The 72,089-nt window shown below is 38.2% G+C and overlaps 1 protein-coding gene across 1 annotated transcript; it reads left to right on the top strand.

Moving 5' to 3' along the window:
* The first annotated feature begins 36,607 nt into the window (after positions 1-36,607).
* LOC142169035 (uncharacterized) lies at positions 36,608-37,233 on the top strand. The gene is made up of 2 exons (XM_075230223.1): positions 36,608-36,673; positions 36,739-37,233. Exons 1-2 carry the CDS (start codon positions 36,608-36,610, stop codon positions 37,231-37,233), a joined length of 561 nt encoding a protein of 186 aa, XP_075086324.1.
* The last annotated feature ends 34,856 nt before the right edge of the window (positions 37,234-72,089 follow it).

Below are 72,089 nucleotides of genomic sequence, written 5' to 3'. Positions count from 1 at the left end.
GACCAAAAGTACGTGCTCAGACAATCGAAATCCTCATGCTTGAGCTACAGTCAAAATCCGTCCTCAAATCCTCCAAACTGGTCCATCATCAGCACACATAAATCACATCTCGCACCCTATCCAAGGAATCACAAGCCATCGAAAGGAATTCAAAGAGTTACGCTTCAAACTGAATCAATACCGCACGATAAGGAAAAAAAGATGTGTAGTTTATCCTAAATGCCTTATAGCCTCTCGAAGATAGGTATGGAGACGTCATCATACCGATACACAAGACTCTACTAGACACTTGCACATGACTCGTAGAACCTATGAACCTAGAGCTCTGATACCCACTTGTCACGACCCAAAATCCAACTAGTCGTGAAGGAACCTAACCCAATCCACTAGGTAAGTCAATTAACAACTATCCAATTCTAATGAAATTTAATAAGACAATTAAGTGAAAGAAAATATCTGAATCTTATACATTCCCCAAGGACTGGTAGTAGAAATCATGAGCTTCTAAGATTTAGAATTTACAAAGCTGGTATGAAATAAAGTACATCATCTGTTTGAAATATACATGAACAAATCTTTCATAAGTCTAGAGCTACCATGAACACGAGGCAGCTATAACCGAAACACAGGTACATCTTCAAATCCAACTTTCGTCGAACACATCAACATCAACACCCAACATATGCACGCAAGGTGCAGAAGTGTAGTATGAGTACAACCGACCCATGTACTCAATAAGTAACAAACCTAACCTTAGGTTGAAAGTAGTGATGAGCTGGAACAGAGGTCGGAGTCCAACACCAATAGCCAACAATAATTCATAACAACATAATAATAATGGTACAAGAAACATACTTAGATATAAGATGCTAATCTCGTTCACAGTTCCGGAAAAATAGGCATGCTTTTCAAGTATATCAGTAAAAACCTAATTCTTTTATCGAAATCACCAAAATATGAGTAAGTTTGTAAAACTGTGATTTTTCCCCAAAATGTTTCAACAATAAATAAGATGTTTCATTTTTCAGATGGCATGAGAAAAGTACATCTCTATGCATACATGTCACTATGTAGGTGAAATCATGAATGTCACCAAAACCGGATAGTAGAAAGAAATGCATCTCTATGCATGTATCTCAAGTACGCATGTCAAATGCAATGTATCTCGGTGATGAACTCATGTACTCACACTCTCAGAGTACTCAATCTCACTGTCTCACACTTTCCACTCATCATGCTCAATCACTCGACATGCTCAATCACTCAGTACTGTATACGGCCAATCCAGCCCAGGAAAGATCCATCCCAAATATATTTATATATCATTTGACAGTCAGTCACTCAGTACTATATAAGGTCAATCCAGCCTAGGGGAAGATTCATCCCCAAATATAAATGATTCGGGCAAGATCCATGCCCAGGGAAGATCCATCCCTCAATATAAATCAACTGCACTCACTGGGGGTGTGTACAGACTCCGGAGGGGCTCCTTTAGCCCCAGCGCTATAATAAGCCAGATCGAGGCATAAATCAATAAAGCATGCTGCGGCGTGCGGCCTGATCCCATAATTATTACTTTCAATCAGGCCCTCGGCCTCACTCAGTCATCAAAGTCTCCAGTCTCTCGGGCTCAAAATGTCATGAAACTAACCCAAAAATGATGATATGATGTATCAATAAATTGCAACAGAGACTAAGATATGATATGCAATGAATAAATATGACTGAGTACGAAACTTCATTTTAAACATATAATTCAATAACAGAAATGACCTCAGTGGGTCCCAGTAATACCAACATATGCCTAAGCATGAATTATATCCCAGGTGTTCTAACACATAGAGTATAGTGAAAATATCCTGAGAAGATAGCTACATAGTTCCATGGAATAGACTAAATCACAATTCACACGGTGCACGCCCGTCACCTAGCATGCGTGTCTCCTCAACATCAATCACATAACATGCAATTCGGGGTTTCATACCCTCAGCACCATGTTTAGAAGTTTTACTTACTTCGAACAAGCCAAATCCAATACCGAGCAAGCCAAACAATGCTCCATAATGTCATCCCACGTGTATCGGCCTCTAAACGGCTCGAAACTAGACAAAAGCAACTCAAATACATCAAATAATACCAAAGGGAACAAACCCAATCGATAAAGGTCGAATCTTTAATCAAAATTCTGAAATCGACAAAGACGTCAAACCCGAGCCCGTGCCTCGGAACCCAGTGAAACTTATAAAATCCGACAACCCATTCAATTATGAGTCCAATCATACTAGTTTTACCCAAATCTGACTCCGAATCGATGTTCAATACTCAAAAATGCACTCTATGAATCTTTGGACAAAACCCCCCAATTTTCTCTTTACAATTCATAATTTAATTACCAAAAATGAAAATAGATTCAAGAAATATAACCAAAACCGAGTAGAGAACACTTACGCCAATTCATATGGTGAAAATCACCTCAACAATTGCCCAAATCCCAGCTCCCCAACTCAAAATATGACCAAATGAACAAACCCTCATATTAAATATTTTTTGTCCAGCTGTTCTGCTTCGTTTCATGTGCCAAATGATCCCTAAACTCACTTTTGATACCTCTAATAGAGTCCTTGTGAAATTTCAGTCAAGTTAGTCCTTGTGAAATTTAAGTTTTAAATGAAGTCTGGAAATTTAAGAGATAAGAAATGACATTTTCGTAATTATTTTACACTCTAAAATCAGCAACGAAAAATTTTCGTTTTAGCACCCAAAACTTATTCGGAACCTTCCGGACACCAACCATATATGTGTTTCAATCATAAAACACTCTACGAATATGCTCGTGCACTCAAAATACCGAAAAGAGGTCATCTTGACCCGATATTGACCATGGACAAACTCCAAATCCTTAACCTAACTAGTTTCTCAACCAATGATCCAAAACACACCCGAGCCCCTCGGGACCCCATTCAATCATACCAACAAGTATTAAAACACGATACAAACTTATTCGAAGATTTAAATCACATCAAACAATATAAAAACCACGAATCGTACCTCAAATCAAACTTAATAAACTTTTGAACTTTCAACTTTTAAAACTCATGCCGAACCATATCAAATCAACTCGGAATGACCTCAAATTTTGCACACAAGTTTCAAATGATCTAACAAAGCTACTTCAACTTTCGAAATCAAAATTTGAACCCAATATCACCAAAGTCAACTTCCGGTCAAACTTATGAACATTCAAAAACTCTGAATTGCCAACTTTCGCCAATTAACACTAGAACCATCAAGAAACATCCAAATGGAAATTCGGGCATATGCCCAAGTCCAAAATCACCATCTAGACCTAACGAAACCATCAAAACTCCAATTTGGGGTCAAATACGTAAAAGTCAAACTTGGTCAACTCTTCCAACTTAAAGCTTCAATCATGAAGTTCATTCTTCCAAATCTATTCCAAACAACCTGAAAATAAAAACCGACGATTCACACAAGTCATAATACATCATGCGGAGATACTCGTACCCTCAAACTACTGAGCGAAGTGAAAATGCTCAAAACGATCGGTTGGGTCGTTACACAGAATGAAATTACTTATCAGATAATTGCATGCAAATTTCTTGATAAATGTTACTCCATAATTAGTAAAATATAGTGTAAAATAATATTTGCATTATCTGTATATATAACGTAAATCCAATAAATTAGTATGTTTCTTCTTTAATGATTTAAACTTTTAAATAAATGGTTATTCAATGGGACATAGTAAAGAAGATGCAAAGTTCCTTCGTTCAGAGAAGGAGCCAGGATTTCAACCTTATGGGTTCTGGATTTTGGAACTACGATTTCAAATGTTAATGACTGGGATCTAGATTTAATATTTATACATATTTTATGAATTCAAACACCAAATACACTGTTTGAACAAAACTTACTGGGTTCGACCCAACCCGTAGGTCGGCTTGTGCCTCTGCCCCTGCCTTCACTCAAGTCCCACGACCACTAATAATCAAACAAATATTTCAGATGATTGGAAAAGTATCATGCTCAAATAAATATATATTTTTAATATTTTAATTTATTCAGATGAAGTTGTCATTCAATTGTTTTCAACAGGAACAATATTTCCTTAAAGTTAAAACTAATACAATTAACAATGATAGATGCTATCTGAGTAATAAAAATATGAAAGAACAAGATAGTTAGGCTTGGGCTAATTCTTGACTAGTCTATATTCTAACTTGTTAAGGGATTCACAAGTAGGGCTGTTCAAAACCGAATCGAAACCATTAACTGAACCGAACCGATGACTTATTGGCTTATTGATATCGGATTATCGGGGTAATGGACGGTGAATGGATTGAGATTTTATAATTAACGGCTTAACGGTTTGGGGGCCGATTACTCAGTTTTCTTATCGGATAAACCGTTAACTCGTTAAGATATATTTACACTTTCTTATGGATCTTGAAGTAGCAAGAACTACTAAGACTCGATGTCCATTCCAATTTATAACTTTCCCACCAGAATTTTCAACTCTAACCAGCTCATCAGGTCTGTTAGGATGCGTCCAGGAAGTCAGTCAATAAAACCACCCATAAATAAGAATCTATTTCAATATTATACCAATTATTTATTTGGTTTAGCTGATAAACCGCCTGATAATCATTAATCCGATACCAATTTGCCTGTTGTCTTATTGGATGGCTAGTAGATTACTATATTTATAATCCGATAACCGATAAGCCGAATCCTTAAGTATAATTATCCGCCCGCTACGCCCGATAAGCACCGCTATTCACAAGCCTGCACTCTGGTTATAAATTGGGCTCTAGAGATCCTGATTTTCTATATTCAGTTTGTGTTACTTTGGATCGCCTTTCTCAATTATTAATGTAAAAATTGCATGGGGCACCCTATTTGGTATCCCCTTTTTAACTTGTACCCGTTTTATTTTTTTGTTTGCATCCGTACCCGATTTTTTTGTTAAAAGCGTTTTAAAAAGACGATTTTTCCCTTCTTTAATAAAAGATTACTTTCTCTCCAAGTATACGGCATATTGTCTCTTGTCTCTGTCACTCTCTCCTTCTTCGCGGTTTTTGATTATTCTATGAAATCAAACGGTTGTCGCCATTGCATTATGCTTGATTAACAACTGTTTCTTCTACAACAAAATTAAGTATAATCACAAGTACGATTTTAATGGTTGCTTTTGTACATTGTATTAACTGTGTATGGGGTTTTAATTTAAGATTAGTTTTATGATTTAATTTCTGATTTTTTTATTGATAGTAATCTTAGTTGAAACGTTTTTCGTTTTTTATTTGTGCTAAAATAGTTTTCTAGGTTTTACTTTGATTAGTGCATTAGTTTTGTAGGTTTTATTTTTATGATTAGAGTTTTTAGGTTTTTGGAAACTATGTTTGTGTTTTGATGAATATTTTATATATTGTTCAGTGATTGTTAGAGACGTTAAAATTTTTAAAAAATTTGAGACTCAAATAGATTATGCTATTAAAGTCTGAAGTTTATAATAGTTCAAGGATAACTTATGTCTGTAAAGTCTGAAGTTGAAGGCTTTAAAATATAACTTAAGCCAAATTGTTTTGAAGTTTATAATGATTCTTTTGATAATATTCTAAAGTTATTTTTTCGACTTGTAATATTGTCACGACCCAAAATCCAACTAGTCGTGATGGCACCGAACCCAACCCGCTAGGTAAGCCAGTTATCAACTATCCAATCCCAATAAAATTTAACAAGACAATTTAGTAAAAGGAAATACCTAAATCTTATACATTTCCCAAGGACTGGTAGTACAAATCATGAGCTTCTAAGATTAGAATTTACAAAGCTGGTATGAAATAAATACATCATATGATCGAAATGTACATAAACATATTTTTTTTATGAATCCAAGGCTACCATGAACAAGAGGTAGCTACAACCGGAACGCAGTACGTCTTCCATTCCAGCTCCCGTCGATCACAGCAATATCAGTAACCAACATCTGCACGCAAGGTACAGAAGTGTAGTATGAGTACAACCGACCCCACGTACTCAATAAGTAACAAAACTAACCTTAGGTTGAAAGTAGTGACGAGCTGGAACAAAGGTCGGGTCCAACACCAATAGCCTATAACAGTCCAAAACAACGTAAAGCAAGTAATAAAAGAAGTAAATCAGAGATAGAATGCTCAGCTTAATCATGATTTCTGGAAATAGTTCTGCCTTTCAAGTATATCAGTGAAAACCCAAGTCGTTTACCAAAGTTGCCAAAATATGAGTAAGTTTGAAAAGAGTAATTTTTCCCAAAAATTCTTTCAACAATAGATAAGATGTTCCATTTTTCTCTCCAGATAGCAAGTGTAAAATACATTTCTATGCCCATATGTCAACATGTGTGAGAAGTCATGAATGGCGTGATATCGTATTGCATGAGGAAAATTCATCTCTATGCATGTATGTCATGTGTGCATGTCAATACAATGTTGTCACGACCCGAAATTCCCACCTTCGGACCGTGATGGCGCCTAACATTTCACTTGCTAGGCAAGCCAATGTTAGAATAATATTATCTATTTTTAAAATAATTTTTAAATTTATTAATAATCAAAGAACAAATTCGGAAGTAAAGTCTGAAATGTAGTAAATAATCCATAAAAACCACGGTGTCTAAATATCATCCCAGAATTGGTATCACAAGTGCACGAGCTTCAAGAATAATACAAATAAAGGTCCAAATACAATAAAGCTGTCTGAAAATAAACACACAGCTAAAGTAAAATAGACGGGGACTTCAGAACTGCGGACGCCATGCAGTTATACCTCAAGTCTCCTCCGAGTAGCTGAAATTCGAGCAAGTCTATGGCACGCCGCTGGGACCAACTCCGAAATCTGTACAAGAAGTGCAGAGTGTAGTATCAGTACAACCGACCCCATGTACTAGTAAGTGCTGAGCCTAACCTCGACGAAGTAGTGACGAGGCTAAGGCGGGTCACTTACATTACCTGTACGCAATCTTAGTAAAAACAACAATAATAGAAATAAATCAGGTAACTCGTTTATAATAATTGAAGCCAACTCGGCAGTCATAACCAATTATCATTTCCATCAATTCTGTTATAGCGTGCAACCTGTTCTCACAATATATTCACATTCAATTCTGTTGCAGCGTGCAACCCGCTCTCACAATATATTCACATTCTGTTCTATTGTAGCGTGCAACCCGCTCCTCCAATATATTTATTTTAATCAGGTCTATTGCGGCGTGCAACCCGATCCTCCAATATGGACTTTTAATAAGTTTGTTGCGGCGTGCAACCTGATCCTCCAATATGGACTTTTTAATAAGTCTGTTGCGGCGTGCAACCCGATCCTCCAATATATTCATTTACCAATTCTTATAGAAAAAATTTCCCCAATAAATGCAACAATTAATATAAAATTATAAGACAACAAACATACAATAATTATGATTTAATTATGAAACAAACAAAGGCAAATAGCAAATTATTATGGAAATCAGAGAGAAAATATACAGTTTAATATTTAATATGCTAAATGTCAAATAACAATTAAGGCATATAATTCAAATAGCATGTAACAATTAATTCAGAAATTCAAGAATTAATATTTGACAAAGAATAAGAGAGAAATAATTATTATAATAATTAATTCATGATTTAAAATAATTTATGATTATTCAAGTAAGAAGGCAAACAATTAATTTGACGACGTATAGACACTCGTCACCTCGCCTATACGTCGTTTACATACAATTCACATAACAAATAATTTGAAGATTCTATACCCTCAAGTCAAGGTTAACCACGACACTTACCTCGCTTTACAAATTCCAATCAATTACTCAACCATAGCTTTTAATTTTAAATTTGTCTCTGAAAGCTTCAAATCTATTCACAAATAATTCAATATACTCAATACGAATCATAGGAATTAATCCCATATGAATTTACTAATTTTCCGGATAAAATTTGAAATTCATTAAAATATTCGGCAGTGGGACCCACGTCTCAAATCTCGAAAAAACTTACGAAATCCGAACACCCATTCCGAGACGAGTCCAACCATACAAAAATTATCCAATTCCGATGTCAAAGGGACCTTCAAATCTTAAATTTTCATTTTTCGAAGATTTTATAAAAATCTGATTTTTTTCCCATAAATTCACGGATTCATGATATAAATGAGTATGAAATCATGAAATATAATCAATATAGGATAAGGAACACTTACCCCCAATGTTTTTCCGTAAAAATCGCCTCTTGAAGTTTAGGGTTCGAAAAATTAAAAAACGAATGAAACATCCCGTCTAAGACCCTTTTACTCAGTTGAAGGTGTCGCAATTGCGACCTGAGCTTCCCAAATGCGAAGCTCGCAAATGCGAAGGAACAATTGCAATTGTGATGCCCTTCACAATCCTGTTGCCTTCGCAAATGCGAGGAAAGTGTCGCATTTGCGACCACTGAACCTCGCAAAGGCGAGTAGATGTTCGCATTTGCGAACCTGCCCTTCCAAGACTCCCTTCGCAATTGCGAAGGCAACCTCGCAAATGCGAGAACTGCTCACCCAGGCTTCTGATCGCAATTGCGATGAAAGCCTCACAATTGCGGACCCTGTTAGGTCCGCATTTGCGATGCCTGATCTCGTAATTGCGAGATCAGAGGCCTACAATAGGTTCAATTATACCAGCAAAATTTTCTAAGTTCAAAACATCCCGTGGCCTATCCGAAACTCACCCGAGCCCTCGGGGCTCCAAACCAAACATGCCCCCAAGTCTAAAAACATCATACTGACTTGCTCGCGCAATCAAATTGCCAAAATAACACCTAGAACTACGAATATAGCACCAAATCAAATGAAATTCTCAAGAACACTTTAAAATTCATATCTTCTCAATTGGACGTCCGAATCACGTCAAATCAACTCTGTTTCTCACCAAATTTCACAGACAAGTCTTAAATATCATAATGAAGCTGTACCAGGATTCGAAACCAGAATACGGACCCGGTACTAACAATGTCAAACATCAATCAATTCTTGAAAATAATTAATTTTCAGACTTTTAATTTTCATCAAAAACTTATAACTAGAGTTAGGGACCTCCGAATTCTATTACGGACATACGCCCAGGTCCCATAATTTGATACGGACCCACCGGAACCATCAAAACATAGATCCGGGCCCGTTTACCAAAAATATTGACCGAAGTCAACTAAAATCAACTTTTAAGGCATAAATTCTTATTTTTATCAATTTTCAACATAAAAATCTTTCCGGAAACCTGCCCGGATTGTGCACGCAAATCGAGGAGTGTAAAAATGAGATTTTAAAGGCTTAAGAGCGTATATTCGAGGTCTAAAATATAAGGTGACCTTTTGGGTCATCACAAATGTATCTCAGAGATGAACTCATGTACTCACACTCTCGGAGTACTCAATCTCACTATCTCACACTTTCCACTCATCATGCTCAATCACTCAGTACTTTATATGGCCAATCCGGCCCAGGGAAGATCCATCCCGGAATATATACATCAATTGACCGTCAGCCACTCAGTACCGAGTAGTGCCAATCCAGCTCGTGGGGAAGATCCATCCCCAGGTATAAATGTTTCGTACAATATCTATATCCAGGGAAGATCCATCCCTCAAAATAAATCAACCGCGCTCACTGGGTGTGTGTGCAGACTCCAGAAGGGCTCCTTCAGCCCAAGCGCTAAAATTCGCACGGACAACTCACGTTATATAGTATCAATATCTCAAAATAAGGCCCTCGGCCTCACTCTCTCATCAACTTCTTCAGTCTCTCGGGCTCACAATGACATGAACTAGCCCAAAATAATGATATGATGTATCAATAAATAACAACAGAGACTGAGCTATGATATGCAATGAATGAATATGACTGAGTATGACATTGCAATGTAAGCAAATAACTCAACAACAGTAATGACCTCACTGGGTCCCAACAGAATAAGCATGTAGCCTAGACATGGTTTCTAACATGAATCACACCTCCATAACTCTAGTACGTAGAGATTTCATGATTACAGATAAGTTCAGGTAACTACACAGTACCACAGAAATATTGGAGTCACAGTTCACACGGTGCACGCACACGCGCCCGTTACCTAGCATGTGCGTCACCTCAACACCAAACACATAACACGTATAGTCAGGGTTCATACCCTCAGCTCCAAGATTAGAAGAGTTACTTACCTCAAACAAGCCGAATCCAATTTCAAGCAAGCTAAACAATGCTCAAGAAAGTCCATTCTGCGCGTATCAACGTCTGAACGGCTCGTATCTAGTAACTATTAATTTGATTCAGTCCACACAAATTATAGAAATTAATTCCATATCAAAATACTAATTTTTCCCAAAAATATCCAAAATTACACTCAAATATCGCCAGTGAGGCCCAGGTTTCGAAACCCGACAAAAATTACAAAATATGAACTCCCATTTAACCATGAGTCCAACCATACTAAATTTACCAAATTCCGACAACATCTCGACCTTAAAACCCCCAAATCTCATTTTCAAAAACCTAGACCCAAATCCTCTAATTTCACCTCAAAAACACGTAATCTAGTCGAAATAGTCAATGATAATCCAATATTATTGACTAATAATGATCAGAATTGACTTACTCAAGTTTTCCCGTGAATTCTCTCTGAAAACTCGCCTCAACCCGTGTTGGAAATGACCAAAAATACCAAAATCCTGCAACCCCTCTGATTTTATTCTGTCCAGGGATTTTCGCATATGCGGCTCAGTAAGCCGCTTCTGTGGTTCCCGCTTCTACGTCGAAGCTGCTGCTTCTGCGGCTTCGCATTTGCAGAACCCCAACCGTTTCTGCAATGTGGCCCCTCCCCTCTCACTTTCGCTTCTGTGATCAACTCGTCGCAGGTGCGAGTCCGCTTCTGCGGTCATGCGTGCGAACCTGCGACCCCTGCCCTTGCCAAGCCAATTACGCTTCTGCACAACCAAGCTCGTTTCTGCGAGCTCGCACTTGCGGTCCCTCATGCGCAAGTGCGAAGACACCAGCAACAGAAAATTTCCAGCATTTCCTTAAGCCTGAATTTGATCCGTTAATCATCCGAAACTCACCCGAGGCCCCCCCGACCTCAACCAAATATACCAACAGGTCCTAAAATGTTATACGAACTTAGTCGAGGCCTCAAATCACATCAAACAATGCTAAAACCACGAACCATACCCCAATTCAAGCTTAATGAACTACTACATTCGACGCCGAAACCTATCAAATCAAGTCCGATTGACCTCAAATTTTGCACACAAGTCATAAACGACATAACAGACCTATTCAAATTTTCAGAATCGGATTTCGACCCCGATATCAAATTGTCAACTCCCCGGTCAATCTTTCAAACTTAAATTTCTATTTTAGCCATTTAAGCCTAATTTAACTACGGACTTCCAAATAATTTTTCGGACACGCCTCTAAGTAAAAAATCACCATACGTAGCTATTAGAATGATCAAAACTCTATTCCGGGGTCCTTTAAACAAGTCAATACTCGGTCAATCTTTTCAACTTAAATTTTCATCTTGGAGACTAAGTGTCTCAATTCATTTCAAAACCTCACCGGACCCGAACCAATTACCCCGGAAAGTCATACAATAATTGTAAAGCATAAATTGAGTAGTAAATGGGGGAACAGGGCTGTAATACTCAAAACGACCGGTCGGGTCGTTACATTTTCCCCCACTTAAACATGTGTTTGTCCTCGAACGTGCCAAGAGTTGTTTCCAAGCCATCAAATCACTATTCTATCTTACCACGCACGTACCCAAGGTTGATCCCACGCCACCCTATTACATATAAGCCTGACAATACAACATAATTGAAGATCATTACTTTAACTTTAGTCCGTAAAACTTAGAACCCAAATTTCCAACATCCAGAATTCTTTTCAAGACGCGAATCTCACATTACATCGTGTATAAGTCTGAACAAGCTATATCAATCCATATCCATAACCCCAAATATAATCACATAACATACTACACAACTCACATGCTCACAGCACCATTCCCGATCACAGTAACTACTCCAAACTCACCAAGTACTAGTATTAAACCCCATATCAAGCCAAACCTTGTTCCAAAACCTTCGTATACTGTTGATAATAAAAGAAACACGCGGAATCTCATAACCCCTTATCAGATCAACAAGTCATGGAGCTCTCTCGCCCCAACCAGAACCATAATCACTTTCTTAGCCGACTTTCAATGTCATCCTCCCAAATATACCGTAATCAAACCTGATAGTACCCATTCTATGTCTAATGACCATATATTATTAAATACAACTATCCCACAAACACGCCACACCAATATAACTCAAGCCACAACTGCGCAATCCGGGAACCCAAAAATGGAAAATGTCTTAAAGAAGAGAATTGTAATGCAAGTTCAACAAGCACCACCATAACTGCAATGCTATAAGCTCATCATATATAGTAGAACCAAGACACACGAATCTAACAACGGTAACCAGCTCTTCTAGAGCTCACATTAACATCAACCGCATGGCATGGTCACAGGCCACCAGTCCTAGCATATCATACAGGAGCAATTAAACAAGTACACACGTATATGATAATGAAATAAGATTCTCATGCTCCTGGACTGGTATAAATAACACGCCATAGTGTAGGCATGTGCAAAGTCTGCTATCACAACTCAAATCGGCTAGTTAACACAGAAATAGTAACTACCAAGTTTTCTCAGGGAATTAGCCTCTTTATAACCTCAAGTATTGCCTAGATAGTTCTCCACAAAGGTACGAATACGAGAAACGTTATAACTTTATGATTAACAGTCAACTCTAGGCATATCATAGCCCAAGCATTCTTTCGAGTATGAATACTTTCCCCGATGTCCCCACATGGGCTCAAACATATGAATACTTGCCCCGATGCCCGTACATGGGCTCAAACCTCACCTATATGCACACTCATAGTGCGTATCTATCACAAATAATTAATGCAACTAGTGCCTCCACTGAGTTTAAATAACATACTTACCTCAAATAGATCGCAACCTTGAAACCATATGCTTTTGAGAAATCCAGTTTTCAAATTCATAGGAAACATGAATCATCATAACTGATCCCAATTCTAGCATTCGAATGATAACACATCTTTCATGCACGATCATCCCACGAGGAATACTTCCATAATTCTTCTGTGCCATATAGCAATAATTTGAATATCAGCAGTCTATCAACCATGTGAGTACTACAATACCAATGAACATCCGTAAGTCCAAACACAATGTCGTTTCTGAAATATGCACCCTTCTCCGAAATTACCGAGCAATTATAACATTCGTCTAAATAACTGAAACGGACCATTCTGCCCAAACTTCGTGAACTTCCCTTCAAGACTGAACTGCCATCTTGTACATGTAAATCTTAACCCCACACAACACACCACATCTATCATGCCATCATGTGAAAAGCACGAGAATCTCATTATCGACTCTGAGTCACCAATAAATTACATACCCGGTTAGTTAGAAACCTTTATCTTGCTTCCTTACAGGAGGAAATCATAATACATAACATGCCCCCCATACCGGTAGAAAACTATCTGGTTCGAACCATAATAGAAACCATCAAGAACTCTTAAAAACCCATTTGTACATAACCGAGTTATTAGAGCTGAATCTCTCTATCTCTACCAAACCACACAAGTCACCAAAACATATGTAGAGCCTCACCACATCATAATTACCCAAAAGAACAGAGCATACCATTACCATACTGGTCTAGCCCACTACCCAGTTGTCCTATTTTCTCCTAGTTTCTTATGAATTGCCCTCAAATTGACACTTCTCCTTGTCCGAACACTACGATCCTTACCTAAATCTCACTACAAGACATCCTAACATAAAATCACATCGCCCTAAGGCCCATAAGTTACTGTAGTCTTCTTAAGCACCCCCATAAGCAACACAACCGAAACACCCACTTTGAAAATTCCTTATGTGAATTAAAATTATTCTTTTACCTTTCTTATACTGGAATGTAGAATCCATAGTCATACAAAATTACCGCAAGTCCGGCACCATTAAATATAAATCTTAGATTCTATCCATATACAAATTCGAAAAAATTCTCGATTGCTATATATAAATCTCGAACCCATTAGAACCTTCTCGGGAGTCACCCACTTTGCTCAAATCTAAATTGTACCGCCCAAAAGGGCTGAAAGACACGTGCCCCATTAGCACAGCAACACTCAAAGAGGTAACCCTGCCTTAACACCAATGATCAAATTCATACTCCGTGCGCACTATATCATTTATAAATAACAACTCACTCATCCCATGATTTTTCATATACTCATAAAGCACAATATAACCCATATTTAGGAATTTCAGTACTCGAGTCATCCTCGATCTCAACCTCTGCAAGTCATAACTAATCCACAAATATGCCTCAGACCAACACTAAAATTTAAGATATAACCATGAATTGAATTGTCAATAGCAGGATCCCCCACTTGGCTCAAAGCCATAGATTAAAACACTCGATAACTCATAATACCCATACTCTATTACTTCCAAAATACCACAGTCAGTTCAATGAAAATTCTTCTCAAGCTCATATAACGTCAAACATAAAAATACCTCAATCATCTGCTAAGATCACATTCATTCTCTTGACACTCAAGTCAACTTTCTCAACCAGATTCAAATTCAAATCTCAACACATACGCCCTGCTGGCAGAAAAGAAACTCTCCACTCGCATTATGAGGAACACACCTATGTAGATTACTCCGTAAGGGATAACCCACCTGCTTAGCCTCAAATTGGTATCTTGTTATACCCTTTTGCAGTCACAACTACTATGCAATCACTTAATCTTTCTGAGTCCAACTCATTAACAAGACATGAGAATTTAATTTGTCCAAAAATTTAACATCATGAAAGATCCTTCAAAACATTCATACTCGAGACTGTACGTCACATCAAAACAAAAATCAAGCACCCAATGGCCCCTTATTTACATTTCAGGGAAACACTTCTCGTCACATTCAAATCATCTTAACACATCCCGCAGTCACATCATACTCATTACAAAGCTATTCCACCGCTCATCGAGCCACAAATTCCACTCGTAGGGACATTATCGGACATATAAGTCCAAAAGCACTTGCTCACACAACCGACCCGTGCTCAAGCCACAGTCATAAACCGGTCTCATGTCCTCCAGACTGGCCCATCATCAACACACAGAAAATCACATCTCGCACTTCATCCATGGAGTAAGAAATCGTCGACGCATAGCTGATACCGAGTGCTTATGTGCGCATACGAATGCGTGGAAGGAATTTCAAAGAGTTACGCTTCAACTTGAATCTATACCGCACGATAAGGAAATATAGATGGGAAGTTTATCCTAAATGCCCTATAGCCTCTCGAAGATAGGTATGGACGTCATCATACCGATCCGCAAGACTCTACTAGACACTTGCTCATGACTTGTAGAACCTATGAACCTAGAGCTCTGATACAACCTTGTCACGACCCAAAATCCAAATAGTCATGATGATACCTAACCCAACCCACTAGGTAAGCCAGTTATCAACTATCCAATCCCAATGAAATTTAACAAGACAATTAACTAAAAGAAAATATCTAAATCTTATACATTCCCAAAGGACTGGTAGGATAAATCATGAGCTTCTAAGATAAGAATTTACAAAGCTGGTATGAAATAAATACATCATCTGTTCGAAATATACATAAACAAATTTTATTTTATGAATCTAAGGCTACTATGAACAAAAGGTAGCTACAACCGGAACGCAGGTACGTCATCAATTCCAGCTCTCGTCGATCACATCAACATCAACAACCAACATCTGCACGCAAGGTGCATAAGTGTAGTATGAGTACAACCGACCCCATGTACTCAATATATAACAAAACTAACCTTAGGTTCAAAGTAGTGACAAGCTGGAACAAAGGTCGGGTCCAACACCAATAGCCAACAACAGTCAAAAACAACGTAAAGCAAGTAATAAAAGAAGTAAATCAGAGATAGAATGCTCAGCTTAATCATGATTTCTGAAAATAGTTCTGCCTTTCAAGTATATCAGTGAAAACCCAAGTCATTTATCGAAGTTGCCAAAATATGAGTAAGTTTGAAAACAGTAATTTTTCCCAAAACTCCTTTCAACAATAGATAAGATGTTCAATTTTTCTCTCGAGATAGCAAGTGTAATATACTTCTCTATGCCCATATGTCAACATGTGTGAGAAGTCATGAATGATGTGATATTGTACTGCCTGAGGAAAATACATCTCTATGCATGTATGTCATGTGTGCATGTCAATGCAATGTATCTCAGAGATGAACTCATGTACTCACACTCTCGGAGTACTAAATCTAACTGTCTCACACTTTCCACTCATCATGCTCAATCACTCAGTACTTTATATGGCCAATCCGGCCCAGGAAAGATCCATCCCGAAATATATACATCAATTGACCATCAGTCACTCAGTACCGAGTAGGGCCAATCCAGCCAGTGGGAAAGATCCATCCCTAGGTATAAATGTTTCGTACAATATCCATATCCAGGAAAGATTCATCCCTCGAAATAAATCAACCGCGCTCACTGGGGTGTGTGCAGACTCTGGAAGGGCTCTTTCAGCCAAAGCGCTAAAATACGTACGGACAACTCACGTGCTGCACGGACAACTCACGTGCTATAGTATCAATATCTCAAAATAAGGCCCTCGGCCTCACTCTGTCATCAACCTCTCCAGTCTCTCGGGCTCACAATGACATGAACTAGCCCAAAATAATGATATGATGTATCAATAAATAACAACAGAGACTGAGATATGATATGCAATGAATGAATATGACTGAGTATGACATTGCAATGTAAGTAAATAACTCAACAACAGTAATAACCTCAGTGGGTCCCAACAAAATAAGCATGTAGCCTAGACATGATTTCTAACATGAATCATACGTCCATAACTCTAGTACGTAGAGATTTCATGATTACAGATAAGTTCAGGTAACTACACAGTACCACAGAAATAACAGAGTCACAGTTCACACGGTGCACACCCACGTGCCCGTCACCTAGCATGTGCGTCACCTCAACACCAAACACATAACGGGTATAGTCATGGTTCATAACCTCTGCTCCAAGATTAGAAGAGTTACTTACCTCGAAGAAGCCAAATCCAATGTCGAGCAAGCTAAACAATGCTCCAGAAATTCCATTCTGTGCATATCAACTTCTCAAATTCACAATTAATTTGATTAAGTCCACACAATTAATAGGAATTAATTCCATATCAAAATACTAATTTTCCCACAAATATCTGAAATTACACTCAAAAATTGCCAGTGGGGGCCTACGTCTCAGAACCAGATAAAAATTACAAAATATGAACTCTCATTCAACTACGATTCCAACCATACCAAATTTACTAAAGTCCGACAACAACTCGGCCTTAAAATGCCCAAATCTCATTTTCAAATCCCTAGGCCCAAATCCTCTAATTTCACCTCAAACAACACGTAATCTAGTCAAAATACTCAATGATAACTCAATATTATTGACTAACAATGATCACAAGTGACTTACCTCAAGTTTTCCTGTGAATTCTCTCTAAAACATCGCCTCAACCCTTGTTGGAAATGACCAAAAATGCCAAAATCCCGCAACCCCTCTGATATTTTTTGTTCCAGGGGTTTTCGCATCTACGGCTCACTAAGCCTCTTATGCGGTTCCCGCTTCTGCATCGAAGCTGTCAATTATGCAGCTTCGCATTTGTGGAACCCAAGCCGCTTCTGCGATGAGGCCCCTACCCTCTCACTTTCACTTCTGCGATCAACTAGTCACAGGTGCGAGTCTTCTTCTGAGCATCCAAGCTCTCTTATGCGCATCCAAGCTCACTTCTGTGGTCTCTCATGTGCAGGTGCGAAGAAACCAACAACAGAAAAATCCCAGCATTTCCTTAAGTCCGAATTTGATCTGTTAATCATCCGAAACTCATCCGAGGCCCTCGGGACCTCAAACAAATATACCAACAAGTACTAAAATGTTATACGAACTTAGTCGAGACCTCAAATCACATCAAACAATGCTAAAACCACGAATCATACCCCAATTCAAGCCTAATGAACTTTGAACTTTTCAACTTCTACATTTGATGCCAAAACCTATCAAATCAAGTCCGATTGACCTCAAATTTTGCACACAAGTCATAAACAACATAACAGACCTATTCAAATTTTCAAAATATGATTTCTATCCCGATATCAAAAAGTCAACTCCCCGGTCAAATTTCCAAACATAAATTTCTATTTTAGCCATTTCAAGCCTAATTTAACTACGGACTTCCAAATAATTTTCCGGACTCGCTCCTAAGTCCAAAATCACCATACGGAGCTATTGGAATCATCAAAACTCTATTACTGGGTCGTTTAGACATAAGTCAATATCCTGTTAATCTTTTCAACTTAAGTTTTCATCTTGGAGACTAAGTGTTTCAATTCATTTTAAAATCTCACCGGACCCGAAACAATTACCCCCGAAAGTTATAAAACAATTGTAAAACATAAATTAAGCAATAAATGGGGGAACAGGACTGCAATACTCAAAATGACCGTCCAGGTCATTACAAATATTTTTCAACAGATGGAATCTAGTAAATCCAAAGCACCTAAAGATCCTAAAGCACCTAAAGCACCTAGAATATGTAAAGCTCCTTCAGTCCCTGTTGATGTACCTACAAAACTAGGGGAGAGATAATATGAGTATCGATATTTGTTTAACTTTCGTGCTTACTAGAAGGGGAACCATGTTTTGAAGGGTTTAATTGCAACTTTCTTGACTCCTGCACAACAGGAGAAGATGAATAATGGTACATTTCATTATATTATGGCTATGGAGAATTTCCATCGTAGCATGAAGTTGGTTCATTGTTTGATTATTTATCGCGTATTCACTAATGATCGAGATTCCATTAGTTTCAAGATTTTTTGCCATGATGTGTCGTTCAGCCTTGAAGACTTTTACATTATGTGCGGTTTGAGGATCACAACACATAATATTGAAAAACCAATTAAAAGAGTGAGTAAGATTTGAAGTGTTATTTTGGGAAGTCTAAGGGTGTGACCTTGAAGGATATTCGAAAGTAAATGATACAGAATTAAATTAAAAAGGATGATGTGAATTTCAAACACATATTCGAGAATGATGAAGATGTTGTGAAGCCTATGGAAATTCTTATTGTGGAGTCTATTTTGTTCGGAAGAAAGCATGAATCAACTGTGTTGGAGGAGTATGCAGCTATTGTTGAAGACGATGAGGCTTGTCTTAATTATCCTTGAGGTAATGCATTTTATAAGAAGTTTATTACCTCAATGAAACATGCTTTGGACAACAAGGACAAAACCAATGCAACTAAGTATATTGTAGGCGGATTTCCATATCCATTATGTGTTTGGTTCTATGAGCGCTTCCTAATTATTGGGGACAAGTATTTAAAAGATGATGACTACCTGAATGTCCCTCAGGTTCCCAGGATATTACGTTATCCATCTTTGGAAGAGCCAAAATTTAATGAACTTCATGGGGATTACTTCAGTAATCATGGTGTAAGTTAATGTTCTTTATTTTTTATTTTTTTCTGTAGTTTTGTTAAATGTTGAAAAAGCAGTTTTATTTTATTTTTCCTAATATACTTTTTGTATTAAACTGAAATATCGGACATTTAGGGTATTGGACATAATTCCTATCGAAGAAGAATTGAATTTAATGCCTTTAATTGGACAATTACCATGCAACTGTAGTAGTTCGAAGGTACTGAATCCGATTCCTTCAACTGGTGAATCACCGCGTAGTTGGTGTTGATCCAAAAAAACCAATTGAACTCCTGTAATTGGAAAATCACGTCATACCTAGAGTCTTTCTAAATGTTCTACAACGGCATTTGATGATTAATTAGTTAACACAATATGTCATGTAAGTTTTTGTTTTGTGTTTAGTCTGAAGTTTTTCATACTATTTTTTGCTTAATTATTGCATGTTTTATGTGATATTTTTATTTTGTATTTTTCTGAACTTCAGCATTGTTTTTGAGCTGAAGTCTTTGTTCTGTGTTTGTAAAACTACAACATGTTTTATTTGTAGTTTTTGTTCTGTTTGTGATGAACTTCAGCATTCTAGGAGCTGAAGTTTTGTTTTGTGTTTGGTAAAAGTAAAGCATGTTTTGTCTGCCGTATTTGTTTTATTTTTTATGAACTTCAGCATTCTTGGAGCTGAAGTTGTGTTCTATGTTTGTCAAACTATATCATTTTTTGTCTAAAATTTTTGTTCTGTATTTGCTAAATTTCAGCATTCTTAAAGCTGAAGTTTTGTTTCGTGTTTCTATTTTCTGAAATTATTGTGCTATTTTTATTTCTATACTAGAGGGTATCGAGGGAGGTTAAAAACCATGCAACAGAAAAAAGGCGCATGATAGCGAAAGAAGTTATTCAAGAGTTTCGACAGGACGAGCGATCTATTATTGTGGACGAGGTTGTGGAAAAAGTCACGGTAGGATTATTTACAGAGAAGTCTTTTTTCCTGCTAATGTTATTCTTTTATTCAGAATAATCATTGTTAGTAATTTTTTATAGGAATATTTTGATAAGAAGTTTGAAAAGTTGTTTGAGATTGTCGACAAGTCAAAATGAAGAGATGATGGCGATGCAGATTTTGAATTAATGAACTATCGACAATATGATAGGATGAACGACTCCTTCAAACCTCAATTTGATATTAATGCTGCTCATGATGGACTGCATAAAGTCGCAGATGAAAATGTAAGAGGTGAGCAAGCAGCTGTTGAAGGCCAAGTTCAAGTATTTGAGCAAGTTCAATGTGTTGAACGGCAAGTTGAAGTAGAAGGTTCTTTTCACGACCCAAAATCTACTATAGGCCGTGATGGTACCCAACGTCACTGTTAGGCAAGCCAATGGTGAACTACCAACTTAATTATTTATTTTATTATTTTTGAAATCATGAGTCCCATTAAATAATATAGTAAAACCTGGCACTCATAGAAACCTGTGCTATCTTTACAAATTTCCGAATATAAATAAATCATAAGGTGAAGTGATGATAGTAACGTGAACTACAATATTGAACATCCACTAGGAACCCCCAAAACCCGGTGTCACAAGTGCATGAGCATCTACAAGAAGGTACAATAACAATTCAACATCTGTCTGGAATACAAGATAGACAGGATAATGCAAATAATTATGATGGAGACTCTGTATACTACAGATCGTAACATGGAATGCAGCTCACCGTAAAGTCCCCGCAATAGTTGCGCCTCTGCGCCCAAAGGACCACCCGAAATATGTATATCTGCATAATAAGTGAAGAAATGTAGCATGAGTACGTAAATCAACGCGTACCCAGTAAGTATCTAGCCTAACCCTATAGAAGTAGTGACGAGGGGTCGACATCGACACTTACTAGTGGTCCAATAAAATAAGTACAATAGAAAGTAGACAAGTTGAAGCATGGTAATTAAAACAATGAAAACAATTATATGTACATGATGTGATCCTCCTCTGAACACTAAACACAAGTCCACAAATATCAGTTACCTCCCCATATGAAGTATATATAATATGGTTCTCAACAGATAGGTCATCGCAACTCAAGTCAGGAAAACTCACGGATACAATATCTTCTTGTCAAATTTTACGCATGATTCTATCGAGGCGAATGGCCCGATCCTATAAGAGTATTTCATGAAGTTGCCGAGGCAAACGACCCGATCTCATAAGAATATGATACATGATACTGTCGAGACGAACGGCCCGATCCCATAAGAATGTTTTATAGAAATGCCGAGGCGAACAATCTGATCCCATAAGAATATGATACATGATATTGCCGAGGAAAATGGCCCAATCCAAGAAGAGTTAGAAGCTTAATGGGTCCTTGACCCCACTCACGAATATACGTGTGAGTTATGAAGTTTAAGGAAACTTTATGATGAATACGCACAATGCGGGAGAAATTTGTAAGGTAAGCAAAATTCCCACGGTTAATCAAGTAGCTCGTCCAATTTCTAAAATAGCGAGTCCATTACTCTATGCAAGTCTAATCTAAGGTCATAATGCTAAATAAAGTAATTAAACAGGTAAGGATAACTCAAATAGTACATTTAAAACATGTCGTGAATCTTAGTCTACCCGTATATAATCAGGAATTCTAGCATACACATAGACACTCGTCACCTCATACGTGTGTAGCTCTCACAATATGTAGCATGTAATAAATATAACACATACGTGGTAATTTCCCCTCACAAGGTTAGACATGAGACTTACCTCGCTCCGAAATTCGATAACCAGCTCAAACGCCTCTCTAACTCCTCAAACCGGTGCCCATCGATCCGAAACTAGTCAAAAAACATGCAAACCAATAAAAAAGTTTACTCCAATGCACATAATTAATCAATTTGTAATAATTCCCAACGCCTCTCGAGAAGTCAACAAAGTCAACTCCGGGCCCACGTTCCCGGATTCCTAAAATATTCAAAGATAATCATTACCCATAACACCACAGACTCTAATATATAATCTATTCCAAATTCCACATCCAATTTTGTTGTCAAAATCCAAAAATACCAATTTCTAGGTTTTCTCTTAAAATCCCACAATTTCCATAATTTTTCATGTTTAAATCTGTATAAAACTCATATATTTAATTGCAATAAGTGGAAATCAATTATATCGTGTTGCTCGATGAAATCTCCTCAAAATAGCTCACCACCTTCGGCCATCCAAGTGCAAAATGAGAGAAATGGGAGCTAACATGAGCGTTGAAAGTCTTCAATTCGACTAGAGCAAGTCCCAATTTAAAGACAAGTTTTCCCAGGCATTTTCGCAGCTGAGGACTTCCCAACCGCACCTGCAGCTCCGCTTCTGTAGAAAAAGGTCCGCTATCGCGGATTACACTTAGGGACGGACCAACCGCACCTGCGGCCCAGCTATCTTGCCTGCGGGACCGCTTCTGTAGTCCACTCTTCACTTCTGCGCATCCACGCCTGCGGATCCCTCTCTTCTTCTGCGATAGCCAGCCACCTATACCAAATGCTGCATCTACGGAGATGCGTCGCACCTGCGGGCTTGCAAATGCGGAAAACTCACTCGCACCTGTGACCACTGACCAACTCTTACAAGGCCGTACCTACGACCTTAGGCTCGCTTCTGCGATCTCGTAGGTGCAGCCAAAACAAGTTCGCACCAGTGATGCCCATCTCGCCTCTGCGGTCTCGCACCTGCAACCACATCCTTCGCAGGTGCGATCGCATTAGACATGGTGCAGGTACGATAATATCTTGCATTCTTGGTTGACCATTCTCCTTGGACTTTGTGGATCAAAAAATCGGAATATCCTAAGACCAAAAGTTCTTTGATGTTCATGTCGATTGCCATTGTGATTCCAAGGATGCATGCCTGGTATTCATGCCTCGTACGATTTTGCAATATCTTCTCTGACAAATAGTACCTCTTCATCTGGAAAATATATGGTAAGTAGTTCATAATCTCATCAAATGGATTCTTGGTGAGGTGATCAGCTAAAGCTTGTCCTTTGATAGCCTTCTAAGTTATGTGCACAATGTCAAATTCGCGGAGGAGAATTTGCCAATTAGCTAGCTTCCCAGTAGTCATTGGCTTCTGAAAAATGTACTTGAGCGGATCGAGCTGAGATATAAGATGCGTAGTGTATGCTGACATGTAATGCCTTAGCTTCTGAGCAACCCAGGTCAAAGCACAACAAGTGCGTTATATCAAAGTATACTTGGCTTCGTATGGTATGAACTTCATGCTTAAGTAGTTGATGGTCTTCTCCTTTCTCCCAGTTTTGTCGTGTTTTCCCAACACACAGCCGAACGCATTGTCCAAGACTGAGAAATAGAGCAACAGTGGTTTCCCTGGTTCAGAGGGAACCATCACTGGCGGGTTTGAAAGATACTCTTTGATTCTATCGAAAGCTTTCTGGCATTCCTCCGTCCATTTTGAGGCAGCATCCTTCTTTAATAGTTTGAAGATAGGTTCACAGATTACTGTGGACTGGGCTATGAAGCGAGTGATGTAATTCAATCTTCCCAAGAAACTCATGACATCTTTCTTGCTCTTTGGTGGTGGTAATTCCTGGATGGCCTTGATTTTCGATGGATACAGTTTTATCACGTTCCTGCTTATAATAAAACCTAATAGTTTTCCATCCGAGACTCCGAACGCACACTTTGCTGGATTCAGCTTCAAATCATACCTTCGCAATCGTTCAAACAATTTTCTCAAGTCGTCCAAATTCTCTGAACGCTTCCTATATTGTATGATGACATCATCCACATACACTTCGATCTCCTTATGAATCATTTCGTGAAAAAGGGGCGTCACGGCCCTCATGTAGACGGCGCCAGCATTCTTGACACCGAACGACATGACCCTATAACAATAGACTCCCCAAGGAGTGGTGAAAGTTGTCTTCTCCGTGTCTTCCTCGTGTATTAGGATTTAGTGTTATCCAGTAAAACAATCCACAAAGGACTACAGTTCATGCTTCGCACAGTTGTCAATAAGGATGTGGATATTTAGCAAGGGGAAATCGACCTTTGGGCTAGGTTTGTTGAGATCCGATAATCCACACATATTCTGATCTTTCCGTCTTTTTTTGGTCACTGGGATGATGCTTACTAACCATCTTGGATAGTTGGTGACCCTTACTACATTTGCCTCTATCCTTTTGGTCACCTATTCTTTTATCCTCAGACTTAAATCAGGTTTGAATTTCTTGGGCTTTTGCTTGACCGGCGGTCTGGTGGGGGTTAGTCGGTAGTCAGTGTGAGACAATATCGGTGCTTAATCCTGGCATATCATCATAATACCACGCGAACACGTTGACGTGCTGTGGAAGGAGCTGAATCATTTTTTCCTTCTGCTTGGCTTCTAGGTGAATGCTGATTCTAGTTTCTTTCACGTCTTCTTCACTTCCATGATTGACTACTTTCGTTTCTTCGAGGTTGGGCTTTTTTTGACTCTCCAGCTGCTCAATCTCATGTAAGAGATTGTCTGGCATCATACTTTCGTGATATTCCTCGTAATCCAGATCGTGGCACTCAGCGGTTTCGTTACATGTCATAATCACGGAACGCGGTTACTTATCGGCTTGATACTGAAAAGAAAAGCTAGGTTTAAATAAGGCAGTAAAATAGAGTTGCGATACTTAAGAAAAAGATTATTTTTATTTCATCAAAAGGGGAATGTCTTAAGCGTTCACAGGAGGCAAATAACAAAAAGGTATAGACATGGTACACGCCTCAATTGACCGTGTTCTTTCAAAAGAAAACTTTTACAGTTCCATACTACCAAGACTCCCGACGAACAAAAGATGGACTGGATATTCAATTCTGTATCTCTTCTCCTAGTTCGACATCTCTGATAGTCGGCGTCTTGATGTCAGTTCCCTCACTGCATTCTTCAATCATATTCACGAATAGCTTTTCCATATCGTCGATGATATCATCTTCAGGCGTTGAACTCTGTCACTTACTTGAAACATGCTCTGGCACAAAAACCTTTTTCCCAAAGCTAACGGTGCGAGTTTTCCCTTCTGAGGGCAGATATCATATGCCAGCCTTTCCTCTCTGACCGTAATGCTCAATTGGTTCTATGATCCCATCTGACTTGGCTCCCAACCCTGTTCCTAACCTGTATCCATATTTCATCATCTCTCTCGTGGCTATCTTGGACCTGTATGGTGATTGCATTCCTAAATTCTATTCAGTCTTCTCCTCTTCGGTAGTCTGTATGATTTCTACAGCATGGAAGGCGACTCCGTCCAGTTCCTCAATGAATGGGACAACATACACCAAATAGGCGGAGTGCTCGATGTGGGCCACAATCCCTTGGCATCCCCACTTACATTTTATGCATTGGTGCAAGGTTGACGGCAAGACCCCTGCCATATGTATCCAAGGCCTATCCAACAACAAATTGTAAGAAGAGGAAATGTCCATCACTTGAAATAATACTGGAAAGTCTACCGTTCTGATCTGCAAGGCTAGATAAATTTCCCCAATAACATCCTTTTGCGAACCGTCAAAGGCCCTTACCCTTATGTGTCTTTCATTGACTTCCCTCAAATAAATTCCCACTCCCGTAGGGTAGAGAGCGGGTAAATGTTGACTCCTGATCCCCCGTCGACCAGCACTCGAGGTACCACTTTGTCCCCATATTTGACAGTGATGTGAAGATCCTTGTTGTGACTTGCGCCCTCGACAGGAAGTTCATATCATCTGAAAGTGATCATGTTTGCCTCTACCATTTTCCCAATTGTCGCGGCCAATGCCTCGCTGGTGGTGTTACTTGGTACACTTACCTCGCTTAGCACTTTCTACAAAGCGTCCTTATGGCTATCCGAACTTATCAATAGATCCTTGATAGATATCTACGCTGGAGTTTTCTTTAACTGTTCTTCCACAGAATACTCTTTACTCGACAATCTTTTCCAAAACTCCACAGCTTCCGGGTCTGTTATGTTTCTCCTTGGAACTTGTTCTCTCCCTAGATTTCCTCGATTGACCTCTTCACGGGCGTATCATCTCCCAGACCTAGTCATACTATGGGTTGCGGTAGAGTCTATCATTTCGGCTTTTCCCTTTTGCTAATAGGTCCATGGGATGGTTTTGTATTCTCGATATTCTTCACCCTAAGTAGCATTGGTGGGTTGCTGCGGATAAGTTTGAATTGTCAATGTAGGCTTTAGTTGTACTGTAATGGTGGTAGCCTTCTGAGGAGGGATCCTTGTGGCTTCTGGGTTTCTAATAGTGACAACTGTTCCCTTCAGGTCATATTCTTCATCCAATGTGATCATGTTGGCTCCCTGGTTTCAATGATTTTGTAATGGGTTGCGATTCACATTAGGTAGTGCTGAAGTGCACTGGACGGATCCGCTATTGATCAGGGTTTCAATTTCATTTTTCAACTTGAAACATTCTTCAATAACGTACCTCGGCACATTAGAATGATACACGCATCTCTTAGTGGCATCAAAATATTTAAGGGGATGTTCAAGAACCCTTCCCTCGATTGGGTGTATCAGTCCTGCTCTTCTCAACCTTTCAAACAATTGGGCCAGAGGCTCAGCAATTGGGGTATAGGTTCTAGGACCCCTCTCTTCAAAGTTGGGACGAGGCCGTGGTGCATACACTAGTTGGTTTTGATGAGTAGTGGTTTGGATAGGAGCATATGGTCGTTGTGGGTTTTGGTTGTTGTTGGCTCAATGAGGGTTGTATTTTGGTTTAGGGTGGTAGTATGCATATGTATTATAGACTGGACAATAGGTAGGTGGTGGTGAGTGGTTGTTTGGGGAGTACGAGGTGCTTTCAGGAAATGGGTTAGTTTGATAGTAGGGGAAGACTGCTGAGACCTCCTATTTCTGTTTCTTCCCACTACCGATCGATCCTGACTGCATGGCCTTGCTGGCCTCTTGCAGTGCTGCCATATATCGCACCTTACCAGATTTTAAGCCATCATCTAGAAAATCTCCCATCTTAACCAGCTCGGGGAACCTTTGACCCATCATTCCCATCATCTTTTCAAAGTATATTCCCACCTAGGCTCAGATGAAGTATTTGGTTAGTTCAATGTCGACCTCCAACGCCGTGCATATTCTTGAAATGACTTGGATGATTTTTTCTGCAGGTTCACCAGTATGAGCTGATCAAGAGTGATTTTCGTATTGAATCGAAAATGGTTCATAAATTCCTCCGCCACATCTTGCTAAGTTCTCCAATTCCGTGGGTCCTGTCGGGTATACCAGCTGAGCGTTTCTCTCTTCAGACTCCTTATAAACAATTTCGTCCTCAGTTTCTCATTTCCCCTTACTCTGACCAACTTGTCGCAATAAGCCCTTAAATGTGCGTGAGGGTCCCCTGTCCCATCAAAAGTATAGAACTTCAGGGGTTTGTACTCTATGGGCATATCTACATCTAGGCTTTCACTTCCTCGGGCAACTTAGAGACTCTTCATTTGCCTTCTTAATATCTGCAACTGCTCCGATACCGACTCATCAATGCAGTTAATGCCCCTAGGTGCGTTCAAACTTCGTCTATATGTTCCCGACGAATATTCTTCCACCAGTGTTACAGCTTATGTGGTGCTCCCATTACCATGCTAATTTCAGGGATTTTCTAGTTGATTTCCATTTTCTGAGATGGGTAGAAGAAAATATATTTGGGTAAGTGTTTGCTTCGGATCCATAACTGTCTTGTCATGTTTGTTCGTCTTTCCACAGAAATTATGTCGTTAGGTGCATGACACGTTGACATCAGGGTGGTTGTCCTAAATATGTGTTGGTACCTGGGACCAACTCACCTAGGGTTTATGCAGTATGACCTATTTTACTATAGTACAGTGTTTCCTACTTTCGAATTGGACTGAGAACTGCGAGAAGTTATGTGAGTTGACCCGACAAAGCCATTCTCTGAAACTAGAGAGTTTTGAAAAGAAGGTTCAGAGGGGTGTGAAAGGAAACCCTCACATGCCATTGTGTGTGATAGTGTACGGCTAAGACTCGATTGAAAGAGATGTGATGATAGTGTATATAAATTTGTAACAAGTAAGGCTGTAGCAGCAATATAGCAGAGTGAGCATAGAGAGAAGATAATTATAAAGAGCAAATAAGGCATGTAATTGCAATTTTGATCATAATCAAAGCAAAGTACAAATAAATCTAGAAGCCAAAGTAGTCTAAATCTGCTAAGGTCAAAACCTAAGTGTGATATCCCCAGCAAAGTAGCCATGTTGTTGCACCCTATTTTGCACTAGTCAAGACAGGTTGTAGAAGTTTGAAACTTTGAAGTTCATTAGGCTTGAATCAATGCGTAATTCATATTTTTAGCGTTGTTTGATGTAATTTAAGGGCTCGACTAAGTTCGTGTGATGTGTTAGGACTGGTTGGTATTTTTGGTTGAGGTCCCGGGGGCGTCAGGTGAGTTTCGGATGCTTAACAGATCAAAATTGGACTTGTGTGAGTTGTTGAAGCTTTCAAGCTTCTAGTTTAATCGCACCTGCGGTGGGGTGTCCGCAGGTGCGAATCCGCATGTGCGGAAGGAGGAGCATAGGTGCGGAAGTGTGGAGGATTAGCAGAGTCCGTAGGTGCGATGTTTTTCCTGTACCTGTGATACCGCAGATGCAGATCATAAGTCGCAGGTGCGGAGGCAGATGGGAGTAAGTGGTTTGCGCAGAAGCATTCATTTTTCCGCATAAGCGGACGCGCAGGTACGAGCCCAAGCTCCGCAGGTGCGGAAATTCCTGGGTAGAACCTACTTAAGCGAGACTTCAAAATTTTTGGCCATTTTCATCATTTTGAGCTAGGACTTTGGAGGTTCTTGAGAGGGTTTTTGAAGAGATTGCTGAGGTAAGCTTCTTGTATTCAATTTCCTTCAATAATGAAGTTTCCCCATTGATTTCCCACCTAGTTGGTGTGTTTTTGAGGTTAAATTTGGGGGTTTGAGGCTAGGGATTTGGAGAGTGAAGTTTGGGGTTTGGAAGGGCCTGTTGGTGCTGGATTTTAGTAAATTTGATATGGTTAGACTCGTGAGTGAATGGGCATTCATATTTTGTTACTTTTACCCGATTGTGAGACGTGGGCCCGGGTCGACTTTTTGGGATGATTTTTTAATTTCTTGCTTTAGCTTTGATTTCATTAATTAGATTAATTTCTTATAGTTGTATTTATGGTATTTATCTGATTTTGGCTAGATTTGGCCCATTCGGAGTCGGATATTACTGGAAAAGGCATTGTTACCGATTAATTGAGCTTGGTTCGAGGTAATTGCCTTGCCTAATCATGTGTGGGGGAAATCCCCTTAAGATTTGGTACAGTTGTGATATGTGAGCGCCATGTACGTGAGGTGACGAGTACGTACACGAGCTATTTGTTGTAAAACCCGATTTATTTTACTGAGTAGCAACCTGTTTTTCCTTTAATTTGAGTTATACCGTTTAAATGAGTATTGGTCTGTTTTCATTCTTAATTGAGCTATTCCAATATGTGTAGTTATCTTGATTAGTCTAATATCGCATGTCTACGTGCTTTAACTACTTATTTAAACTCTGTGAAGCATGCCTAGTTGATTTCCTGCTTTTCCTTGTTCTTTATCAGTATAACTGTAGAAATCTTGTTTTTAACTGTTGTATTTATCGGTTTGAGCTGTGTGTTTACTTTTAAGACTATGAGGCGGTTCCTAGGGAGTTCTCCCTGCATATTTACTTTTGAGACTACAAGACGGTTCCTCGGGAGTTCTCTCTTCACATTTACTTTTGAGACTACGAGGCGATTCCTCGGGAGTTCTCCCTGCACATTTACTTTTGAGACTACGAGGTGGTTCCTTGGGAGTTCTCCCTACATATTTTATGTTGAGACTACGAAGCGGAACCTCGAGAGTTCTCCCTGTATATTTACTGTTGAGAATACGAAGCGGTACCTCGGGAGTTCTTCCTTTATATTTATTTTGGGACTAAGAGACGGTATCTCAAGAGATCCCCTGCTATTTACCCCTGTGTGTTGTATTGTTTCCTTGCTGTGTTTCATTTTGTTAAATTCTAGTCTCTTATTATACTGTAAATTCTCTTCTCTTATTTATTATTTACCAGTGGGCTTGACCTAACCTCGTCACTAGTCGACCGAGGTTAGGCTTAACACTTACTGGGTACTATTGTAGTATACTCATGCTACTCTTCTACACATATTTTGTGTGCAGATCCAAATGCTTCTTATTAGCCCCGCTACTAGCTGAGAGTGCTTGCTATTGTACGGAGACTTCAAGGTACATCTGTCACGTCCGCAGACCTCGGAGTCCCCTTTTATTCTCCCCTATGCCAATTACCTTCTGTACTTCTTTTATTAGACTATGGTGTATAGAGATACTAGTTTCCTCCTATAGCTTGTGAGTTATGATGTTCCGAGTTTTGGGAATATTGTGTATCAATTGAGTGTTGGTTTGTTTTTGTACATGTCGAGCGGCATTGCTACCAGTTATTTAATTATCTGTTGCAATTAGTTGTTAAGTTTTACTTCAATTTTGTTTTGTTATTTTTCCGCAATTTGTTAGTCTTACCAAGTCGTAGAGACTAGGTGCCGTCACGACGTTATACTGAGGGAGTTTGGGTTGTGACATATACTAAAGTACCTAATTCATTACTAAGTCATGTTCTTTATGGGTCTTCTAACCGGTGAGATTATGGGTAAAGGTTATTGTTCTTCTAAGGGGAAGGTGTTAGCACTCTTTAAAATCTACCTGAGGTAGCTCCATAGGATTTAGACTAAGTTTAGGATCAATTATTTATAAAAGGCTTTGATTAATAATAAGGAAGGCTGCTTACTGTACACCTAAAGATGATAAAGAATGCTAAGACTTAAATGGATATGAATTTATGAAAGGGTTCATAAGAGATGCCAAAATAATTTGAAATTGGCACATAAGTGGTCTAAATTTTAAAATAAAGGGATTGAGTTATGAAAACACTTTAATTTGGGGGGATGGTTATTTACATAATGATAAAAGGATGTTTGAGAAAAAACATATCTAAGATTTACCTTAGATTCGAAGGATTTTCCAAATAAAAGGTCATTTGCTGGAAATTCCTTAAAGCGGCGATTTTTTGAAGTTCTGATTTTTCCTTTGAGAAAACGAGTGTTGAAATATGGTTTTCCTTTTATAAATAGAGCTTCTTTTCATGAAGTTCTGTGTTTCAAAATCTTTTGAAGAAGAGAAGGGTAAGTGAAAAACGTAGAAATTAGTGAGCAAATTACAACTTGCGAACTAAAAACCTACTATTAGTTGATTCTTCCTTTTTTTTAAAATCCTATATTGTTTCAGGATTGCCTAAGTTCATATGATACTAAAGCATGAAGGAAAAAGGAAAGCATGTCTTCTAATATATGAGTGTTATATACATGAGACGTAAAACAAAAATAAAGACATAACAAATACAACTAAACATTAAACTAGTAGAAGCGGTAAACTAAATTCACGAGGCAGTAATAATGATAAAACAAAGTTTAGGGAAAGAGGAATGGACTCTAAGATTGGGCCTCAAGAATATAGGCCCAGCGGTAAAGAAAAGAGAACACGACTCGCTTTGGACCCCTGGATGTGGTGCAATAGCGCTGGAATTGGGCCTAAGTTCATCAAGAACTCACAGGCCCAAACAGATGTACATGTGTAAAAATAAGAAGGTTATTAGATATATATCCAATACATTTAACATATTCCAACTACAAAACATTTTCGATGTACATGACAAATACATGAAAAGTTAATTAAGGCAAGAATAATTTTAACAAGGTAGAGGAAATTATATGTTAATGTGGTGGCTTTACTTAGTAAATAATTTATATTGGAAACCTTTCATTCTCATTAAACACTAAGCCCTTAAAGAACTGAATGTGTCAATAAATTAAAAGCTAAGGAGGGAACCCCACTCAAGGTTGAAGATCCTTTTGGATCCACCGATGCTTCAAAGTTCCCAAGGGACTCAAGGCCCAGGGCAATGCTTGTGTCGGGGAGGACATCCAACCTAAAGTCGAACTCCGCTCTCAAATACCCTTAATCACTAATAACATATTTTTCTTATGGGTTTAAGTGCCAATGAGGCCCTTCCAATGCGAACTAAATACTAAAGTATTACCTACCACAACATATATACTTTCCTCTTAATAAAATAATACAAAAGAATACATACTACTATGATACTAAATAGGGAAACATATCAAGGAAAACTAAAGGAAGAGGGGCTAAGTTTAAAATGTATACAGTTTCATAATCACATTATTACAGTCATGAATCACTAAGGCATAACATTCAAACGGGCATCGATAACATTACTTGGCAACTTAAAGACATCAAGGGAAATTCAAACCAACAGTCATAGTCAACAAGTGTTTCAGAGATATAATCAAGGTCATGGGACTGAATTCTAATCATGATTACACACTCATAGATTTAAACATAGTATCCCTAAGGTATCAAGAGGATCTTGTTTCTAACAGTATCATCCAATTATCATGTTCAAACAGCATCAACAAATGGACTTCAATAAGGTTTGAGAGTCAAATCCAATTTTAGATCAATAGTAGGAAGAAGGACTAGGCATGGTTCAAAACAGCGTATGGTGTTGCATATTTAAGCAAAGGTTAGAAACATTCAGTAAACTGCTTATGGGTAGAATAAATGAAATAGTGACTTCAAACAGGTATAGGAACTCTACACATTACAGAATCAAACGGATCAAGCAAACGGAGAAGGAGATAAAAACATTATATCAAACAAGTTTAAACTCAACATGAATCTAGCTCAACATATAGGTATGAAGTAATCATGCTTAAGTTCTATCATTTGGTTTTAATAGTAGGCCTGGATCATTTCTTCATGAGAGATAAGCTAACTATAGATGCATGCATACTTTTCAAAAATCATCAGGAGATCAATGACTGAGGACATGGATGTATTCCACATGTGTATGAAGATCTCAATTGATTATGTAATAGACAAACCTAGTTATGCAACAATTGCTAATTGACTTTGTCTAAACAAATCATGACTTACACTAAAAGAGGAAAATAGTTAATCTTACAGAATGTATATGCAGTAAAGATTCATGAGGAAGGAACAACTTGATGTAAGTAATATAGTTTCTTACGCATACAACAGTTGAACATGATCATGGAAAAGTTCTAGTGACAGCTCAGATATCACTCTTAGAATTAACAGGTACAAATACAGAGAAGAAAGCATCTAGGCAGATTCCTTCAACTTAGTTAAGTGACATGGACCTATGGTATATAAGTTAAGGTTACCACATAATGAACCTAACTACAATCATATATAATGCAGGGAAACATGCACATGATTGGTTTATCAATGATAATAATCAAGCAGAATAAAGACCATAGTTCTAATTCAAAAGCAATTTTAACAAACACAGGCAGACAACAAAGTTCTTGAACAATGTAAGTTCAAACTTAAGGTTTCGGGACAAGGACACAAGTCTTGAACAAATTCAAGTTTCAATAGCTACCAAGTAACACACTTAGCTTTTAAAACTCATTAAATTACAGAAGTGCAATAAAACATGAATAAGCTCATCATGGGTCACTGAGTACTATGAAGTCTACATTGAACATAAACATATAAGACTTTAGGCATAGAGACTGTAGGAAAAGCTTAGAACAAAGACTAATAGTTATCACTCAACTAATCGATTGTCACTTAAGGAATTATAACAGAATAGGCTACTCATAAAGGATTATTATACTAACAAAAACATGATTATCAAACATGTCCAACACATACATCATAATTATGATCTACAGAACTTAACATTAACATATCTAAATCATTTAAAGAGGTGAATAAAAGAAAGGGGAAAGAAAGGTGCTGACCTTCTTAAGGACAGCAGACCAAACGAATTCCCTTTGCTGCTCAAAAATCCAAGAAAACCTTCAAGCTTGAACCAGCAAAGAAATCAGCAAAAAGAGGAAAAATAGTAAGAGACCTAATTCTCAGAAACCCTAACTTCTTATTGTTTATGACTTTTCAGAGTTTAGGTTGCTCTTGTTTGTTGGTATTAGATTGTGTTCGATTGTAAGAATATTAAAGCCCCCTTTTTATAGTGGAATTCAATGCTCTAAGGCTTTACGAATTCAAAATCAGTAGTGGAGAGTGACGCATGGTAGATGATGATAGCTAATCAAGTGAAAATTAGAAGACAGAGGGGGAATCCAGTTATGATTTTACCTATGTACTGGAGTGGAGTGAATTGTTAAATGCCGAGGCACAAGAAACCATCGGTTAAAACCCTAATATCGAGAGTTCATTGCATTTGACCTCTGGGTGTTGAATATTTATGATGAAGCCAGCTAACACTTCGTGCTAGCTTTGATTTCAAAGAATGAAGGAAGGAACATGTGAGCTTGAAGTTTCACCTTTGGGGTCTAATTTCTTCGACTAGGGTTTTGAAATCGAAAGGCGAAAATAAAAAGAACGACGAGACTGGGAGTGAAGGAACAAAAGGAATAGCCATGCATGCCATGGATTCGAAAAATTAGTGACGATTTGAAGTTTCATCTCTGAGGTTAGGGTTTAAAATTTAGGCAGTTTGAATTTGTGATTGGAAAGGGAATGTTAAGAAAGAATCACGGATAAGGAAAGACAAATGAAATGATTTATTGATGGGTTCATAACCTTGCATGAATTTGTGCAAGGCTTAGGTGATTGACGTGTCTGTATGCTCGAGTGAGAAGAGAGAAGAAGAGGAAAGGCGGAGGTAAGGCAGCTGAGTAAGGGTCAAATGAATTAGGGTTTTTGGAATAAGGCCAGTTGGTCTCTGAGTTAAAAATGGGGGAAAACATCTGGGACGTTAGATCACTAGATCAACGGCCACAATAAATCGAGGCATTACTTATTTAAGAAAAATAATTTTAGAAAAATATGGGGACCGTTGGATCTATGTGATCAAACGATTGAGATAATTTTTGATAATGGGTTGGGATTTAACTGGAAAATTAGAATAATTCGTGAGCGTTGATTATTTGAATCAACGGTTCAGGTCATTTTTGTTTGTTTTGTGAGTGGGATTAGCGGGTGATGTGTCAGATCGTGATTCGTTGAGAAGTGATGGCAAGGATTGCCAAGCTGGAAGGGGATGGGGTGTTTGGACTGGGTTGTTCAGAATTGGGCCTGGTATTTGGGCCAAAATTAATATAAAGAATAGCCACTTTGTGCTTGGTTAAGGAATAGCAGTTATAGCCATTTAGTTTTAAAATCCCTTAAAAATTAATTTAAATAAACTTAACAATTTCTATAAAATGTGATGAAATTATAATTACTATATGTTACTAATTATGTTAATTATCTATAAATGACACTTATTTCAAATTCTAGCACTAATTTCAAAATATTAATAAAGTAGCCTAATTTTGAAAATTAAAGAGTAATTTTACCAAATTATAAAACCTATGTAATGTACATACAAAAGTTATTTTATAATTGTAAATATATTTGTAATTACATAATATTACTACTATGTAATTATTTTTAAAACTAATACTTAATTAATATTTAAAAATAGATATTCATTACTAAAAAAATACCTTTAAAGCATTTATTGTAAATTGTTAAGCGTGAATAAATTAATTTTAAAAGGGAGGGTCAAAATTGGTCGTCAACATGGTGTACTCATCTCTATCATTTCAGATCGCGCCACTCAGTTTACATCGCACTTTTAGAGCTCCATTCAAAGTGAGTTGGGCACACGGGTAGAGCTTAGCACTGTATTTCACCCTTATACGGACGGGCAGTCCGAGCAGACCATTTAGATCCTTGAGGCTATATTGAGGGCATGCATTATTGATTTTGGAGGTCAGTAGGATTAGTTTCTACCAGTAGCGGAGTTTTTTTACAACATTAAATACTAGTCTAATATTGATATGGCTCCATATGAGAGGTCTTATATGGGAGGCGGTGTCGTTCTCCGATTGACTGGTTTGAGCCTGGTAAGGCTAGGTTATTTGGCACGAACTTGGTCCATGATGCTTTGGAGAAACTAAAATTGATTCAGGAGAAGCTTCACCCAACTCTGTCCAGGTACAAGAGTTTTGCAGACAAGAAAGTTCACGATGTGGCGCTCATGGAGAATGAGAAGGTTCCTCTTAGAGTTTCACCTATAAAGGGTGTGATAAGGCTTGGAAAAAAGGACAAGTTAAGCCCGAGATTTAGTGGTCCATTCGATGTACTAGATAAAGTTCGCATGGTTGCTTATAAACTTGTTTTGCCTCCTAGTCTTTTGGGAATTTATTCGGCGCTTCATGTTTCTATGCCTCAGAAGTATCATAAAGACAAGTCACATGTTTTGGAATTCAGTACAATGCAGTTGGATAAGAATCTGGCTTATGAGGAAGAGCCGATGGCCATTTTGGATAGACAAGCTTGGAAAGTCAGGTATAAGGCGATTGCATCAGTGAAGGTGCTTTGGAGGGGTCAACCAAGAGAGGAGGCTACTTGGGAGACTGGGTCGGACATTCGAGCAGATATACACGTTATTTCAGTAGTTTAGGTACATTTATAAACACGTTCGATGATGAATATTTTTTTAAGGGGTGGAGAATGTGACAAGCCGAGCGGTCATTTTGAGTATATAAACTTTGTTTCCCTATTTGAGTTTCCTGTATGTGTATTTGATTATTTGTGACCTGCAGAGATGAGTGGTTTGTTCTATATAGGGTTCAAGAATGAATTGGAACACTTAGTTTCCCTTTGGAAGCCTTAAGTTAGAAGAGTTAATCAAAGTTGGACTTTGATGCAAACAACCTCATATTGGTGATTTGATTATTCCAATAGATTAGCTTGGTGATTTTGAACTTAGGCATGTGTTCAAATGCGTATTTAGATATTCTTAGAAGATGTTGGGCATATTTTCCAAATGTTAGCAATTTGTAGAATTGGAGAGTTCTTAAGTCTGACCGATAGGTGACCTTGATGATATCAGGATATGAATATTGTTCAACTTGGAATAGGTTCTCTTTGTTATATGGACCTTATATTCAAAGTTTGGTGGCATTCCGATGAGCCTGGGTATGATTCGGACACTTTGTTGGAAGGATAGAAGTTTATGAACTTTAAGAGAGTTCAACATGTGGTTTGGTCTTCCATTTTTAGGATAGAAGTTTATGGATTTGTTGGGGGTATTCATACGGGGTTATAGGGGGCCCGTATGAGTATCTAGGTGTTCGGGGTGTGGTTTCAATAAGAAAATGCAGCACCAACAACACATCATAGACCGCACAAGGCGACCAGTGGCGCGATGTGGAGCGCACGCTGGAGCTGACGAGGCGCGGTCTGAGGCACCATTCTCATGGAGCGAGGCAAGGCCCAACCCATTTTTGCTGGGCATTGTTTGAACTTATGGTACAAATACCCCCATTTTGTGATTTTTACTCAGTTGGTCATTTAACAGCTACAAAACTCTGATTTGGGAGATGTTTGAAGAAGAATTCAACTAAATCATTGGGGTAAGTCATCTTACTATGGATATACTATATACTACTTGATTATAACATTGTTTTGTCTTTGGATAAAGCATTTGAAGCCTAAAAACTGGTGTTTTATCCACCACTTAAGAATATGAATTTTAGGGATTTAAGGGTTAATTTCAACTTAGTTTTAGAATCTAATCACATATTTGGACTCGTGGACTTATGGATATTCAGTATTTACCCCTTGACTCGGGTTTTGACCATCTAGATTGGGTTGACTTTTATTGACTTTTTGGGAATTGATTAAAAATTGAAGCCTTAGTATTTAGAATTGATTCTTATAGCTTTGTTTGACGTTATTGAGTTGTATTTGGATAGATTCGAGCTGGTTGGAGGTGATTACTAAGATGGGGATTTTGGAAGGTTGATTTGGGCTTGTTAAGGTAAGTATCTTTCTTAATCTTGTTGTGAGGGAATAACCATTAGGATTTGATCGTATTTGACTAATCAGATTGTGTGGAAAATGAAAGGCGATGAGTGCATATGCAGGTGCTATGCATGATTCATGACCTAATTAGACTTTAGGATTCTATCTTGATTTGTTTGGATTGTGTACTTTCTATGATTTTAATCATTATATGACTACGTGCACTTTTTGAATCATGCTAGAGATCATATGGTGGTTGATTTCTTGTTAGAACATGATGCTTGCTGCATGTATCTTAGCACGCTATATTATCATTCCATGAGTATGTGATGTGATATCTATTATTTATATACATATATTCTTATATATGTTTTTTGTGTGATGGACTGAATTGAAAAAATGTGTGTTATCCTATAGTTGTTATGATTATGGAACTTGAGTTGTACGTGCCACGTGTGAATAAGGATCTATCCCCCTAGGGTCATACTCTCATATTTCTCTTTGATGATGTACACGCGGATAAATTGACTAGTGTTGGGTTTTGCGTATCTTCTCCATATGAGAACACCTTGGATGCACACTTGGATTTATTTACATATCTCCTCTATATGATAGCTTTGTAATGTATACATTCCTCTTTATATATATCTTCTCTAAATGCTGCTACGATTGAATAATTGATACCCAATACGTATCTTTTCTAAATGTCAATCTGTGTAACTTGACTTGCTTATTATAACGATCCAGCCGGTCTTTTTGATTATTTTAGACCTGATCCCCTTATCTATTCTTCATCTATGTTGTATCATGATTATGTGACTTGTCAGGGGTGTTGGTTTTGGTTTCGGGCGAGTTTCGGAGTGAAATGGGACACATAGTCCCTAAGTTGGAGGTTTATGTTGTAAAAGTTGACCGTAGTTTCACTAATGTGAAGACGACTTCGGAATGGGGTTTTGACGGTTCCAATAGCTCCGTAGTGTGATTTTGGTCTTAGGAGCGTGTCCGGATGTCGATTTGGAGGTCTGTAGATCGTATCGGCGTGATTTGGCAAAAGTTGAAAAATGGAAGATTTTTGAAAGTGTGACCGGGAGTTGACTTTATTGATATCCGGGTTGGATCCCAATTTCGAAAGTTGAAATAGGTCTGTGAAGTCAAAAATGATTTGTGTACAAAATTTAAAGTCAATCGGGGTTGGTTTTGTATGAATCGGCATCAGTTTCAGAATTTGGAAGTTTATAATTCATAGGCTTGAATTTGGGTTGTGATTCATAGAATTTACGTTGTTTGATATGTTTTTACGGCCTCAAGTAGGACTGTTATGTGCTTTGGAACTTGTTGGTATATTCGGACGGGGTCCCGAGGGTCCTAAGAGTTATTCAGACCGAATCCGAAACATTTTTGGACTTGTTGGATTGCTGAAGTTTTCCAGCTTCTGGTGTCCTCGCACCTACGGAGGGTTTGGTCGCAAGTGCGGACTCGCAAAATTGAGCAACTGGTCGCAGAAGCACAACTGTCTTAGCCCAGCTGGGGTCGCAGGTGCGTGGTGTTGACCGCATCTGCGCGTTTGCAGGTGCAGAGATGTGGTCGCAGATGCGGAAGAGGGGTTGTTTGGTCGGTCATTGCAAAAGCGAAGAATCCTCCATAGGAGCGCACTCGCAGGTGTGAAGTTTTTTCCACATAAGCAAAATTTCTTGAGTTTAAGTGAAATCCACACCTACGATGGTTCTTCCGCAGGTGCGGCATCGCAGAAGCGGCACAAAGGCCGCAGATGCGAGGATTGCTGGGCAGAAATATGAAATTCAAGCATTTTGATTCATAACTCATTTTGGGACTTAGAGAGCTCAGTTTGAGGCTAAATCTCGAGGGATTTTCATAGAGAACTTTGGGGTAAGGAATTCTAACATATTTTTGATTAATTCATATTAATATATTGATAATTGCATCATTTAATTAGTGCTTTGGAGTTGGAAAAGGGGGAAAATGGTAGAAACTCCTTAGGCTATATTTTCGAGTTTTGAAAGGCGAATTGAGGTCGGATTTGAGTAATTCCTATATGGATGGATTCGATATTGAATGGATATTCGAGTTTTATAATTTTGGTCGGGTTCCGAGATGCGGGCCCAGGTTGACTTTTTGCGTCGATTTTTCAATTCTTTGCAAAGATCGTAATTTCATTGTGTAAATTAGTTTCTTATAGTTATATTTATAGTATGAAATTATTTTGGTTAAATTCGAGCCGTTCAGAGTTGGAAATTGAGGGAAAGGCATTCTAGTGGATTGATTTAGCATGGTTTGAGGTAAGTGACAAGTTGGTATCAGAGCTCTAGGTTTATTGATCTTATGAGTCACAGGCAGCTTTAGTAGAATCTCGCGGATTGTTACAGAGACGTCTGTACTTATTTTCGGGAGGCTATGGAACTGTTAGGAAAAGCTTCACTTCTTTGATTCCTTATCGTGCGAAATTTGTTGACTTAGGAAAAGCTTAACTTATATTCTTTCACAGATGGTGAGGATATACACATCCAGATTGGAAGACCAAACAACTGCGCCCCCTGCTAGAGCCGCGAGAGGTCGGGGTCGGGGTAGAGGCCATGGACATCTATGCGGTGCAGCTAGAGCACCTGCACGAGCTGCTACAGAGGAGCCACCAGTAGCTCCAGCTGGAGACCAGGCACCTGAGATGCCTGTTACTGCCCCAGCACTTCAGGAGACCCTTGCCCAGTTTCTGAGAATGTTTGGAACTCGGGCTAGGTAGGGTTGATCCCACTTGCTCCAGCCACATCTCAAGCCTGGGGAGGAGCACAGACTCCCGCCGCTCGTACCCCTGAGCAGGGACTCCAGGTTGACCAGGTACCAGAGGTTATATCAGTACAGTTGGTCATCCCAGTTTAGCCCGAGGCTAGGGCAATAGCTTCTGAGGGGGAGCAGCTCAGACTCGAGAGGTACAAGAATTACCACCCTCCTACTTTTAGCGGTTTGGCTTCTAAGGATTCCTAGGGTTTTCTTGAGGAGTGCCATAGTATCCTCCGTATTATGGGTATTGTGGGGTTGCTTTCACTATATTCCAGCTTATGGGAGCAGCGTATCAGTGGTGGAAAGCGTATGAGTTGGGTAGTACGGGCGAGGCATCTTCGCTCACCTGGGATTAGTTCTCAAATATGTTCTTAAGGGAGTTTATTTCACAGAGTCACAGAGATGCATGGCGCGTAGAGTTTAAGCAGTTATGCCAGGGTTCTATGACCCTATCGGAGTATACAGTCCATTTCAGTGATTTATCCAGGCATACACCAGCATTGGTTGCTACTATTAGAGTGCGAGTCCGTCGATTTATCGAGGGGCTCAACCCTGGTATCAGATTTAGCATGGCTCGGGAGCTAGAGATGGACATCCCATACCAGTAGGTAGTGGAGATCACTAGGAGATTGGATGGTATGGGGGCCGAGAGAGAGAGAAGAGAGGGAGGCCAAGAGGCCTCGAGATTCTAGCACCTATAGTGGTGCTCGTGCCCTAGTTGCAGCTCGTCATGGTAGGGGCTATGTGAGCTGCCCTGTTCATTCAACACTTCCAGCTTCCAGCAATATTCCATCCACTCCTAGGCCCCAGGTTCTCCAATATGCACCTCCATTGTCTAGTGCACCTCCTGCATCGGGTGCTTTCAGTGGTCAGTCTAGCCGAGCAGGCCTGAAGCACTCACAACACTCAGGAGGGGTGCACCTCCACAGATTACTCAGGCTCTGCATATTCCACCGGGTCCTCAAGCCATGGTTACCACACCAGTTGCCACTCCACCTGCACAGCCAGCTAGAGGTGGAGGTCGAGTAGATAGAGGTCACCCTAGAAGGGGAGGCCAGGCCAGATATTATGCTCTTCTTGCTAAGATAGAGGCAGTTGCATCCGACTCAGTTATTAAATATACTGTTTCGATTTGTCATAGGGATGCATCGGTCTTATTTGATCCATGCTCCACTTACTCCTATGTGCCAGCTTACTTTGCTCTATATTTGGGTGTATTCTGTGATTCTTTGAGTTTTGTTGTTTGTGTGTCCACACCCGTGGGAGATTCCTTGTTATGGACCGTGTGTACCGATCGTGTTTAGTTGTTCTTAGTGGTTTTGAAACCAGAGAAGATCTATTGTTGCTCAGTATGGTAGATTTTGATGTTATTTTGGGCATGGATTCGTTGTCGCCCTATCATGATATCCTTGACTATCACGCCAAGACTTTGACGCTGGCTATGCCAAGTTTTCCACGGCTAGAGTTGAGAGGTACTTTAGATTATGTTCCTAGAAAGGTTATCTTATTTCTAAAGGCCCAACATATGGTTGAGAAGGGATGTGATGTAAATCTAGCATATGTGAGAGTTGTCAGTGTTGATACTCCTACCGTTGAATCAGTTCCGGTAGTGAGGGATTTTCCAGATGTATTCCCGGTGGATCTTCCGGGCATGCCGCCAGATAGGGACATCAATTTTGGTATTGATTTGTATCACCTTAGGGTACACCGGTCTTGTTTATAAAGAAGAAGGATGGTTTTATGCGCATGTGCATTGATTATCGCCAGTTGAACAAGGTTACAGTGAAGAACATGTATCCATTGCCATGTATTGATGACCTATTTGATCAACTACAGGGTGCCAGAGTGTTCTCCAAGACCGAATTGCGTTTAGGCTATCATTAGTTGAAGCTTCAGGAGCCAGACATCCCGAAGACTGCCTTCAAGACTCGATATATTCATTACGAGTTCCTTATGATGTCTTTTAGGCTGACCAAAGCTTCAGCAATGTTCATGCACTTGATGAACAATGTATTCTGGCCCTATCTTGACTTATTCATCATTGTGTTTATTAACGACATTCTGGTGTACTCCCGGAGCCGGGAGGATCATGAGCAGCACCTGAGGACTGTGCACTAGACCTTGAAAGAAAAGAAGTTATATGCCAAATTTTCAAAGTGTGAATTCTAGCTTGATTCAGTGGAAATTTTGGGTCATGTAGTGTCGCATGAGGGGATCAAGGTAGATTCGAAGAAGATTGAAGCAGTGTAGAGTTGGCCTAGACCGTCTTCAGGTACTGAGATCCGGAGTTTTCTTGGTCTGGCAGGGTATTACCGTCGATTCATAGAGGGTTTCTCATCTATTATTGCACCTATGACCAGATTGACCCAGAAGGGTGATCCATTCAGGTGGACTGAGGAGTGTGAGGAAAGCTTTCAAAAGCTCAAGATAGCTTTGACTACAGTTCTAGTGTTGGTGTTGCCTTCGGGTACGTGGTCTTATACTGTGTACTATGATGCATCACATATTGGTCTCGGTGCGATTTTGATACAGGACGTTAGGGTAATTGCCTACGCATCTAGATAGCTTAAGGTGCATGAGAAGAACTATCATGTCCACGACCTTAAGTTAGCGGTTATTGTTCATGCCTTGAAGATGTGGTGACACTATTTGTACGGTGTCCCTTGTGAGGTCTATACCGACCACCAGAGTCTACAACATCTGTTCAAACAGAAGTATCTTAACTTACGGCAGTGGAGGTGTTTAGAGTTTCTTAAGTACTATGATATTACCATTATACAACATCGCGGTAAGGCCAATGTGGTGGTCGATGCCTTGAGTCGCAAAGCGAAGAGTTTAAGCAATTTACCATATCTACCGGTAGCAGAGAGGACATTAGCCTTGGGTGTTCAATCCTTGGCCTACCTGTTTGTTGGATTAGATATTTCTGAGCCGAGTTGAGTATTGGCTCGCTCTTCGCTATATGATCGCATTAGAGAGTGTCAGTATGACAACCCCCATCTGCTTATCCTCAAGGACACGGTTCAGCACGGTGATGCAAAGGAGGTCACTATTGGGGATGATGATGTGTTACGGATGTAAGGCAGGCTATGTGTTCCCAATGTAAATGGCTTGCATGATTTGATTCTCTAGGAAGCTCATAGTTAGCGGTACTTCATTCATCCGGGTGTCGGTAATATGTATTAGGACTTGAGGCAGCACTATTGGTGGAGGCGGATGAAGAAGGACTTGAGGCAACACTATTGATGTAGGCGGATGAAGTTTGAGCATCAGCGGCCAGGTGGATTCCTTCAGAGGTTAGAGAATCCAGAGTGGAAATGGGAGTGGATTACTATGGATTTTGTTGTTGGGCTCCCACAGACTCAGAGGGAGTTCGATGCAGTATGCGTAATTGCAGATAGATTGACCAAGTCAGCTCATATCATTCCAGTGGTGACTACGTATTATTCAGAGCAGCTGACTCGGGTCTATATTCGTGAGATTTTCAGGCATCATATCGTGCCGCTATATATCATCTCTGATCGGGGTATGCAGTTTACATCGCAGTTCTGGAGGGCCGCACAACATGAGTTAGGCACACGGGTGGAGTTGAATACAACATTTCACCCTCAGACAGACAGACAGTCCAAGCGCACTATTCAGATATTGAAGGATATGATTTGTGCGTGTGTGATGGAGTTTGGCGGTTCTTGGGATTAGTTCTTACCGCATGTGGAATTTGCCTACAATAACAGCTACCAGTCGAGCATTCATATGGCCCCATTTGAGGCTATGTATGAGAGGGGGTGTCAGACTTCGGTGGGTTGGTTTGAGCCGGGTGAGGCTAGGCTATTGGAAAAGGTTAAGTTGATTTAGGATAGACTTCGTACAACCCAATCTAGACAGAACTGCTATGTAGATCGGAAGGTTCATGACATTGCAATCATAGTTGGGGAGCAGGTCTTGCTCCGGATTTCACCCATGAAGGGTGTTATGAGGTTCGGAAAGATGGGCAAGTTGAGCCCTAGGTATATCGGACCTTTTGAGATTCTTAAGAGGATTGGGGAGGTGGCCTACAAGCTTGCACTACCACCTAGTCTAGCTGCAGTTCATCCAGTATTCCATGTTTCTATGCTCTGGAAGTATCAAGGTGATCCGTCTCATGTGTTGTATTTCAGCTCAGTCCAGTTGGACAAGGATCTATCTTATGTCGAGGAGTCGATGGCCATTTTAGACAGGCAGGTTCAAAAGTTGAGGTCGAAGAACATTGCTTCAGTAAAGGTTCAATGGAGAGGTCAATCGGTCGAGGAAGGGACTTGGGAGACCGAGCATGATATGTGTAGCCGTTATCCTCATCTTTTCGCCACTTAAGGTATGTCTCTATACTTGTTCGTGGACGAATGTTTGTTTTAAGAGGGATAGGATGTAATGACCCGGCCGGTCATTTTGAGTATTTTAGCCCTGATCCCCTAAATTATGCTTCCTCTATGTTGTATCATGATTATGTGACCTGCCGGGGGTATTGGTTTTGGTTTCATGTGAGTTTCGGAGTGAAATGAGACAAAAAGTACCTAAGTTGGAGGTTTAGGTTGTAAAAGCTGATCGTAGTTTAACTTGTATGAAGATGACTCCGAAATGGAATTTTGACGGTTCCAATAGCTCCAAAGAGTGATTTTGGTCATAGGAGCATTTTCGGATGTCGATTTGGAGGTCCGTAGGTCGTGTCGGCGTGATTTGGCAAAAGTTGGAAAATGAAAGATTTTAGAAAGTTTAATCGGGAGTTGACTTTATTGATATCGGGGTCGGATCCCAATTCTGGAAGTTGGAATAGGTCTGTGATGCCAAATATGACTTGTGTGCAAATTTGAAGTCAATCGGAGTTGGTTTGGTATGAATCGCATCGGTTTCGAAATTTGGAAGTTCATAGTTCATAGGCTTGAATATGGGTTGTGATTCGTAGAATTTACGTTATTTGATGTGTTGTTAGGCCTCGAGTAGGTCCGTTATGTGTTTTGGAACTTGATGGTATATTCAGACGGGGTCCCTCGGGCCCTGAGTGTGATTCGAATCGAGTCCGGAATAATTGCGGACTCGCAAAAACTAGCAATTGGTCGCAGAAGCGCAAATGGTTTAGCCCATCTGGGGTCGCAGGTGCATGGTGTCAACCGCATTTGCGTGTCCGTAGGCATGGAGATGTGGTCGAAGATGCGGAAGAGGGGCTACTTGGTCTGTCATCGCAGGAGCGAAAAATCCTCCGCAGGAGCGCAGTCACATGTGCGAAGTTTTGTCCGCAGAAATAGAATATTTTGAGTTCAAGTGATATCCGCACCTTCGATGGTTCTTACGCAGGTGCGGCGTCGCAGAAGCGGCACAAAGGCCGCAGATGCGAGGATCGCTGGGCAAAAATATGAAAATTGAGGGTTTTAATTCATAATTCATTTGAGCTCGGTTTGAGGCAAAATTTCGAGAGATTTTCAGAGAGAACTTTTGGGTAAGGATTTCTAACTCATTTTTAATCAATTCACATGAATCTATTGATAATCTCTTCATTTAATTAGTGCTTTGGAGTCGGAAATTGGGGGAAATGGTAGAAACTCCTTAGGCTAAAATTTTGAGTTTTGAAAGGCGGATTGAGGTCGAATTTGAGTAATTCTTGTATGGTTGGACTCGATAACGAATGGGTGTTCGAATTTTGTAATTTTGGCAGGTTTCTGAGATACGGGCCTGGGTTGACTTTTTGGGTCAATTTTTCAATTCTTTGTAAAGATCGTAATTTCATTGTTTGAATTAGTTTTCTATAGTTATATTTATAGTATGGTTAGATTCGAGCAATTCGGAGTTGAAAAATCGAAGTGGATTGATTTAGCGTGGTTTGAGATAAGTGACTTATCTAACCTTGTGGGAGGGGGGTAGGGGGGATTACCCCTTAGGATTTGGTATTGTTGTGATAATTGTGATATGTGAAAGCCTTGTACACAAAGTGACGAGTGTGTGCACGGGCTAAATGTTAAAATTTCTAGTTTTTAGCTATGAAGTTTCCTTTCATGCTTTAATTAAGTTACTTTAATATGTTATAGTCATCATAATTAGTCTAATGTCACATGTCTACTTGTCTTATCTCTTATTTGCTAATTGCTCTACTTGTTTAGTTGAAAGTCTTATTTCCTTATTCTGTATTCACTATTTAACTGTTGAATTCTTACTTAAAATTGCTACTCATTGGAATATCTTGTTGTTGAAATTGGTATTGAGTTGCAAAGGCCGTGATTCCTATCGAGGCAAAGTGTTAAGTTGCGAAATATCATTCTATTGATTTATTCTTCCGGTTATTATTGTTGAGACTTAGTGTACACCATGGTTGAGTAGAGGGCTCTTTATTGTAATATTCTATTATTGTTTGGTTTCTCTGGAAAATTGTGATATTGGGCATTTGAGGTGCGATTTGTGCACTGAAAGCCATGCGGTGTAATAAGGTGGGCTAAAACGCAGGATGCTATTTTGGAAAAAATAATTTTCAAAACTAAATATAAAGTCTCCCGCAGTGATATAAGAAAAGACTGTGAGTTACTTTTTATGATTTGGGACTACGAGGCGGTGCCTCAGTAGTGGCCCTTGTCGATCTTTCTCAATTTGTTGTATTTTTCTTGCTTCTTTGTTCCCTTAACATGTTAATCCTTATTTCCTTCCGTGTTGTATTAACTTCCTTGATTTTGTGTTGTTAACTTTTGGTAAATTCCTTATCGTTTCATTTCCAATGTCATTATCATTATATCATTATGTCTTTCGTCTTGTTTCTTATTATCTCAGGTAGGGACTTGACCTGACCTCATGACTACTCTACTGAGGTTACGCTTGGCACTTACTAGATACCGTTCTGGTGTCCTCATGCTATGCTTCTATATATTTTTTTGTGCAGATCCAGGTACTTCCTCTCAGTCCCGGCACTACTGAGTTGAGTTTATTTTGGAGACTTCAATGTTCATCTGCCCGCGTCTGCAGGCTTCAGAGTCCCCTTCTTCCCTGTTTTCCTTATTTCATTATCCTATTATAGACAGTGATGTATAGGATTTGTTCAGCACTGTTACTTAGAGCTTGTGTCTTATATTTTACTGGGTTTTGAGAGTTGTACATATTGAGTTACAAATTTTATTTATATAGTTGTTGAAGTTTTGAGACTCTAAATTATTATTTAAATTATTTTGCATGTTGTTAGGTTTACTTAGTCTTAGAGATTAGGTGCCTTCACGACATCCTACGGAGAAAATTTGGGATTGTAACACTTATTCATGCATATCTTCTCTATATGCAATTGTTGTTGGTTTAGTAATACTAGGCACATATCTTCTCTACCTTTTGAGCTGTTAAATTGCTATGAAATATGTGCATATCTTCTCTATGTGCACTGATTGGCTACACCTGTACTTGGTGCTTAGATTTCAGTATTTGGTTGTGTGCATGTATATTATAAACTATACAAGTTTGGTTAGTAAGTATCATTGTCCATTCTCGCCACTACCTAACCGAGGCTAGTCATGATACTTATTGAGTACATGGAGTCAGTTAAACTAATACTGCACTTTACACTTAATTATGCAGATCCAAGAGTCGGACCAGCTGAGTGTTGTGAGTTGTTGGTATTGCGATTGAGACACAAGGTAGAGTTGCATCCTGATCGCAATCCCTAGCGTCTCTTTCTATATTTTTTTTACTGTTGTTATTTCAGATAGTATATTGTATTAATGGATTTGTATCCAAATATTAGAGCTTATAAGATAGTGTTACCAGTTTTTGAGGATTTATTATACTGATTGGGTAATCACAATGTGTGCCCCCCATCATGTCTACATACTGATTAACATGGCACTAGGATGTATACTTAACTTAATTTTGATCTTTATGTCTCAACTAGTTTAACTTCATGCATCTGTACATAATAATCTATGTATGCATGTAAACCTTTTTTTCTCCTAATTCTTTCAATATGAGGTTGTCTATGTAGTACTTTGCTATGTGTGAAATCCTGCTGAACCTACTGGCCTGCTTGACTAGTTCATAGCTATTGTGTATCATCTTTATATACTGATTCGGTGTCTTGATTTATGCTTTTAATCTTGTTATCCAAAAAAGCATGCTTATTATCTTCTCCTTTGATTGTCCACCTTATTATTGATATCTGATATTTCTTGATTATCTCTATCATTGTATATGCTTATGAAGTGCACATGTTATATAAAATGAGTATATTTTGAATAAAACCTCGCGGCTACTTTGTCCAAGTTAGTCTTGCTACTTACTGAGTATATAAAATCAGTGCAATCAGTTGCACTCATACTGCACTTCTGCATCTCGTGCGTAGAGTTTGGAGCTGAGCTGATGTGGAGTTTGAGGGCGAGTATTGAAGATATATCAGTATTTCAATTATTAGCTACCATTTATTTATGGTAGCCTAGGATCTTGTATTTATATCTATCTATATTCAAGCATATAATATATATATATATATATATATATATATATATATATATATATATATATATATATATATATATATATATATATATATATATATATATTTATATATATATATATATATATATATATATAGTTGCTTATAACTTGTAACACCTGTTCTTTCATGGGTTTGTATTAAATTTCGTATTCTTATTCCATTATTTATTTGATGATTTTCAGTTGGGTTATATTTTAAGTTGGTTAGTTCGCCTAGTGGGTTGGCTTAGGTGCCATCATGTCACGATTCCAAAATTTCATCGGAGGTAGTCGTGATGGCACCTAGTCTCTAAGACTAGATAAGCCTAACAAATAACAGAATCTATCAGAAATAACGACTAAGAATATTATATAAAGCTGACAAGTCTCATAATACTTCAATACTGAATAACAGATTATAATATTCACAAAACTCGGTGAAACTGAGTCATAAGCTCTACGAAAAGTGCCCTAGTAGTCTCTAAATACAACTCTGTTTGAGATAAAGATAAATAATACTAAAGCGATAGAAGAAGATGACTCAGATGCCTGCGAGTGTCGAGCAGGTATACCTTAAAGTCTCCGTGGCAATTCGCGATCAGCTAACTAATGACTGGCACACCCCGAGGTACCTTGATCTGCAAACAAATGTGCAACAAGCGTATCATGAGAACACCACAGCGGTACCCAGTAAGTATCAAGACTAACCTCGGTGGAGTAGTGACAAGGTACAATCAAGACACCTACTAGATATAATAACCTGTGCAACATACTAATATAATGCTAATAAAGAAACAAATATCAGTACAAAGCTAAACATAAACAAAGAATAACAGAATAACACTAGCAAAGGATGGGAGAAACAATTGCACAGACAACTCACGTGCCAATACCATTATTACCTTAGATCTGCACGGACAACTCACGTGCCAATAGTAACAATACCTCATATTCGCACGGACAACTCACATGTCAGTATTAACACTATCTCATATCCACACGGACAACTCACGTGCCACAATCCAGTCATCACATAGAAGGCAGATATACAAGAATACACGTATATCATCAATGAACATCAAGAATTATATTCATGGGCTGATATAGTGACAGGTTACAGTGTATGCTTGTGCAAGTGTACTATCACAGCTTGAGTCAGCTAGTAAGATCAGAGACATCAAATAGCACATTAGAAACAACTCGACAAAAACCCGCAATATGCATGACTCACACAAGATAGTCACACCACCACACAAATATCATAAATTAAAATGCCCCAGGCTATCACAAATCATCCCCGACATAGCTCACATTGTCTTGTCGCGTGCGCAATAATAAAGTATATGCCCGCGTTGTCTCACCACATGCGCATCAATAATTATCCTACCTTGTCTCGCCACGTGCGCAAACCCTACATACGTAGCCTGCCTTGTCATGCCGCATGTGCAAATATCAATAATAATAATAATAATAATAATAATAATAATAATAATAATAATAATAATAATAATAATAATAATAATAATAATAATAATAATAATAATAATAATAATAATAATAATAATAATAATAATAATAATAATAATAATAATAATAATAATAATAATAATAACTCACGTCCAAACACCCCGATAATTCTCTCAACAATATCACATGTGCCAAAAAACATAACACCACAATATAATAACTTGCACCACATGTGCCTATATGCCACAATATTTCCATAACAACTATTCCAATACCACAACCACACATAGCCCCCAGCTCAACAACACTGAGTACAACAACAACAACAATAACACGAGAGTGAGGCAAGTAAATCAATACAAGAATTACAACAACACAATGAAACTAAAGAATAAGATCAATAATAAAAGACATAACAAGTAATAATGACTTCAAATAAGAATAACTCTACAATGAGAGAGATAACATGTAAATAAAAGAGGCAACAACTCCAATTAAAACATATAGGATTATATTTGGCAATAAAAGATAGAACATGAACTAACAACTTTGGATAAAGCATGTACGGGTAAACTTAACAATGGAGGATATAACATGTTAGGGAAACTTCAATTAAATGTACATAAGAAGCCAAAGGGTCTAAGCCGATCAAGTTTTCACATCTAAGGCTGTGTACATACTCGTCACCTCATGTACACATATTTCACGTAATTCAAATAGTGAAATCAAACCAATCCCTAAGGGGTAGTTCCCCCACACAAAGTTAGGTAAGATACATACCTCAGCTAGGCCAAATCAACACTCAAAGATAGCTTTTTCCTTAAAGTTTGCCTTCGCACGATTCAAATCTAAGACAAAATGACTTGTTGACATCATGTAACGACTCAACTGGTAGTTTTGAGTATTTTAGCCCCAATTCCCTAAATTATGCTTCCTATATGCTATATTATTGTTATATAACTTTTCGGGGTGGTTGGGTTTTGTTTCGGGTGAGTTTCAGAGTGAAATGGGATACATAGTCCCTAAGTTGGAGGTTTAAGTTGTAGGGGTTAACCGTAGTTTGACATGTGTGAAGATGACTCCAGAATAGAGTTTTGATGGTTTCGATAGCTTCGTAGGGTGATTTTGGTCTTAGGAGTATGTCCGGATGTTGATTTAGAGGTCCGTAGGTCAATTCGGCGTGAATTGGCATAGGTTAGAAAGTTTTACTGGGAGTGAAAATATTTATATCGGGGTCGGATCCCAATTATGGAAATGGAAATAGGTTCATAATATTATTTATGACTTGTGTGCAAAATTTGAGGTCAATCGGAGTTGTTTTGGTATGAATCGGCGTTAGTTTCTAAATTCAGAAGTTCATAATTGCTTAGGCTAGAATATGAGTTGCGATTCATAGAATTTATGTTGTTTGATGTAATTTTTGGCCTCGATTAGGTCCGTTATGTGTTTTGGAACTAGTTGGTATATTCGGACGAGGTCCCGGGAGCCCCGGGTGTGATTCAGATCTAAACAGGAACAATTTGGACCTGCTGAATTTTGCTGAAGGTTGGCAACTTCTGGTGTCTTCACACCTACGGAAGGATTGACCGCAGGTGCGGGCTCGCAAAAGAGAGCACTTGCTCATAGCTACAGAGTTGGGCATGCCTAGCTGGGGGTGCAAGAGCGGAAAATATTCAGCAAAAGCGGCTTCGCTTATGCGATGAAGAGAAACGCAGGGGCGATAGTGGTCGCAGGTGCGACACTTATCGCCGCAGGCGCGACAGTGGTCGCAGGTGCGACACTTATCGCCACAGGCGCGCACGCGCAGGTGTGTCCCTTTGCTCATATAAACGGAGAGTGAGGAATAAGTCATGGCCACACCTGCGATGGAAATTCCTAGGTGCGACAGTAAGGTCGCATGTGCGAATTAACTGGGTAGAAAAGGGGAAAATCTGAGGGTTTGATTCAAAATTCAGTTAGGGACTTAGAGAGATTGGTTTGAGGCGAAATTTCGAGGGATTTTCATAGAGGACTTTGGGGTAAGGAATTCTAACTCGTTTTTAATTAATTCACATGAATCTATTGATAATTTCATCATTTAATTGGTGCTTTGGAGTTGAAAATTGGGCAAACATATGTAGAAACTCCTTAGGCTAAATATTTGAGTTTTGAAAGGCAAAGTAAGGTTGGATTTGAATATTTCTTGTATGGTTGGTCTCGATATCCAATGGGTGTTCAGTTTTTATAATTTTGGTCGGGTTCCGAGACATGGGCCCAGGTTGACCTTTTGGGGCGATTTCTCAATCCTTTGCAAAGATCGTAATTTCATTATTTGAATTAGTTTCCTATAGTTATATTTATAGTATGAAATTATTTTGGCTAGATTCGAGCCATTTGGAGTTGAAAAATCGAGGGAAAGGCCTTCTAGTTGATTGATTTAGCGTGGTTTGAGGTAAGTGACTTGTCTAACCTTGTGTGGGAAAACTTTTCCTTAGGATTTGGTATTGTTATGATAATTGTGATATGTGGACGTCGTGTATGCAGGGTGACAAGTGTGTACACGGGCTCTAACTTCTGATTTTTAGCTATGTAGTTTCCCTTCATGCTTTAATTGAGTTACTTTAACATGTTATAGTTACCATATATAGTCTAATCTCACATGTCTACTTGTCTTATCTCTTATTTGCAACTTATCCTACATGTTTAGTTGAATTACTTTCTTCCTTTTATTCCGTATTCATTATTTAACTGTAAATTCTTTACATGGAATTGCTATTCTTTGAATATCTTATTGTTGAGTTTGGTATTGAGTTGCAAAGGTTGGTGTTTCTATTGAGGCAAAGTGTAAGTTGTAAAATATTATTTTATTGAGTTACTCTCCGGTTATTATTGTTGAGACTTGTGTATATTGTGGTTGAGCCGTGGACTCCTTATTGTAAAATTTTTGTTATTGTTGGCTTTTCTGGCAAGTTGTGATATTGGGCACTTGTGGTGCGAATTGTGATACAATGTGGTTTTGATACGCATGTGGTGGTATAAGGTATGGGTGTTGAAACACATGCGGTGAGGTAAGGTGGGTGTGATATGTGTGGCTAGTAGGCGATCTAATAGAAGCCATGCGGTGTGATAAGGTGAGCTAAAAAATAGGGTGCTATTTCGAAAAAATGATTTTCAAAACTAAATGTAAAAACTCCTGCGGTGATATAAAGAAAGACTGTGAGTTACTTTTATGATTTGGGACTACGAGGCAGTACCTCGGTAGTGGCCCTTGTTGATCTTTCTCTATTTGTTGTATTTGACTTGGTTTTTTGTTTCCTTAACATGTAAATCGTTGTTTCCTTCCGTGTTGTATTAACTATCTTGATTTTGTATTGTTAACTTTCCATAAATTTCTTATTGTTTCATTTCCATTGTCATTATCATTAAATCGTTATATCTTTCATCTTGTTTCATATTATCTCAAGTAGGGCCTTGATCTGACCTCGTCACTACTCTACCGAGGTTAGACTTGGCACTTACTGGGTACCGTTGTGATTTACTCATACTATGCTTCTGCACATCTTATGTGCAGATCCAGATACTTCCTATCAGTCCTGGCATTAGTGAGCTGAGGTTGCTTTGGAGACTTCAAGGTACACCTGCCCGTGTCCGCAGGCCTCGGAGTCCCCTTCTATCCTACTTTTCCTTATTTCGTTACACTATCTTAGACAGTGATGTATAGGTTTGTTCAGTACTGTTACTAGAGCTTGTGATTTATACTTTATCAGGTTTTGGGAGTTGTACATATCAAGTTGCAGATTTTATTTATGCAGTTGCTGAAGTTTTGAGATTTTAAGTTATATTTCAATTATTCAATATGTTGATAGGCTTTCCGAGTTTTAGAGACTAGGTGACGTCAAAACTTCCTACGGAGGGGATTTGGGGTCGTGACACATCAACCAATGCAAGAGAAATCAATTACAATTAATAAAACCATGATCTTTGCACAATTCCTCAAAAGACAACAAAAGTCAACTCCGGGCCCGCTCGATCAAAACTCGAGTCCAAGGGTAGATTCTGACTACCCATAATCGTACGAATCTATATATGTATTTTATTTTTAAATTCGAGTCCAATTCAACTCTCAAATCTCAAATTTTAATTTTTCAAAACGTAAAAAACGTTTCCCAAAATTTCACTTTGATTCTCAAACTTTTGATGTTAAATCTCATAAACAATCATGAAATATAGTTAGAAATTGATCAAAATCACTTAACCAATGATTGTAGATGAATATTCCCTCTCCGAATCTTCTCCTACTGACTCTAGGGTTCAAAGATATGAAAAATGAAGCTAAAGTTCTTACTTCTAGCCCTTATGTTCAGGTGCAAATGCGAAGAATTATTGCAAAAGCGGCATCCATCGCATTCCTTCTAGCGTCGCAAATGCGACGATTTTATCGCAAATGCGAACATGAACACTGCGCAAAAGTGACAATTAAGATCGAAAATGCGATCTAGCCCAGCCCAGGTCCCCATCTCAAATGCAAACCTTGTGTGCTCAAATGGAAACAAGACAGTCCCCGGCATACCTTGCATGTCACGACCCAAATCGGAGGGCCACGACTGACACTCGGTGCCTACTCAATCGAGCGCTACGTACCTTATCCTTCTTTACTATAAGACTCATCATGGGCCATGATAGACCATATCTATATATATAAGTAACAATATTAGAACTTAACTCACATAACTAATTCGAAAAGATTTCTATAGATACATAGGGTCCGATAAGGCCGTTGACATGTCATACATAAAATTATACATAATACATTGTTTGCAAAACCTCTAAGAAAACATGACCATAATATATAAGTTGGGACAGGTTTTCCGACATCCTCATAAAATAAAATAATTTGTATAGAACATGACTCGGCAATACTCCACGAAGAAGTGGAGCTCACCAACCAAAAACTGATATGTAGAGGCAGCCTACAGTGGAGGGTCCTCGCCTCGTGTATTTACACCTGCGTGGCATGAAGCACAGCGCCCCCAGGCAAAGGGACGTCAGTACGAAGAATGTACCGAGTATGTAAGGCAGAAATGAAACATAACAATAAGATACTACCACTGGGAGAGATAAGTGTCAATCTGTAACCTATGACTTGCCTCTGAGGGCCATAACATATAGAATAAGTCTCATCTCGTATATATAAATAAAACTACAATATAATAGTTCTAATTACATCTTTCTTGTGACGTTAACTACCCAACTGATTAGTGGTAACTGTCCGACCATCCGTAGCGTGGTGGTAAATGCATGATTGCCTGACCAGCAGTAGCTCGGTGGTAAATGTGCCCAGCCGACCATAGCTCGGTGGTAAATGCATGACTGCCCGACCGGCCGTAACTCGGTGGTAAATGATGATGCAAATAATATCATTATGAACATTAATATCTTTATCAAATACCTCTATAGGGAACTAGAAACACACTTAAACATACTTGAATATCATTTTACAAGGATGAATAACGTAGACCTTCTTAGTTACTAAGAGTAGAACCATTTATGAAATAATATTACGTTTACGTATTGTTACTTGGATCATGCCAAAAGAAAGAAGGAATAGCCTTAACATACCTTAATTGCTTATACGAGCTTGTAGAAGATCGCTTCTTTAAAGCTTCCCTACACCTTACTTCAATGGAGATAATTTGATAACAGAGACGTCCAATTAAGATACTATTCTTCTTTGTTAAAATAAAAAGAAGAAATAAGACTTCTGTTGGTACTTCATTGAATTGCAAAGAAGAGGAATGTAAACTATTGCTTATTGATTTATATATAAAGATGGTAAGATTAGATAAAGATCTCATGCAAAATTTGTTAACTTTGGCAGTGGAACATGAGTAATTAGATAAGGTGTAACTTTTTAAGGAAAGTTGGGCACGTGTAAGTTATACATATCACATTACTTCATGTAGAGATAATGGAATATATAAGTGTATGGTATAAATAATAAATCCATATATGATAATAAAATTGGAAATTAAAAGTTCTTGTCTCATACTTTTAAAATTATTTAATAATCAACTCATCACATTTCTATTTAAAGAAAATCATAAGTGCTTTATAAATTTAAACTATACAAATATATCATAAACATTATGACACTAGAAAATATATGTTATAAAATTATAATTTTCCATCCAAATTTCAAGAGTATATATTTTTGTACTATTAATTCTCAAGATGGGTAAAGATAACTATTATTATGAGAAAATAATTTCTAAAGGGAATAAAAACATTACTTTTCTTATAAGGAAGAGATTTCTTTTCTTATAATACATAAAATATCATTTAAAAGTTTCCTCCTATCATGTGTTTAACTAAAACTTATCAAAAATATAATACTAATAGCTTTTGATAATCATATTTATCAAATATTTACAAAAGAATATTTCTCTTAAAAGAAAGCACCATATCAAGGCAATAAATAACGTTTTCAAAATTCAATAAACTTACGGGGTCTTACATTTATAACTTCATATACGACCTTAGTTTCTTCCAACTAACATTGTTTACGATACATCCAAACACTAAGGTACGAGGTGTTACATTGCAATTTTGATCTCTCCCCTCGCAAATACGAATATAGTCTCGCATTTGCGAAATCTGCAGCACCTGTTCAAAACCAACAAACTAAAACTCTTCCAAACACTCCAAAATGCACTCGAAACTCACCCGAGCCCTCAGGGCTCCACATCAAATATCAACACAAGTATAAGAATATAATACAAACTCACTCGCACGATCAAACCACTAAAAATAACATCTGAAACTATGAATCAGACCTCCAAAACACATGAAATTAACATTAAAACTCAAGAATTTCTAAAAACACAACCACGCATCTGATTCCTATAAAATCAATTCGGAATGATGCCAAACTTTATAGATAAGTTACAAATATCATAACAGACTTATTCTAAGATCCAAAACTAAATTTCGAACCCGATAGCCATAAAGTCAAACCATAGTCAAACCTAAGAAATTTCTAAACCTTCAAATTGCCAACTTTTGGCAAAACATGCTGAATCAATCTAGGGACCTCCGAATTCAATTTCGGGCGTACGCCAAAGTCAAAAATTATAATACGAACCTATCGGAACTATCAAAATTCTGTTCCAGAGCCGTTTACACAAAAGTTAAACCTCGGTCAATATTTTCACTTAACGTCTAAAATGAGAATCACTCATCTAAATAAATCCTGAAATATTTGAAAATCGAATCCGACCATATACGCAACTTATAATACATAATATGAAGTGACTCAAGACCTCGAACCACTGAACGGAATGTTAAAACTCAAAATGAATGATCGGATTGTTACACATCATGACCTTGATGAGATTTTGGATTATAACAGTAATCTTGAGACAATGAAATAGTTGGACTTCTATGGTGATACCGGGTTTGTGGAAGTGTTGGTATACTTGAGTTGTTGTGGAAGAAAAAATGGAAGGTGAGATAAAACAGGGTTAGGGTGGAAGTGACATGACATATGGAATTCACCTCATTTAATATTCTGGCCATAGAATTTTAATAGTGCGGTCCCAGCCACGATGGAATTTCATTAAAAGTAGGAGCATATTTGACAAGAATGGTAACAATAGGGGTAATTTCATTCGCAAAGTATGACAAAGGTTAAATATAAATAATTTTTAAAAGTAGAAAGGTAAATCTATTCTTTTTCCCTAGTTATGTTGATTAGTTTTGTCTAATATTAGGACAACGATAGAACATCATAAAATTCGAAATTTAAACAGTGGGTCAAATGGTTATTTGGTCTTTACAAAAGGTCTTTTTGCTTTGTGGATATTTAAAATTTGATTTGGGTTTATGACCCTTGTGGACCTACGTCTAATAAAAGATTGTTATGTCAGCATTTGTGAATCCTTTGCAAAATTGAAGGGCTTCACCACAATTAAGAGATATCAAAACACGATAGGCAAAACGATGAAAGAGGAATAAGCAAATTCCCTCCATCAGTCCAAGCTTCCCAAAATTCTGTGGTATGAATAAGCTGCATTGCAATAAATTCTTGTTTTGAGTTCGTAGATATGTGGGTAAGTAATAATCCCTCCATCTCAATTTATGTGGCAGTGTTTAACTCGGCACAGAGTTTATAAAAAAAATATATTTTTCAACTCGTGGTCTAAAATAAGTCATATATATTTGTGTGTAATGACCCGGTCATTCGTTTTGAGTATTTTAGCCCTGATCCCCTATTTATTACCTCCTCTATGTTGTATTATGGTTATATAATTTGCCGAGGGTATTTGGCTTTGGTTCGGGTGATTTTCGGAGTGAAATGGGACACATAGTCCCTAAGTTGGAGTCTTAAGTTGAAAGAGTTGACCGTAGTTTGATTTTTGTGTAGACGTCTCTGGAATGGATTTTGACAGTTCCAATAGCTCTGTATGGTGATTTTGGACTTATGAGCGTATCCGGATATTGATTTGGAGGTACGTAGGTCATTCAGCTTGAATTGGTAAAAGTTAGAAAGTTGAAGGTTTGAAAGGTTGAGAAGTTTGATCGAGAATTGACTTTATTTAAGTTAAAATAGGTTCGTCATGTCATTTATGAGTTGTGCGTAAAATTTGACATCAATTGGAGTTGTTTTGGTATGAATCAGCGTTAGTTTTGGAAGTCAGATGTTCATAGTTTCAATAGGCTTGAATTAGTTTGCGATTCGTAGAATCAATGTTGTTTGATGTATTTTTTTTGCCTCGAGTTGGTCTTTTATGTGTTGCAAAACTTGTTGGTATATTCGGACGGGGTCCCGAGTGTGAGTCGGATCGAAATCGGATCATTTTTGAACTTAATTGAATTGCTGAAGCTGCTGGTTTTTCTATTCTGGTTTCATTCTACATGTTCACGAAGGTTCTCCCGCGATAGCATAGAGTTATCAAGGACTGCTGGGATTTTTCTCTTCCCGTTCGTGAAGGTAAGGGCGTGATCGCAATGTTTGCTAAGCTTGTTCATCGCGAACGTGTCAGGTATATCCTGTTCGCATATAAGGAAAGTGAGGTTGGGGGCTGAGGCACGCTTGTGCATCACATTCGCGTGGCCTTGGACGCGGTCGGGTAGGTGGGGGAAGCTGGTCATCGCTTTTGCGACTGGCTTCACGCGATTGAGATGAGTGTTTTATTAAGGTGGGGAGATTTTTTCAACGCGATCGCGAGTCTTCGTCCGCGATCACGATAGAGGACGACTGGGCAGCAGTATTAAAATTTCAAAATGAGGGTTTCATCTCATTTTTTTATTTTTGGACCTAGAGAGTTCGGTTTGTGGCGATGTTTCGAGGGATTTTCAATAAAATCATCGGGGTAAGAGATTCTAACTTGGTTCTGGCTATATTATATGAATCCAATATTATCTTCATCATTTAATTAGTGATTTGAGCTGAAAATTTGGGAAAATATTGTGAGAAGTTCTTAGACTAAATTTTGGGGATTTTGAAATACGATTTGAAGTCGGATTTGAGTAATTCTTATATGGTTGGACTCGTTATCGAATGGATGTTCGAATTTTATAATTTTGGTCGAGTTCCGAGATGCAAGCCCGGGGTTGACTTTATATTTCTCTTTAAAGATCGTAACTTTATTGTTCGGAATAGCTCCCCATAGTTTATATTTATGGTATGAAATTATTTTGGCTAGATTCTAGCCGTTCGGAGTTGAATAATCGAGGAAAAAGTTTACAAGTGGATTGAGTAGCGTGTTTTGAGGTAAGTTTCTTGCCTAACTTTGTGGGAGGGAGAAGAAATTTCCCGTTAGGATTGGTATTGGTTTGTGCTAATTGTGATATGTGAAAGCCGTATACGGAAGGTGACGAGTGTGTACACGGGCTAAATATGGTAATTGACCGGTTTTAGATATGTAGATCCCTTTCATGCCTTTAATTGAGTTACCATAACATGTTATATTCATCATCATTAGACTATCTTCACATGCTCAACTTGTCTTATCTCTTACTTGTTAATTTTCTTTACATGTTTAGTTGAATTTATTGTTTTTCTTTATTTCTTATTCATTATTTAACCATTGAGTTCTTTACTTGAAGTTGTTATTCTTGGACTATCTTATTGTTAAAATTGGTATAGAGTTATAAAGGTTGTGATTCACATTGAGGCAAAGTTGTAAGGTTGCGAAACACTATTCTTGTTGAGTTAGTCACTTCCGGTTGTTATCGTTGAGACTCTTGCATATATTATGGTTGAGCCTTGGGCTATTTATTGGGGTAAAATTATTATTGTAGATTTCTTTGGAAAGTTATGATATTGGGTACTTGAGGTGCTATATATGATACGTTGTGACAATGATGCACATGCGGCGGTATAAGGATTGGGGTTGAAACGCTTGCGGTGAGATAAATTGGGCTTGATACGCGTGTTGCTAGTAGGGGAACTACTTGAAGCCACGTAATGTGATAAGGTGGGCTAAAACGCGGGAAGCTATTTCGGGAAAAATAATTTTTAAAACTAAATGCAAGGCTCCTGCGGTGATATAAGAAAGAATTGTGTATAGTTTTCTGACATGAGACTATGAGGCGGTAGCTCGGTAGTGATTCTTGTTGATACTTTTCTGTTACTTCACTTATATTTGGTTGTTTTGTTTCTCTCGCATGTCATTCCTTATTTCTTCCGTGATTGCCTTAATTCAGTGTAGCCAAACTTGGTATATTTCCTTATTGTTTCATTTCCATTGGTATCATTATTACACTGTTGTATACATGTTCAGTTTCTTATTTAGTCCAGTAGTGCCTTGACCTCGTCACTACTCCATCGAGCTTGGCATTTACTGGGTACCGTTATGGTATACTCATGATATACTTCTGCACATCCTTTTATGCAGATCCAGGTACCTCCTGCCAGTCCAGGCACAAATGAGGCAAGCTCAGCTTCGGAGACTTCAAAGTATACATGCCGGTCTCCGCAGGCATCGGAGTCACCCTCTATCTAGTCTACTTCACTTTTTTTCCCTTTGTAGATATTGTCGTATATGGATGATTAGTATTTATTCGTAGAGCTTGTGACTTGTTAGCACCAGATTTTAGAAAGTTTGTTATGCTGAATTGCGAAGTTTTCTTTATAATAGCTATTGAGTGTTTGAGAGTTTTATCGTTATTTCAGTTATATTCTGCATGTATGTTAGGCTTACCTAGTATTAGAGATTAGGTTCCATCACGATATCCTACGGAGGAAAATTGGGGTCGTGACAGTGTAGCTATAAATCATCTGAGTAGAGAAATTTAAAGTTAAATTATTTCTAAATAAGAAAGTATGACATTCCTTTTGGGGCTAACTAAAATGAAAAGAGTGTCACATAAGTTAGGACAAAGGGAGTATATTTTTTGAACTTTTGTTTTTTGATTATTTTGTGGATAAAATTGAGAAATAGGAGGGCTTAAATAAGAAAACGAACTAAACCGATATTTGATGGTCGAAGTAAAAGATGAATCAGAAAAGAAATTTGTTAGTTGAAACAGGAAATTTGTGTATTAGAACGTAGGAGATCTTAATAAGAAATGTAGGAGATTCTAGTGGGAAATATAGAAGATCGTAGTATAAAATAAAGGAGCTATTAGTGTCAGCATAGGAGATTTGATATATAAAGCATAAAATATTTGTAGTTTAAAGTGTAAGAGATTAGTATTATAAAAGCATAAAATACTTTTGTTTTGCAGGTGATCAATATGTGTAGATATCAATAAGTAATTGGACTATTTTTATTTAGTTTGTGTCTGAGTAGAATATTGTTAGGGTAATTTATTATCGCCAAGGAATATGTTATAATGATTTGGTAGAAGTAATATTCCAATAATTCAAGATAAATATAATTCGGACAATATTATTATGTATTACCAGCCAAAAGTTTTGGATAAAACTATGCAAGAGATTCCATATGCTCCAATAGAGGATGATTTTTTACTTAAAGTGTATCTGAAAATTGTTGATGAACCAGCTGCTAGAATAATATTGAAAGTTTGTTTATACGAGGATGGAGAAGGAATTAAAACGACAAGTGTAGGAAATTATGAATATGGTGAAGTACAAGTTACTGTGAAAAGCAATTATTGTATTGTTATCCAAGAGCATTATAGTCTTATCTTCGTGGAAGAAGAGAAACCAATGGATAAATTTTACAAACTTCTATAGGAGCATAATATAATCCCCGCTTACCAAGTTGACGATGTGAAACTATTTAGTCATAAGAGGGTTGTATTAAGGAGGGAGAGAGTGTTGGGACTCCAATTTTTGAATGATCAAGTGCTATGAAAAATATAACTTGGGGTGGATATCTTTACAATGGTGCCGAGCAACAAGTGCAGCAATAAGGGTAAATATAGTGACCTTTTCGATATTTGTTTGAGACATACTGTTAAAATGAAAAAGAAAGTTTTGAGGAAGTTAAAAATGATTGTTGTGTTTGCAAAGTTTCAGTTCAAGATAAAAATTTCTAATCCGTTGTTAGTTTTTTTTTTTGAAATGCATTGTTGAGGCGTGCACTTGGCACGTACGTTTGTAAAGTTGACAAATTCATCATTCTTTATCAACCAAAAGTATTATGGTGAGAATAATTGTGAGATCATATAGAAAAGTACCATAAACAAGCTTTCTTTGATTGATGTCCCGACCCGGCCGGTGATTTTGTCAATTGCAATCTTGTTTCCCTATTTATTACTTCTTCTATATTCATTTGTGGTTAAGTGACTTATCGAAGTGGTTGGATTGGTTTTGGAAAAGTTTCGAAATGAATTGGAACACTTAGTCCCAAAGTTGAAAGTTTAAATTGAAAGAGTTGACAGGAGTTTAACTTTTGTGTAGACGGCTCCAGAATGGTATTTTGATGGTTCAAATAGTTTTGTATGATAATTTTTGATTTAGGCGTATGTCCGTATATTGATTTTGAGGTCTGTAGGTTGATATGGTGCTTTTGGGCGAAAGTGGGAAAATTAAAGGTTTGGAAGGTTGAGAGGTTTGACCGGGAGTTGACTTTATTGATATCGGGTTTAGATTTTGGTTTTGGTAGTTCGAATAGGTCCTACCTTAGGATGTCGTGATGGCACCTAATCTCTAATACTAGGTAAGCCTAACATGTTGATTTAATAACATAATTGAATTATTTAATCATTTATCATAAATCATTAAATGACATATACAGCTGCAAGCGGCCAATAATTATACATTTTCCAAAACTGATAGTACGGAGTCATAAGCGCTGCTAAAACACACTAGAATTTCTAAACACAATACTATTTTGAATTACAATTTAACAGTAGCATAATGAAGTAAGATGGTGACTCCGAGGCCTGCGAATGTCAAGCAGGTATACCTTGAAGTCTCCTGTCGTGCATATGCAACTCTCAACAACACAATGAAAATACCTGGATCTGCAAAAATATGTATAATTTGAGAGTATACATATTTAGAAGGTTGAGAGTATAATTTGAGAACCCAATTATATTGAAAGTGCGATAACCATTTAGAATAATAAGGCACCAAATGAGATAACGACTTTTATCTTAAGAGGCACATAGAATAAAGCATGTTAATAATTTTTTTATTTAAAACAGTATATTACCAACAACTAAATAGAATATGATATAGTGACTGCACGCAATTAAATTTACGTTGACAATTAATTCACCAAGTTATAACGAAGGCACAAATTTGCATGTTAAGGAAACACAATAAATCACGTAGAATGCATGACTCATACAAGAATTCACAATCGTTCCAACACCAAAATAACAACGAATAACCAAACACAATCAAAATACGAATGAGTGATTGAAGAAAAAATAATGACCGTACAAATTAACAAGTTGTTCCAACATGGAATGTACAATGAAAATCACAACCGAGGTATCGCCTCATATTCACATTTCATATTTTCAATCACAATCTTTCCTTATATCACTGCGTGAGCTTTACATTTAGTTTTGAAAATTATTTTTTTCCGAAATAGCTACACGTGTTTTAGCCCACCTTATCTCACTGCGTGGCTTCAAGTAGTTCTCCTATTAGAAACACACATATCAAGCTTACCTTATCTCACTGCATGTGTATCAACCCATATCCTTATACCACCGCATGCATATCAATATCACAAACACATTCACAACTCGCACCACAAGTGCCCATATGCCACAACTTGCCACAAAGTCAACACACCAATATTTCCACAATAAATAGCCCATGGATCAACCACAATGTATACAAGAATTTCAACAATAACAAAATGAATAAGAATTCTCAACAAGGAAAAGTATCTCAACAGTTAACAACTTCACCTCAATGTGATAACAGCTATTACAACTTCAACACCAATAACTCAACAACATGATATTTCGTGAAATAACAACTTCAATTAAAAGTAATTCAACAATTAAAAGGTAACAAGACAATAAATAAGGCAATAACTTCAACTAAAGCATATAAGATCAAATTAACAAATAAGAGGTAGAACAAGTGCTAACAACGTCAAATAGAGCATGTAAGAGTAGATTAACAATGAGAGATATAACATGTTATGACAATTCAATTAAAGGCATGAAAAGAGTTTTGATAATCTAAACCGGTCAAATACCACATATAGCCCGTGTACCCACTCGACACTTTGCGTACACAACTTTCACATAATACAAATAGCACAATCAACCCAAATCCTAAGGGGTAGTTTCTCCCGCACAAAGTTAGGCAAGATACTTACTTCAACTAGGCCAACTCAACCCTCCGAAATAGCTTTTCTCCTACAATTCGCCTCAACGCGGCTCAAATCTAACAAACAACGACTTAGTAATATCAAACAATGCAAGAGAAACCAATTACAATAAATAAAATTATGATCTTTATATTTTTCCCAAAAAGTCAACAAAAGTCAATGTCGGGCTCGCCTTGAATCCAAATCCAAGCTTACCCAAGCAAAACCCGAACCAATACAAGCTCACACGAATGAAAGCCGACTCAATCTGAGTCCGATAGCTCAACCAATTCGCCAAAATATCACTCTTGGGTGTTCATAACCCAAGAGTCCAACCCACACTAGTTGGGTCCCATATCTCCCAAAATACTCCTCCAAAACTCGTCAAATTCAAGTATGTTGTTCTACTAATATAGGAGAACAAAATACCAAAAGGAATCAGGAAATAAATGCCTCTAACTTATTTTTAATTTTTAAAATTTAGGACATAACCCTAGGTATTGATTTAAAGAATTAAATGGGTTTTCAATTAAAATCATGGATTAAAGCTTAAACCAAGGGAATGAATCAAGGGGAAATACTAAGGTTATGGTTTAGACCTTACCCCATGGAAGAAACTTGAAGAACATCCTTGAATTCTCCCAATCCCCAAACTTTCAAGATGAGAAAAACTCCAACAACATTAATAGCCAAAAAGTCCAGTTGTTCTGCCTCGTTTATTGTGCCAAACGATCCCAAACTCATTTTTGATACCTCCAATGGATTCCTCGTGGAATTACAGTTAAGTTAAGCTTTTGCATGACTCTATTTGACCTTATAATGAAGGAGATTTGCTGGTTTCACTATTTAGAAATAGTGCAGATTTTTAATACGAATTCAGTGGTAATTTCGTAATTAATCTGAAACAAATCTGGCAACCCAATTCTTAGTAAAATGACCATAAATTTCTCATACAATGTCGAAACTTGATAATTTCTGTTGTTATGGTTCCAATAATTACGATACGGATATAATAGTTTAGTCGAAACATGAATCAAAGGCCATTTGCTCAATATGGTATAACCTTTATGCTCAAATCGACGTCGAAAGCGAAAACAATCACCATACAACCCAAATTTATCCAAAACTCATCGGAATTTAACCAAATTTTGTGAACATGTCAAAAATCATCATACAAACTTATTGGAATAATTAAAATTCGATTCCGAGTCCGTTTACCCAAAAGTCAAACATTGGTCAACTCTTTCAACTTAAAGCTTCTAAAATGAGAATAATTCTTCCAAATCAATCCCGAACCACTCAAAAATCGAAATCAACCATACACACAAGTCATAATACATAATATGAAGCTACTCAAAGTATCAAACTATCGAATGGAGTGCTAAAGCTCAAAACGACCAGTCGGATCATTACACTAGCACACCTAGGTTCGAGGATAGAATTAGAGTTGCATGATGTCAACAAATTCAGATACTTCTTTCTTGCTTATGGACAACTATAGAAGGATTTGTTTTTCATATGAGGAAAGTGGTTTCCACAGATAGGACATTCTTGACTAAAAGAATATAGTAGTGTACTAATATTAGCAAGCGCTATATTTTTTCAATGCACTTGCTGTTGTTGAAATAATGAATGATAACATATGGACGTACTTTACCAAAACGCTAGTTGAGTGCATTCCTGATATTGATTACTTGTGCATTATATTAGACAGACATGAGTATAAGGAGAGTTGTTGTTGTTGATATTACCTGTGCTTTCACATCATGAATTTTGTATGTTTCATATTAGCATGAATTTGAAGTCCAAGTATGATGATTGTGACATTATTCATAGTTTTCAAGAAGCTGCAAAGCATACATGGTGGATGAGTTTTTTAATTATTTTAATGTATTAATAGAATAAAATATGAATTTTGGTTATTACCTTGAAATTAATATTGGGTTTGAAAAATGATCTCGAGCTTATTTTCCTAGAAATCAGGACAATTTGATGACGACAAACATATGTGAAGCACTCAATACAGTTCTAAAGTTTCAAAGAAACTGACCAAGTGGTATGTTTAGAGTTTATGCAAAGCTCAAAGTAGTATTTATTGCTTAACCCTAAATGCTAAGGGATCGGTTCGAGATTGTTATATTGCCTCTTACGGCATGACTTAGAAATCTTATGGCCATGGTTATATCTCTCATATTATAAATCTCTTATGAATATAAGTAAGATCTCTTGCGAACATGGGCTAAATGTAATGATCCGGCCGGTCGTTTTGAGTGTTGTAGCCATGTTCCCCCATTTACTACTTATTTTATGCTCAATTGTCGTCATGTGACTTGCCGGGGTAATTGGTTTGGTTCCGAGGATGTTTCGGAATGAGTCGAGACACTTAGTCTCAAGGTTGAAAGTTTAAGTTGAAAAGGATGACCGGATGTTGACTTATGTATAAATGGCTCTGGAATGGAGTTTTGATGGTTCCAATAGCTCGATTTGATAATTTTGAACTTAGAAGTGTGTCCGAGTAGTAATTTGGAGGTCCATAGTTGATTTAGGCTTGAAATGACAAAAGTTAAAAAATTAGAAGTTTTAAAAATTGAGAAGTTTGACCGAGAGTTGACTTTATGGTTACCGGGATCGAATTTTGATTTCGGGAGTTGGAATAGGTCTGTTGTGTCATTTATGACTGGTGTGCAAAAGTTGAGGTCAATTGGACGTGATTTGATAGGTTTCAGCAACGATTGTAGAAGTTGAAATTTTTTAGTTTTTGTTAGGCTTGAATTGAGGTGCAATTCATGTTTTTGATATTGTTTGATGTAATTCGAGGCCTCGACTAAGTTTGTATTGTGTGTTAGGACTTATTGGTATGTTTGGTTGAGGTCCCGGGGTCCTCAGATTGGCTTAGAATAGTTAACGGATCGACAATTGGCTTAAGTATTATGCTAGTGCTACAGGTCTAGTGTCATCGCATCTACGGTGGGATTGATCGCATGTGCGGAGCCGCAGAAGCGGCTAAGCTTGCACAGCTGCAAAGAGGAGGAAGGTCTTTAGGGTTCGCAGGCACAAAAGAAGTTCCGCAGATGCAGAAGCGCATCAACGCAAGGTCGACCGCAGAAGCGGATTTGGACAGGCAGTAGGGGAGTGGCAGAAGCGAAGGGAGGTTTGCAAATGCGGTCCTGCAGGTGCGAGGCTGGGAACGCAGGTGCGAGACGTCACCTGTTAAGTGAGTTTCGCAAAAGTGCGGATTTCTCCGCAAAAGCAGATGCGCAGGTGCGAGCCCAGGCTCCACAGGTGCGGAAATGCCTGGGCGGAGTTTAAAATTCGTGGGTTTCGTGATTATTTATCATTTTGGATATTTCAAGCTCGGGCTAAGGCAACCTTTGAAAGGAATTTCGAGGAATTTTTTGAGGTAAGTCACTTGTGATCATTTTTATTCTATAATATTGTTTCCCCATTGAATTTCCCACCTAGTTTGTATATATCATAGGTAGAAATTTAGGAGTATTAGGCTAGGGATTGGAGAGTTAAATTTGGGAATTTGAGTAACGGTTTGGTGTTGGAATTTGGTAAATTTGTATAGTTGGACTTGTGGTTGAATGAGCTTTCGGATTTTGTAACTTTTATTGGATTCTGAGACATGGGTCTGGGGGTTGACTTTCTAGTTGACTTTTTGCCTTTTGATTAAGAACTTAGCATTTTCATATGGAATTGATTCCTACTGCTTGAGTTGATTGTATCGAATTGTTTGTGGCAAGATTCGAGGTATTTGGAAGCCAATTCGCGAGGCAAGGGCTTGTTGGAGTAGAGATTTACACGGTTTGAGGTAAGTAACACTTCTAAATTTGGTTGTAAGGGTATGAATCCCTGAAATAACGTGCTATGTGATTGGTGTTGAGGTAACATGCATGCTAGGTGACGGGCGTGTGGGCGTGCACCGTAGAAATTGTGATTTAGTCTATTCCATGGGACTATGTAGCTATCTTATCTGAATATTATTACTGTACTCTATGTGTTAGAGCACTTGAACTGTGATTTATGCTAGAAATCATGTTTAGGCTATGTGTTTGTACTATTGGGACCCACAGTGTCCATTCCTTGTTGTTGTTGAGTTATTTGCTTAATTGCAGTTATGTACTTAGTCGCATTCATCATTGCATATCATATCTCAGTCTTTGTTATCGTATATTTTCACATTTTGTATCATTTATTTGGGCTGCTTAGCATGAGTGTTGTGAGACCGAGAGACTGGAGAGATTGATGACTGAGTGAGGTCGAGGACCTGTTTGTGAGTGATATTTATGGGATCGAGCTGCACGCCGCAGCAGGCTTTATTGATTCATGCCAGGATTTGGCTTATTATAGCGCTTGGACTGGATCTACCCCTCCAGAGTCTGCACACCCACGGTGAGCGCAGTTGCTATTGTTTCTCGATATTTGATTCGTGCTGGATCTGCCCTAAACAGTGCTGAGAGATTGAGTGTAATGAGTGATAATCGAGACAGTCAGGTTGATTACTCTGAGAGTATGAGTACGCGAGGATTTCATTGTGTTTCATCACATACGATGTGCATATTAGCATGTAGATATAGAGATGTCATATTCCTCACATCATTCAGACTTGACATATTTTATCTATTCTGAGTTTAATTGTTAAACCTGGAAGCATGTCTACATTCCTGTACTCGTACCTGCAAATTAGAGTTTCTCTGAGATATTACTGTCATATGTTCTTTAAACTTTCTGCTCTGTTTAATTATGTATTTGAACAATATTGTTCGGACTCATCACTGCTTTTACTACAAAGGTTACACTTGTTACTTATCGAGTTGGTTGTACTCACGCTACACCCTGCATATCGTGTGCAGATCCAGGTATTTGTGAAGAAGAAGGATGGTACTATGCGGATGTGCATCGACTATAGGTAGTTGAACAAAGTTACAATCAAGAACAAGTATCATTTGCCATGCATTGATGATCTATTTGACCAGCTTCAGGGAGCGAAGGTATTCTCTAAGATTGATTTGAGGTCTAGATATCATCAGTTGAAGATTTAGGACTCGAATATTCTGAAGACGACATTCAGGGCCCGTTATGGTCACTATAAGTTCCTTGTGATGTCTTTCGGGCTGACAACTGCCCCAGCAGCATTCATGCATCTGATTAGCAGTGTATTTCAACCATATCTTGACTCGCTTGTCATAGTATTCATTGATTATATCCTGGTGTATTCACATATCCAGGAGAAGCATGCACAGCATTTGAGGATTGTACTACAGTGACTGAGGGAAGAGAAGCTTTATGCCAAGTTCTTCAAGTGTGAGTTTTGGCTTAGTTAAGTGGCGTTCTTGGGGCACGTGGTGTCCAGTGAGGGGATTAAGGTGGATCCAAAAATGATAGAGGCGGTTTAGAGTTGTCCCAGACCGTCTTCATCTACTGAGATTGAGGTAGGCTATAATTGCATATTTTAGTCGCTTATTGCACCCTAATTCACTGCATTTTACTTGTGTTTGAGCTTTAATTGATAGTGTTTTGCACTTATTGTATGTTTTATGCCTTGTAGTAGTGATACTGAGTGATATAGATGTTGCATAGCTAATTATAGCTAGTTGGAGCATTGAAGTCTGAGTAAAAGCCCAAATGAATTAAGCCGGGATCGTGTTCGGGGGTCGAGGACCAAGTCTAGACGTCAAAATTTGAGATTTGATCTGTACTCTGAGAAATCCCCACTGTCGCGGCGCGTGGGGCACCGCGCTTGTGCAATTTCTTATTATCTGTCAGAACTTAGCTCTCTGGATTTCCCCACTAATGCCATGTATGGCGTGTCGACCCATGCGACGCACCTGTGCAAATTGTACAAAGTTATTTTCCTATTTCGGCTAGGATAAGGTGGTTTTGTTTGGGCCCGACCCTACTTGGTATAAATACATGGAAAAATGCTATTTCCTGTACTTTTGACACATATTCAACCTAAGGGAGGCTAGGAGGAGTTGCAAGAATACGTGCACAAGGATTTCATCATTCCTTCCTCACTCAAGACCCGAGTTTGGATTGAACCTATGTTTTC

This window comes from Nicotiana tabacum, chromosome 14, assembly GCF_000715075.1.
Source record: "Nicotiana tabacum cultivar K326 chromosome 14, ASM71507v2, whole genome shotgun sequence".
In the NCBI taxonomy this organism is placed as follows: Eukaryota; Viridiplantae; Streptophyta; class Magnoliopsida; order Solanales; family Solanaceae; genus Nicotiana; species Nicotiana tabacum.
The sequence above is the reverse complement of the archived record's forward strand: the minus strand, read 5'-3'. Positions and strand labels throughout refer to the sequence as shown.

Excerpts from the sequence above, each read along its gene's own strand:
- LOC142169035 (XM_075230223.1), top strand. The coding sequence starts at position 36,608 with ATGGCTCCATATGAGAGGTCTTATATGGGAGGCGGTGTCGTTCTCCGA. Across the intron at positions 36,674-36,738 it reads GATTGACTGGTTTGAGCCTG|GAGAAGCTTCACCCAACTCT; the intron begins GTAAGGCTAGGT and ends AAATTGATTCAG.